Source organism: Syngnathus scovelli, chromosome 4 (genome assembly GCF_024217435.2).
Source record: "Syngnathus scovelli strain Florida chromosome 4, RoL_Ssco_1.2, whole genome shotgun sequence".
NCBI classification, from domain to species: domain Eukaryota; kingdom Metazoa; phylum Chordata; class Actinopteri; order Syngnathiformes; family Syngnathidae; genus Syngnathus; species Syngnathus scovelli.
In genome coordinates, this window is record NC_090850.1 from 9,075,343 (window position 1) to 9,147,431 (window position 72,089).

The 72,089-nt window shown below is 40.1% G+C and overlaps 2 protein-coding genes across 12 annotated transcripts in view; both read right to left on the reverse strand.

The window, feature by feature from the left end:
• Positions 1-784: 784 nt before the first annotated feature.
• fam189a1 (family with sequence similarity 189 member A1) lies at positions 785-55,867 on the reverse strand. Its single transcript, XM_049717912.2, has 12 exons — positions 55,072-55,867; positions 29,007-29,063; positions 11,178-11,288; positions 9,685-9,816; positions 6,929-7,036; positions 6,038-6,198; positions 4,923-5,058; positions 3,921-3,999; positions 3,079-3,855; positions 2,862-2,933; positions 2,116-2,423; positions 785-1,601 (listed from the first exon to the last, which is right to left on the reverse strand). The coding sequence occupies exons 1-12, from the start codon at positions 55,309-55,311 to the stop codon at positions 1,404-1,406; spliced, it is 2,379 nt and encodes a 792-aa protein (XP_049573869.1). The 5' UTR covers positions 55,312-55,867; the 3' UTR covers positions 785-1,403.
• A 1,720-nt stretch (positions 55,868-57,587) lies between these two features.
• tjp1a (tight junction protein 1a) overlaps positions 57,588-72,089 on the reverse strand; it is an 80,058-nt gene continuing 65,556 nt past the window's right edge. For 4 of the 11 annotated variants that reach the window (XM_049717893.2, XM_049717892.2, XM_049717899.1 and 1 more), the window contains 17 exons: positions 71,572-71,756; positions 71,215-71,310; positions 70,473-70,499; positions 68,386-68,468; positions 67,946-68,156; positions 67,563-67,663; positions 66,991-67,341; positions 65,877-66,116; positions 64,089-64,886; positions 63,908-63,990; positions 63,588-63,764; positions 63,114-63,220; positions 62,755-63,014; positions 62,149-62,294; positions 61,858-62,078; positions 61,343-61,486; positions 57,588-59,220 (listed from right to left, as the gene is read on the reverse strand). In XM_049717893.2, the coding sequence (XP_049573850.1) occupies positions 59,126-59,220; positions 61,343-61,486; positions 61,858-62,078; positions 62,149-62,294; positions 62,755-63,014; positions 63,114-63,220; positions 63,588-63,764; positions 63,908-63,990; positions 64,089-64,886; positions 65,877-66,116; positions 66,991-67,341; positions 67,563-67,663; positions 67,946-68,156; positions 68,386-68,468; positions 70,473-70,499; positions 71,215-71,310; positions 71,572-71,756 (3,325 nt within the window). In that variant the 3' untranslated portion in view covers positions 57,588-59,125. The remainder of the gene's footprint in view (positions 59,221-61,342; positions 61,487-61,857; positions 62,079-62,148; positions 62,295-62,754; positions 63,015-63,113; positions 63,221-63,587; positions 63,765-63,907; positions 63,991-64,088; positions 64,887-65,876; positions 66,117-66,990; positions 67,342-67,562; positions 67,664-67,945; positions 68,157-68,385; positions 68,469-70,472; positions 70,500-71,214; positions 71,311-71,571; positions 71,757-72,089) is intronic. The other 7 variants (XM_049717895.2, XM_049717894.2, XM_049717897.2 and 4 more) reach the window with 6 other exon arrangements.

Sequence of the window (72,089 nt, forward strand, 5' to 3'; positions counted from 1 at the left end):
TCGAAGCCATTATCTGAGCACAATAAACTACATTACCATAACCTTACAGAGTCTCAGCCCTTTATATTCTCCTAGCTGCTTTGACATCAGATATAAGGCAACATATCAAGATAAGGATTATTCAAAGCTACAAATTTGTGCCAATTTCATTTTTGACCAGGACGATGTTTAAGGATACATGGTAGGCCGATTGAGCACTCCGAATTGCCCCTAGGTGTGAGTATGAGTGTGGATGGTTGTTCATCTCTGTGTGGCCTGCGATTGGCTGGCAACCGGTTCAGGGTGTCCCCCGCATACTGCCCGATGACTGCTGGGATAGGCTACAGCACGTCCGCAACCCCTGTGGGGACAAGCGGTATGGATAGCTGGATGGATAAATAAATACAAAAATAAATATATAAATACAATGAAAAAAATAACTTGAATCATTTGATTTTTAATACCATACTATGTTTACCATAATTTCTGGACTATAAGATTTCTTTTAAAACACCTGCGGTGTGGATTATTTATGAATAAAACGGGATTTTCTCCTAATTTTAGCTGGTGCGGTTTATATTCAGGTGCGTTTTATAGTCCAGAAATTACGGTATATTAACATAAAAAGTAAAATCCCATGTAAGTGATTTTGATATTGCAGATATTTCCATGACAGCAAAAAAAAAAAAAAAAAAAAAAATTAGGTGACATAGCAAGAGGCAATGGAAAAAGCACTTGAAACTATAGTCTAAAATGTAGTAACTAACAAGATTTACAACTTTCAATGGAATAACAACAAAAATCAAAAGATACAAACTCATCTTTTATTGGAACACTGATAAGAAATATAACACTGAGGTAAGTTAAAATGTTTGTAATGTTTTTGAACCAGCGGCACCACAAAATATTCACCACCCCATCAGTAACAGTTCCACAAAATCTTCAAACATTGGCTCATTAAGCCCGTTCTCTCCAGTTCACAGTTGAATATTTTATATTTATAATATTCTTCCTGTTTTCACACAAGGACAAGAAAAATAGCAATACAGTCACACAATATCGTTTGTCTGCGAATGACAGATCCCAGCTTAGCGGCAATTCGTTTCATTTTGATGAAACTCAGTGTAAAAAAATCCCCTGAGGGAGAAACATTCTGTTTTCTGATGAGAAAAAAAGCCACTACAGACAGGCAGGCTCAGTTTGAGTTTGCTACTATTTCTGCTAATGACTGTGCACACACTCTTGTGGCTCCAGGAGATAAAGTTTGAGCCTCTTCCCCTTTTCTTACGCCACAGTCATACAGCGCAAACGTGACCTCAGGATGCCAGACCGCTTATGAATTTCTACACAGCACAGTGTAGCTGCAACATGAGCACTTTGAAACGCCCTCATAGCTTAGACACGGGTCCTTGTGAAGATGCTGGTCAGAGAATAGTTTCCCTGCAGTCAAGGCTTTGTTCAAATGAAGGCGAGTCCAGTGAATTGGTACAGGTGTCGGTAGTTGGAGGGCGACATTTGGGACGGCGCATGGAAGGGGAGGAACTCAAAGCACCGCAGCTTTGGAGGTGAAGATCTTCTTGATCACGTTTCCTGGGACTGCCACTGATGCACTGTGTCATCACCTGGGCACCGACATAGAAACATGAGCATGTTGCCGCGTAACAGAGAAACTTGAAATACAATGACCAACAAGCCAGAAGTAATACTAACATTGACTTAATTTGTCCCGTGAGCCGTAAACAAGCTGTTAACTCACAACAATTATTTTGTTGCACTTTGTAATAAAGATTTTTTTTTTTAATTATAGAGAAAAACTGGTTTTACAACGTGTAATTAAGCACACAATTGTGTAGGCATTGGTGACTGTTGCTCTCCTTGTTTTCATTGCACGTGCAGCGGCATGTCTCGACCTCAAATCTTGGCTTGCAACAACACAATGTGAAACATGTATCATAATTAAAAAATAACTTCTGTTAATGCACTTTTAAGTCACTGTATGCTTTCGTCAGTATAAATACTGAGAAAATTCCAGAGTAAAGAGAATAAACCAACGAGAATATTAGTTGAAATTCCTACACATACACACAAACGCACACGGCTAGAGGGAGCGAGAGAGAACCAAAAAGTTAAATTCACCTGATCTATGACATTGGCACTGAATATGGCCTCCTCCATGTGTTTCTCATCTGACTTGATGACACACTTGATGTTGTTGACAACTTGCTGCACTTCAGGAGGTAAATTGCAGCTTGAATGCTCCAGGAACTTGGCCACCAATATTTTCGTGTCTTTATACATTTTGAGGTCTGCCAGTGACTGTGGTCGTTCATGTGCTTGCAAAGCTCGTGTTTTAAGGTGGAGGTCTATTTTTTTGCTCTCCTTTGGCTGCTTCTTGGCAGATCTTGGTTTGCCTCCAATGCCTTCCACTGAAATGCCTGATTGCTCTGGAGATGAGACAAATGATAACAGATGTGCATTGGGAAAGAAAAAAAAATTGTAACAGTTTTCATCTTTAGTGCAGCTCGATTGTAAATCTACACATGGTGCGGATTAGTATGAAAAGGGCCTTGGTTTATTTCCATATACTGATTTGACACAAACATACTGTATATTACAATGATTACAGTTAATGCGCATTAAAATATGAAAGCGACATAGTGTAGCAGCACCCTTGCCATCCATCCATCCGTCCGTCCGTCCATCCAAACCCAACTGCCCGCCCGCCCGCCTAGCCCATCCATCCATCCATCCATCCATCCATCCATCCATCCATCCATCCATCCATCCATCCATCCATCCATCCATCCATCCATCCATCCATCCATCCATCCATCCATCCATCCATCCATCCATCCATCCATCCATCCATCCATCCACTTTACCTTGCTCTGGTGATGTATGAGTGGAATCCCCACCTGAAGCATTAATTGCAGATGTGGAGACACAAGACTCTCCTGAAGAGGGAGACAAAGAGCAACATAAAATGTGAAACTAATAAGTCCACTATAATTAGCTGAAGACACACTATGTGTTTTGACAGTAACACGTGGGTGATATTGTTGAGATGCAGTTTTGAGGTGAAAAAAAAATCTCTCTTACTTCCAGTAGTGGAGGAACAGGAGATGGGGTCACTGGTGGAACGGACAATACGTGCCAGCTTGTGGTACCTCCTGGCGGCGCGGAGCGCTCGGGGCCTCTCTGCGGGTGAACGCCCACTTTGAGATGAGGTAGAGGGGGGCTGTGAAGTCGAGGAGGCGGACCAAACACTAAAGCACAACCGGGGGCCTCGTAGTCTGCTGGGAGGGGATGGAGAGGGAGAGGGAGCTAAGGGACTGATGGCTAATGTTCCCCCAGAGGACGCCACTGAGGTAGGGGAGCAAGGCTGCGGAGGTGGAGAGATAGCGACAGCCAGCGGGAGCTTCCGGCTCATCATTCGTGCTTTAATGAGGGAATGCGGAGATAATTTTGGTGGCTCCTCTGGCAAATGCTTGGCTGATGCAAGCTCATCACAAAGATGCATAGAGGGCCTACGTTCCTCATATGCACGTGAGTTGTCTGCAGAATCCTCTTGATCCAAATTGCTGTAGTTTTCGGAGGACCAGTCCGGGGAGCGTTCAAGGGACTCTTGGGTATGTGAGGACTCACTGAACCCAGTGTCACTGGGGCGAGCGTCCGTGTTAGACAAGCCATGATGGCAGCGTATGCGTGTACAAAGCTCAAGGCTGATGCAGCTTCCGTCGGTCGGTGCAGTGTGTTGCGTGCTGTATGGAGAGGAATCTGAGCCTTGGACTTCGAGAGAACACAAGTCCTCTGAGGAGCAAGTGTGGTCGTGATCAGCAACTTCTGACACCATCAGGGATGTGCTGTCTACAGAGGCTGGAAATGTGACATATATGATCAGTAATAAGAGACAGACATATTTTTTTTAATTAAAGTGTTACCTTGAGTGCTGAGTCCTGCTGTTGTATTTCTGTCACATAAACTGGATTCAGTCGCCTGTTGTTCGATACTGGTGGTGACCTGTCAGGAGGAAATTATTAGCAGAATAACTTTGTTTTTAGTTTTGCTAACTGTTTTAGTGTGATCATTTTCCAATGTGCCTTTTTGGACGTGTGTAAGACCAGTTGAGAAAGAACCTTGGGTCTTGGATGTGGTTTTCAATAAGAAACAAAACCAGTAGGGGGCACTGTAAGACCACCATCGCGTCATGATGTTCTTTTTCATCTCAAGGATAATGGAATAACAAGCTTCTAATGAACACGCAAGATGGTAACAGACATGCTTCTTGTTCTCTCAAATTGTTATTCTTTTCACATTTTAATCAGTATCTGAATTGGAAACTGCTGCTATTTGCCGGAATCTGCAACTTATTTGCATTTAGCTATTCTATTTTGGTTGTTTTTTTTTTTTTCATCAATTTTATATTTAGATTTGAGTGCAGTTAATCAACATTGAATTTCAGAGTTGATCACATGAAAATTTGGAAATTGGAATGAGGCACAAAAAGAAAATAAAGCACAGTGTGGCAGTCTTTACGCTTGTATTTTTAGCTGTATAAAATGAATTCAGGGAAAGTGTTGCTTTCTAGGGAGAGTTCCTGAAAATGTTCCAAATTAGCAGCACAGAACGTTGAGCTTGACTTGCCTCAGAATAAGACTAAAGAGTAATCTGTGTACTGAAGAGTAAAAAGTGTACTGAATGGTTTAGTCTGTCTACAATTCCATGCATTTTAAGATTTAGAAACAAACTGCCTTTGGTATTTCCTGTGGTATAGCACAAACATTTTTTTTTTTGCTGTATTACCTATGAAAAAAAAAAAAAAACGCGACTTATAGTCCGAAAAACACGGTACTTGAAAAATGGGCAGGGATCAAACATCGGATTGGCACTGCTCTCAACCAGCCAAGCAAAAAGCCTTTTGGGGAGGTCGTGACTGTTCTCACCTGGCTTGCAGGAGTCTGCCCCACCACAGACTCATATGGTGGGGGCAGGTCAGTTGGGTATAGTGTCCCGGGGCTGTTGATGGGCACCCCATAAATGGCACTAAAGGGAGAATGGGGGAAGTCCAGATGCAGGCCTCTGTATAGAACATAATGTCATATCATCTGACAGAGCAGACAGACATTTTGGTCGCTAACAGCCAATCAGAATGAGCAACGTTTTCCATACCGCAATCAATAGCACATAATGTATTAAAATCATATCTAAAAAGCACAATGACTCTTATTTCTTCACAAAAAAATTGCCTCTTTTATCTTAAGTCTGTTCCGCTTTGTTTTTTGAATATGTTTTGCCTTTTCATTTGATGAAACCATGACTGATTTGTTTCTGAAAAAAATACTTAAAGTGTTGCAAAAACTGTTTACTACTTCTATTCTATGTCTATAAGAGTGAAATATAACAATGGCAGTCAAGTATAAATATTATATACCAAATAAACTCAAGTGGACTAAGTTGTACATCAGCACATAGCATGAATGTTTTCAACAGGGTCATTTTCTTGAAAGGTGAGGATATTCATATAAATCAAAAAACACATTTACGACAGAGGTTGGGAGAAAAATTGAACTTCCCCTCCTTGAATGAGCAGCAGCCGCTACCGTCATACCGTATACCAGTGGTCGGGAACCTTTTTGGCCCACAGAGCCATACATGCCCATGTTTTAGGCTAGATACAATTAAATGCATGCATTTTAATTAAGACCAATGATTTTTTTTAGGTGTGAGTGCGAGTGCGAATGGTTGTTTGTCTCTGTGTGCCCTGCGATTGGCTGGCAACCGGTTCAGGGTGTCCCCTGCCTACTGCCCGATAACGGCTGGGATAGGCTCCAGCACGCCCGCGACCCCCGTGGGGACTAAGCGGTTCAGAAAATGGATGGATGGATGGATTTTATTTTGTGTATTATTGTATTATTTTTAATAACGTCACCAAAAGAGCCATATCTGGCTCGTGAGCCATAGGTTCCCGACGCCTGCCGTATACCATACTGCATTTCAGGAAGCACCTTATAAGCAATAAAAATAATGGGATACTAATGAGAGGTCTTTTGTTTCTCACCTTTGTCCATCCATTGATGGAGTGCATGTGTACTCAGGGGGGTAGTAAGGCGGTGGGGGAATGGGAGGAATAAACTCATCAAAGTCCAGTGTTTGGTGGAGGATGGTTCCATGGGGAGTCATACAATCAGCATTTAGCTCTCTTGTTCGGTGCGGCATAAACTGAAATGTAACAAAAGAGACACGGTCTCGTTAAAGAAGGCCCTGTTTGTTATTTCAAACCATAAAGTCCCCACAGCATCTCCCTCAGTTATTAAAGTTTATTTTGCTGTTGTTTCAGTGATGAAGCGCTGCCAAGCTGCAGTATGATTTCAACACGATTTTTTTTTTTTTTTTTACTACAATATTTGAAGTGCGCATGGAAAATGGCAAATATGGACTTTTCCAAGAGGTCAATTTTTCCGCAAACAGTCTGCATTCATGCTTTTCCCAGGATTGCCTTACAGTTAGGTGCAGTACCATTTGTTTTTCTGCACAGAATATCATTTTGTACCTATTTTATATCTGTGCAGTCAAATTAAATAACCATTTTTGGTGTGAAAATTAACTTGGTCATGTTAATTTCCCTCATGGCGAGGGATATTAAGCAGTTGCTAATCGTTTTATTGCTCCACATAAAACGACAGGAAAGGTAGAACAAATGATGAAAGGTTTAAGCATTCTATGCACATTTTCATTCTACTGCAAGAGGACAGGACACTGGTCCATGCGGCAGCTGTCATATGGCAAAAACTTAATTATCTCTTGCAGGCTTGGGGCAGACTATGGGAATCACATTGTGTAAGTCAATTCAAAGAAGATAGCGATCATTTTGCCGCTGAAAGCATAACGAAAAACGAAACAAAAACAAAACAAAAAAACCCCACCTCCCATTGCAATTGTCCACACTCACCATCTGCAGCACATCAGTAGAGACAATTTGCATGCAGCACATGGCTGTCGCGAGGGCACAAACAATAGTGGAGATGACGTTAAGGGCGCATACGCTGAACAGCAGCTCCTATGAGAGGGAACAGGAGGAGGAAATGATGAGATGATTGAAAAGGAAGAAGATAAAGTACGGATGTCAAATTAGCACAGGAAGCGTTCACTGTATCTGCAAAGCTATAAAGAGCAGTCAATGCAACAACAATACATAAGGTGTGCAGTATTTACAGAGTGGTTGGCCATTAGCAATGCAAACATTTTGTTAAATACATTTTGAATGCCAAAAGAGTGAGTTAGAGAAACAATTGCTGAAAATTGAAAGTATGAGCATTATATAGTTCTTACAAGGACCTCCATAAACTTTAACTCAAAACTCGACTACAATGACAGTGCAAGGTCAAATGTAATAGTATAGTCTATTATATTGGAGGACTAAACTCATGAACAATTGCCATCATAGTCTAGCCAATGGGAAATGTGCCCAACTGCTAGGAGACTAAGGAGGACTCTCTGAAGCTTAAAATACATAGACCTTGAACCTTTAATAACCATTATATGAATGAATTTCCTGGTGGGCACCATAGAAAAAAAACACCTGCATTGACATTGGCTCAAAGAATAGAATTTGCCTTGAGAAGACTGATAAAATAATCGAGTATGAAAAAAAAATCAGAAGTAAAGAAAACATTGGAACAAACACTTCAATAATGTAAGTTTTCAGTTTCTCCCAGAGCAATGTCTTTTCCCAAATAAGGGAGAAAGTGGAACCTATGCATGGGTGTGAGTCTGTTTTGTGTAACACCTTCAAGGTCAGTAAACCATAAAAATTGTATAAAATTCATAACGATTGCAATAGTGATCACCTTTCTCAGCACGTCCATGGCTCTGAGCGCTCTGATATGGCATGCATGCTATAATGTTGTCCATGCGTATGCTGTCCATAATGACACCATACAAAACAAACTGAAAAGTGTTACGGACATAATTACCACCCAGAGATGTCCTATCGTAAGACAATCAAGGGAGAGATTTTCACAAGGTCAAAAATCTGCTCTTTAACACAAGTTATTGCAATGCTCCAGCTCAATGATGAATTACATCCCCAGTCTTGATTTTAAAGCTGTCATTGTTCTATGCACCCATTAGACCCACTAAGCTCTGCAAAGGGGAACTGGCTCTTGTGAAAGATATCATTAGTATCAGAAACATAACCGTCGTGTGTAATGGTGAAGACTCAGGGGGAGCAGATCATGACAACTTCTGGTTTGACATAACTCAACAGCGCTGACTACTTTGACTCCTAATAAAGGTTTATTGCCCTGATTCCCATACCTCTTTGAATGAGGAATGTTCTCTATGATAAATGCACTTGCTCTTTCCCCTTTTCAAAAGCATGCTTCATCCTGAGGAGTCTTTTATTTGGTTATCAATGTTTTATAATCAATCTGGGTTATAAAAAGAATGGCTATGATTGCCGTTATACAATAAAGGGGAACTGGCTCTTGTGAAAGATATCATTAGTATCAGAAACATAACCGTCGTGTGTAATGGTGAAGACTCAGGGGGAGCAGATCATGACAACTTCTGGTTTGACATAACTCAACAGCGCTGACTACTTTGACTCCTAATAAAGGTTTATTGCCCTGATTCCCATACCTCTTTGAATGAGGAATGTTCTCTATGATAAATGCACTTGCTCTTTCCCCTTTTCAAAAGCATGCTTCATCCTGAGGAGTCTTTTATTTGGTTATCAATGTTTTATAATCAATCTGGGTTATAAAAAGAATGGCTATGATTGCCGTTATACAATAAAGGCACACTGGCAAATGTTGTATATCATTCTTGCCGGCTCAACAGTCGAAATAATCTTCTGAGATCATGCGCTTGCAGCCAAGCCAGACGAGTTATGTCCTACATGCTAAGAGGTTTGTCACTTGGGGAAAGAAAAATGCTGCTGCCATTCTTCACTTCCTCCCTAATTAATCTGCGACTGGAAACAGTACACACATGTTCCCATGTGGAATGTGTTGCACAACAACAGTTCTGTCATTAAAGAGAAAGTCAACCCCAAAATATTCTTGCTAAGAATATGTTCTCTGCAGCCGAGCTAGTCGAAAAACAATGTTTTAATTCATGATTTGTTTGTGGAATATGAATTAAACAGGCAAAATCCACCTTTTTAATCCAGTTTAGGGGCGGCCATTTTGTGGGTGAATTTTGCTGCTTAACTCATCAGAAGGTCGTGTTTAGACTAGTGTGTGTGGGGGGAGGGCACGTGTAACATGATGAAATTTTTGCCTTGACTTCCCCTTTAACGGACTTGATACCTTTCCAAAGAAAATTATTTTGTGAGATTGGAGAACATTCCAGTACTTAAAGGACTAATCATCTACCAAATCTTGTCATGCAGTATTGTGATAACCATGTTCATTATGTGCGTACAGCAACAACCCAAAAACATCCATGTCCTGCTAGTGCACAAATAAACATTGAAGAGGTTTGCATTGAGAAAATACATCCCTTCGTTGAAAGCATGTTGATTTCTATTGGTAAACCACTTTACATGGATGTAAACATCGTTGGAACCCTGAACACACACACACACACACACACACACACACACACACACACACACACACACACACACACACACACACACACACACACACACACACACACACACACACACACACACACACACACACACACACACATACACACCTTGAGCCGTAAACGTATGGTATTGCAGTCCCTCAGTGGGTTAAGTTTCAGCGTTTCTCCAAGGTTGTTGCAGCTTGAACTCTGTTGCTGTAACTCACAGCAAACACACACTCCATCGCTGTCAAACTTGAGCTAGGATAAAAGGAGGAGAAAATGACAATTTAGCAATATGCCCACATCAGCCATGGTGGTCTACAAATATTGTGGCAGAGGGTGGGGCGTTGTGCTTAGTCTTTTGAATAGTAGAAAATTCGTACTGCTGTTTTACATTGAAAGGGCAATTGCAAAGGGATACGTGTGTGTAACAAATGAGACACAGCGAATAATGAAATATGAGGAGCTACTCAGGGAGGCATTTAAGTCGAGCACACCTCTGCAATGTGTCCCAGATTGAGAAAGAGCAGGACATGAACCCAAAAAGGATGGGTTAATTAATTTGGGGAAAGGGGATTTTATTTTTCCTGACTTTAACCTTTGTGTTGTCTTAATTATGAACAATAGTCCATTACGATTTTATTTCAATATATACCATACCCTGACAACAGATGGGACCAACATGGCTCCTCAAATTAATTTTATATCTTACCAATGGGAACCATTCATCCTGTTGAAATAGCATAAGCAAAAGCAGCCCTCTTGATAGCACTGGTACTGTTAGTGTGGCTCGGAGAATATACTATAGGGGAATCCATCACATAAAATGGTGTGTATTGTGTTGAAGATTATTTTGGCAATAGATTAGCACTGTAACCTTTCTACCTCTCCACCTGGATCCTTTTGTCAAGAGTAATAATTTTTTTTCAGGGACTCAGGCCCTATTGTCATGCCAAGCGCAAGTCTAGTACAAAGCGCAGGCTAACAGTGAGTATGGGTAGAATTGTCTTTTTGTTTTGGTATTTTTGCAGACATATGCAGGTTGCAAAGAGGGTGTTTGCGTTGTTGTGGGAGGAAAAACAGCTGATTTGTTTAGAATGCAATGGAAAGCGCTCCCCTCATTCCCTTTAAATTCTTTAAATTTAAATTGATTTCAACTCTAATTCAGAAGGATTTACGCATGCCGTTGTCATATTTATGAATGGAAAACAACCACACACATCCATAGAGCACAGAATCTGTATGTGCCTTGATCAAATCATTTAAAATCGGCTTATACCATCTGCACCACAACTTAGACCTCCTTTTTGCTGGTGTAAATTCTAGTCTCCTTACTGCAACCAAACTGTCAGGTTACTTGTAATAGAAAACAGCCATGGTCCACCGGAAAGGCCGGGAAGGCGCAACGCCGACTGCCAAATTATCAATCACGGAGGACATGTCTTCTGCAGCACAAAACTGAAGGCGTGGACCTGTCTAGTGCCATCATTGTCAACCATTCTGTCTTGTCTGAGTGGTAAGCAGTTCAGAGCGTACTTCAGCTCTCACCATCAAATAGAAGATGGATGAATAGATGGAAGTTGGAGAGTAGGCCCTGGAGCGGCCTCATGTGGTCTTACCAACTGACATTCTTCCAGCGAGTTGACCATTTGAGCATTCTGGCAGGAGAGGATGGAGCCTGCCAGGTTGAGCATCACGCAAACTGCTGACAACAACATGAAGAATGTGATCTGCAAGACACAGGAGGAACAAGGGAAAACAGAGGAAGGGAAAATGTCAAGCATCATGTCGTCTGCTATTTATTTCTTCTATCATGCTCCTGCCACAATTGGAACTGAACACCAAAGTGAACAAAAATCTTTTTTCAGTTGTATTCATGCGACTGATTGATGGCAAAGAAAATGTGCAAAATTGCAGTTTCGCTACCTTCTTCAAAACCTTCATAAAATGCATTTACATAGCACCAGGAGATTGTTATAATTAATGTTATACATTTGGTCTTAAATTCATCACTTCATTTCTGTCTTTCACCCTGTTAATTAGTACTTCTCAAACCTTTTCCTACCATGTTTGAAAAGTGTAGATTTGTGACCCAGTGAAATTCTTAATTTGCACTCGAAGAGAAGCATCAGGCAGTTATCAAGCACACACACGCATGAACGCACGCACACACCAATGCGGACACCGCACGCACACACACACGCACACATGCAGAAAACCACTAGTATTTCTTAACAATGATAGAGCAGTTGAGCTCTTTACTTTCATTCCAATCGCTCCCTTAGCTTGTCTTAACACAGGGCAAAAGGCTTTTGTTTTTATTTCTAAGCTGACAGCCCAATGGATATAAATCGCTTGGACAGAAATGTGGCTGGAATTCAAGTATTTCAAATTACAAGTCAAGTGTAGCAGAATGAGTTTTTAAACAGACAGTGGACAGAGTTGTTAAAGCCAAAGTGCAACTCAGGTATGAGTGTATAAAGCGACAACTTTCTACTGTGAAAGTAAAACTGTGGCAAACAATTGTACCTGCAAATATTAATGGACGTAAAGTTGTTGAGTGCACACAAGAAGAGAAAGAGAGCAAGCTGGTGGAGGAAGTAAGTAAGTGGGTGAAGCATTTGGCAGACGGATACAAGAGAAGTGCTTTTCACAAAAGCACAGTCGGAAATCTGATTAGTAAAAAATAAAGTCTACTGGTTTTAGTCGAAGGTGAGAAGAGCTGATAAGAAGAAATTTAACAAACAGGAAAAGAAAAAACGGCCACTTCTTCATTATGAGTTTTGATTTATGCATTGGGGCAGCCGTATTGGAGCAAAAATCCCAACACTCTTGGGGGCATCTATCCATTGATTTTCTAAGGTGCAGGTGAATTGGAACCTGTCCCGACATTTGATTGATGTCCAATTTAAGATGAGTTTTGGTTTGCATGATGTTCACTGGAACAATTTTGAGAGGTACAGCGTGCTTGACTCTCTTTTACCTGGAATGAGTTTTGGATTATCTTTCAGCGGAAAAAATACGTGATATAAAGTCAGAAAATATACATTATATAATAACTTGGTACAGATTGCACGGATGAGGGTTTTTGTGTGACCTCTGGTAATGCAATCCTGCAGTGAGTACCCTTTTCTGCAGATGATTTTGGTTAATAATACATCAGCTTGATGGCCACAATTTCCGGATGATGTGATTACAAGGTTAAGGACAGTGAGACACGAGAGACACAGAGACCTTCTAATATCTCCATCCTCAATGCTTAATGTCCGTATACAATTAGGCAAGAACCTATTTTAGAGGACAAACACATAAAAAATGTGTCTGGATAAAAATGAGTAGCTTCTGTGCCATAAAAAGGACCAGTTATTAATATTTGACCGGTATGACTCAGAGGGACAAAGAGTCTGGACAGTCCTTTCATCTGACACCCTATCATTGATATTTTTCATTCCAGGTGATTCTTTTGAAGTTGTGATTTTTTTTTTTTTTAACAAATATTGTCTATGACCGGTGGGATGACAAAATATGCTACATGCAGGACTAGTGTTTTAGAATTAAACATATTATATTTGGGCGGCTCGGTGGCGCACTGGGTAGCACGTCCGCCTCACAGTTAGGAGGGTGCGGGTTCGATTCCACCTCCGGCCCTCCCTGTGTGGAGTTTGCATGTTCTCCCCGAGCCCGCGTGGGTTTTCTCCGGGCACTCCGGTTTCCTCCCACATCCCAAAAACATGCTTGGTAGGCCGATTGATCACTCCAAATTGTCCCTAGGTGTGAGTGCGAGTGCGAATGGTTGTTTGTCTCTGTGTGCCCTGCGATTGGCTGGCAACCGGTTCAGGGTGTCCCCCGCCTACTGCCCGATGACGGCTGGGATAGGCTCCAGCACGCCCGCGACCCCCGTGGGGACTAAGCGGTTCAGAAAATGGATGGATGGATGGACATATTATATTTGGATCATATTTCACCTTTGTATATTTCAATTCAGATATTTGTGGAGAAACTAAATACGAGTCAGTCTACCAAGAAATACTTTGTGCTAGACTGTATCAAGAGATTGAGCTCATGAGTAATAAAAGTAATAAGATTTCTTGATCCTCCCCAGATGGCTGCTATGAATCGAAAAGCCTGCAAGAGCGATTGTGCCATTGGAGAGAAAAAAAATCCAAACTGCTTGTCTCTTTTGGTATAATTTATTATATTATTGAAGAAAACTCACTGATAAGCATTATCCTAACCTCTTGCCAAAACTGTTCGGCTAGGCTTCAGTTACAAATTTTACTCATCACTTTCATAACAAAAGCATGCAGTTTTTTCTCGACCTTCGTTTAAAGTCACTAATAAGCCCAATTGTGTATGCTTTGTTATTTAAGGTTGTAAAACAAAATATTTCAACGGGTTTATTGTCTAATTTTCTGTGTTGTTTTTGATGATCATTTTCAATTCCTGCTTTTACTGCCCTGCAACAAAGTGGACTTATTCATCGATTTATTTTCATTAAGTTTCAGTAGGTAAACATAGCAGCTTCCTAAACAAATGATGAATGGGTGAATGAATGAACAAACAAATTAAATCAAATTAAATCAAATTAATTGAATAAATAAATAAATAAATAAATAAATAAATAAATAAATAAATAAATAAATAAATAAATAAATAAATAAAACTGTTTGAGGTCCTCTGAGCCTGTTACAATAAAACACGTTTGGACAGTTAATAAATTCCATACTACTTTTGTCGATTGCATATACAACAATGGTAAAAATAATCCACAATAAATCATTGAGGTATGCAGACGAACAGTCCTCTCCTGGCCAATGTGACCTGAGGGTCACCTCCATATCCTCCATCCTTTTCTGTGCTGGGATGATTGTCACACATTGTGGCACACCGACGTCTTCTTCTCATTACAATGTATGATCACATCATACCATTTAGCCGCTTGTCATTAATTACTGTAGAGCTGCACACTGCATGCCAAATGGGAAATACACTTGAGGAGCGTGCGGTAGATTTACAGTGCATGTCATCTTCACACCATTTAACACTCACGGCAGAGGACAACACACCACAATACAATCACTATTAATCTACATGACACCCACTCATAGATTACAGTCCAAGACCCAAGGTTCAGGTGTGTCATTGTGATTCTCCATATCTGTCACAGGATAAAATAATTTGGTTTTGGCAGTTCTAGTAGATGTATCTATTTTACAAGACCAAAGGATGTTTTGGATTAGGAGGGTTTCAAATATACAATTATGAGGCATAAACATGTATGAGTTGTGATGTGTTTTGGAGTAGAATTTTAATCAATGTCACTTCAGAAAGTCAGATTAAAGATAAACATTTAGAGCTCACGCCAACAAAAAGGCTGTTACAAGTCTGCAACAAAAATAGACAATTGTATTTCTGCAATAATGTCTATTTTCCTTGCTCAAAGCCCGTTTCATGCATTGCCGCTGTTTATTTAAATCAGACAAAGTGAGTTATAAGATGTGAATGATCTCACTGTGTGATCTGGAATTTAGGAAAAATCTTTCAATTCACCAATAATGAATATGTACAAATTATGAAATGCAATGAAATTGGTGAGCACACATTTCCCATGTAACATGTTCTGTAATTAAAATAGTCAGTCTTATTGACATGGACATTGACATTTTCACGCGATATTAATGTAGTAGTTTGTCGTGGTATAGAAGAACAACGCATCATACTGAGATCATGTGAGTGTTCTAAAATTTTTATTAATCTAGCAATCACGCTAATAAAGCACAAAATTAGTGTTTACAAATAATGCGTACAGATTGAAACATGCATATTCTTACTATCATCCTTTAGTTTTTACGTCAAGTACAAGTTTAACGCAGGTGGGTCAGATTTAGATTTTATATTTTTAAACAAGAGCAAGAGCCCATCAGTGTCTTCATGAAGCTCAACCACCTCATAAACTCAACAAGCCACGATTTAGTCTGCAGCAGCACTGTGACAGCACTCATTTCTTTCCAATTAGCTCTTGTCCTCCAGAGACATGAGCAACGTTTTGCTGAAACTCCACATACAGCACCGCTCTGATTCAGAGCATTCTTGGCAAAGGACGGCTCGTGATGTTTGCCCACAATATAATCCATATGCAATTAAATACTCTAAAAAGCTTGAAATCAAATAAAATGCATTGGGAAAACTGGACAACCTGAAGGGTAGGCAAAAATCAGTAAAGAAAACAATGTGGCCCAGCACCCGCCTTTACAAACACAAATCCAAGACTGCAACAGCTGGTTGTCATCGTTCTCCAGATAAGTGGTAACTTTCTGCCTTATTTCCTCCCCCCATCCAGAGCCTTGGTGTATATTTATGTATCCAGGAGTGTGAGTGTGTGCGTTAAGGCATCATCAGCAGGATTAGCGTTAAACCGAGTCAAGTGACCTAAAACTCAAATAAACAGCGTCACTGTTGATTCATGCTCCAAACGGCATAACCCAAGGGACATAACGACCTCCTTAGACTGTCTAATCCTGCTGGGGAAAAACTTTCTTTTAGAAAGATAGGACAATTGAAATCCAGGCATTTATGAACCCTAAGTAAATTAAAGAGAAGACGAACGCACTGTTCTACGAGTTAAAATACGAGGAGAAACTTAAAAAGCTCCCCCACTTACTGATAAGTCAGCTTTACCCCCTAGTTCTAAAATAACCAATCATCAGGCTTCATCAAGGGTTGCTAACATGGTCACTCTTTAAAAAAAATATATATCCAGTACGTATATATGTTAGATTTGTATATGACGCAGAAAAAGGAAATAAAACTACCGTGTATTATTTATTTCTGCCAGCTGTGAATATAGGCTTTGCATGTAGCACAATAGTTCTTGCTACACTACTGTAGTAATAATAATTAGTGTAGCTTCTAGATTTATTACACACCTAACTTAAAAAAATATGAACATATCTTGTTGGCTACATTTTAAATTAAATATTTATGACAGAAAATACCAGACAACACTGATCTTTCTTATTAAGATTTTTGGCATTAGAGAATTTTCATCATTGAAAGTAATCATGTTACATTACTTTAATATACTGTAATGGTACTTGGATTACATTGCTGACAACATTTTTAACAAATAACAAATTGTATGTTATGCATTTATGAAGTTATGCTCTAGTGTTCATCTTGCCTCCAACATTGCTGGGTGTGAAACAACTTGAACCCTTGACCTCAACCCATTGAAAGACCTTTGGGATTAACTAAAACATCGATGGTGGACAAGGAGGCCTTCACTCAGCTCCAAACATGAGTGACCTCTAACGTTCTTTGGGATGAATAGACAAAAAATCCCACGTACACACTCCAAAATCAATCACCGAGTATGAAGTAGTACATACGTATGCCTAATTTTTATTGCCGGCAGCATGGATTCAGTTCCCACGAGGTGACTGGTGCTGTGAGTGTTACGTAAAATGAAATTTTAATGGGAATCTCACAGAAGGAAAGTAAAAGTGTACTGCTATAGTTGCAAATTTGTGGAACAAGTTCAATATTCTCTTCCTGTAAATATGTGGCAAAGTTCATTATGGCAATCCTCTGAGATTGAAAACCCTTTTTTTGCGAATGCCTGCAGTCTTAGCTCCTGTATTTATGAATAAAAACGATACAGACAAAACTGGTTAAAGGACTAACATAAAATTTCTTGGGTGCGTGCAAAAAAAGACCATCTTTGACACACCTGAAATGTTATGAATTAATGCTAGGGGGGAGTAGAAGGTGGAAGTCCAAATGCTCGTTTCAGGTGGAGATCTTAGTGTAGTTCCTAAATGTACTTTGTACGTGCTGATCTCCAGCATCCGCATGCCAGGTTGGTTGCACGGCTCACTCTGTGGTGAATTTAAAGGGAATGAGGGGGGCCGCTACGATTGCCCAGGAGCTGGTTGCATTCCTTCCCACAACGGCGCAACCGCCTTCTTCACACCTGCATTTGTCTACCAAAATACTAAAAGAAACTCATACGCACAGTAAGACTGCGCTTTGCACTACACTTCAGGCTCCAGATGTGTTTTTGCTGTTGAGTGACAGATTGGGAGAGGGAAATAGCAAACACTTTTAGATTGAGTGTATCCACCTTATTCCCGAGGGCTCTCATGGAGAAACCATTGTGTGCGTGTCTTCCAGTAAGACACTGGATGTTAAATTTTGGTATTTGATACAACACTTTTTGTTTCATGGATTTGAACGGGCTCCACCCCACCCTCCTTTGCGAAACCATCATGAGCCCTTCACACAGCTCCCTCAAGTCTGAAGCAACAGAGTTTGGAAAGTAGCATGTACCTTTTTGCTGCCCCGTTTTTATTCATGCTATGTATTGATCCCTCGCCACATCGCACTTCACCTACTACAGCATCGCTATTTCGCGGGTTTATAAGTGTTATTTACTCTAAAGGTACCATACATCCACAGAACAGTGTGGGAATGGTTATTAAGGGAATGGGAAAGGTTTATGTAGTGTAAAAGTATTGGGGAGGGTTTAAAAGCCTTAATATTGTGTACTGGACCACAATGCAATGGGAGATTTATGCACAACCATGACTCACATTGGTTTCGCTATGCATGATTTACAGCGGGTGTGTTAATCCTGAAGGTGGACACTTTTTCATTGCTTAACAAGGTAAACCACACCTATAGCAGTCAAGAAGAAACACTTTTGGTAAATTTCAATACAAAATCATGTAAATTCATAATTCATAAATAATAGATATACTGTTTCTATTTCACGGATCTTTGTTTATTGCGGGATCACTAATCATAACAATAAACGAGGGATCACTGTAGTATATATATAGAACATCGGTTTGGGTTCATACTGGAAGTCACATCCCTAATTGACGCAAATGCTCATGAGGTGCACAAATAAATTGGATAGGTTTTGATGTGTAGTTATGTTGACAGCTTGTCAGACTGTATCTCCACTGGGGATGATGGATTAGTGCCTGTGGTTGAAGACATCGTCTGGAAGTAACGCTCCACCCTTTTTTATTGCCAAATGAAAAACGAGTCCCAGTCTAGTGTATATCACTTACAATATTTTTAATTTGATAACATATTCAAGAAGGCAAAAAGCAGGGAAATAGCAGGAATCATCCAGAAAGGAAATACTCGTGCGTATGAGAGCTTATCGAGTTGACCTCTGTGCCAGTGCTTATGTGCATCGATCAGAACAGATGGTGAAATGTGGTATCACCCTAAGGGTCAGAAGTTGATTAACCTCTACTTCTTAACATTTTCATCAGCCTCTGACCTCTACAGAACGCAAACAAATAGACGTGAGGATTCTGTAATGAGAGGGGTTGTTCAAATGAACCTTGTTACAAACCACAGGAAAGTTGCATAGTTTTGAAAAAAATATTAGGCAATCTCATTCACATTAAAGTCAAAATTGGTATTTAATGATAATAACATCAATCATTGCATTGCTTTGCACATCATTTGCTTGGCAAATTAAATGTTACTTTGATTAAATTCAGAAAACGGAATCAATTAGACTTATTAGATGAAAGTTTCCACAAGCCTTTCAGAGGACTTCATTCGACCAGAAATGACAAATGCCTACACATTGTATGTCTTCTCATCTTGATACCATCTTCTGCACTTGAAGCTACCAAATTATTCGGTCATCCTCATCTGTCAGGAATTGCAGGATCTGATAACTCTTACTTATCTGACCCCTCTTACTGAGTATTAAGTGGAGTCCCTCGAGGTTCAGTGAAAGAGCCATTGCTTGCTCCTTTTTGCAACAAATTCCCTTTGCTTGATTTCCCCCATCCTTTCTGAATCGATGACAGTCAGGAGAAGAAACAAGGCAGACCTCTACCTGTCACTGTTTGCATGCTCTCAAACTTGTACTAACAAGACAGAGCTGCACTTTGTGTCCTCCTGAACGTGATTGACCTCTCGTAGACCTTTTTCTCCAATTTGACAGCTCCGCAATGCAGGTTTCCTAAAATGTTTCCACTCTTGACCATCAACTGACCTGTATTAGCCTCATTTCTGGATACCCCACATGACAGCAGGACCATGCTGTCAGTTGTCCGCCATTTTAGAAACCAGCCACCAGCAATTGTGATTACAAAGGCAGGTTGAGCAATCATTTGAAAATGTAAACTTGTAAAGATCCATTGAAATAATATTTTATTTTATTTTGATATGTTCCCATCTCATCAAATCACTGTTAATAATTATTGTCAGAAATCATTAACATAACCAGTGTTTGCACTTAGTTGAATATCATCAATAACATATCACATGGCAATTTGCAAATTGATTAGTTTAGCAACGTGTGTAAAACTGGTAGCTCTTTGCATTAATCTGTACAAAAAAAATCTATTTAAGTTTCACAAAGATTGGTGACCGCGGCTGTACAGTATCCATTATATTTTTCCCATAAAAGAACACCTAAACCTCCTAGTCCTTGTAATTTCCTGCCAGTATTACTCTGTCCACTCTATCTATATTTTTTCATGCCCATGATGAACGCTACATTTTTTTTTCCCTCAGCTCATCAACCAGATTCCCACAAACACAAAAAGAATGAAAGCTGATGTTGCTGTAAAGTGGCGCCAACCTCACCTTCTACAATCTCATTCAGACGGCATCCGTATTATGTACATTTAAATATAATGAACAAAACGTAAGAAGAATTAGAAACTTTCAGTTTTAATTTCAGGGTTGAATGAAATGTAATGTAAGCTGTTATATTTGCTAAAACATTTTTCTGGTGCTGCCTAGATCATGCTGCTCTTGCGTTTTGGAGCTATCAGATAAGGAGGCCTAGCTAATTCATATTCTAATTAATACGGGGCTACATTTCCTGCTTCTTGTGCCTCAGGGGAGGACATCCTTCATGAGGCATTATGGTGAGCCAAAAGCTTTGCATTCACTCAGCCATGCTCTGTTACTCTCTGCCCCGGCCGGCTTCCGCTGAAGCACCTCTCATGCTTTGGTCCAATTGTTTACCTGTTATTTCCTGACATTTTAACCAATACAGGTAGATTCCTATTAATGAGGAATTACTGATAATCGTGTGTGTCCTGCAAAAAGGGGAAAGCGGTGGGATTCATCATGTTCCATACTTGTCACATCAGGGTCCCTTTCACTGTTCTTATATGATATGCATTAATTTGAAAAACAAATTAAATATTATATTCAAGGAACTTGTGCCTCTGCAGCAGAAAATGCACGAAAGCTTTTTCTCAATCTTTGAATTCAAGCACCAAGTGGAATTATAAAGTTGGAAGCATGTGATTAAATCCCAACTAGGACTGCAATTAGGAATCATAAGTGTACTTGTACACCAGCTGTTCACTGAAAAATTAATATGTGTGTGTTTCTCTCTAGGAAACAAAGTATAGGACTGAACGACTCTTATGATGTCAAAGCAATGCATTTATACTTTACATTTTAAATAGATGTTCCTGGTGCATAACAAGGAAATTCATCAGCCCAATTTTTTTGCACCTATTAATTAGACTCTATTTACAACCAAATCCACTCAAATCCAGCTTGCATGATCTTTTTCTCACTCTGGCTGCGAGGTAACAAAAAAAAAAAAAAAATCAAGTCAGTCTGGGTGAATCCTCAAAGCGCTTTTATGTATGTCAAAAACATTTCTGCCCAAGAATATTTTATTTTCTAGTGTGTGCACATATGTGTGTTTAAGGTTTCATAGACTAAAGAAAATGTATTTAGGTTTGTCAGTAGTAATACTGTTAGGACCATATGGAACTAGTATACCAGCATGCACAGCACAAACCTCCACCAAGGCTGAACTGCAAACAAAAGTGAAAGTGGCTGTGTTGTGAATACATTTACTTCATGCATGCTGCTCCTGTAAAATTCCTTCAAGGCTATACGATCTGTCTCACAAAATACCAAGCACTGAACTGATTAAAATGTATTCCAGCATCCAGCCAATATGGCTCCCCGGTACACAATTTATGACATAAATGATGCTGTTAGAAAATGCTGTCACTTGAACCAGACTGGAACAGACAGTAGAAATTGGTTTTTAACTTGCGTTCTAATCAGGACAAATTTTACTGACAGACAATCTTTCAGCACAATCATCCTCCCTACTGCCCTCCCACCGGAGCAGACCTTAAAGCATTGACACAAATCTTTCTGAACATAAAGTAGCAATACATGTACGTATTTATTTTATTCTCAAGAGAAGAAAAACAGTGGGAAATTGGGATCAATCATCATCTATGGGATGTAAAAACCAACTCATGGGATAGCTGTAAACAAATATTTTTGACACAAATAATCCATATTAGCAACACCCAATACACAATTACAATGAAAAGCAACACATTTATAACTATACTACAAATTGTTAAATCAAACATTTACAAAAAAGCCATTTTGCCATCATCTTGACACTTTTGTTAGTGTGGTTATTTTGAGAGAGTCCATTCATTCAGCCTTAAATTCACATTCACACGAAGCGTAATTTAGAGGGTTCTTTTTCTCGGAGACCCTGCACAACAAGCTACATTAGAGCCATAACACTATTCGATGAATCATTTGCCTTTTTTTTTCTTTTTTAGTGCAGAGAATCCAAAGCAAAGATGGATCGTGTGTCATTTTACAGAGACACCCGGCATACCGCAATTCAATGCATGCCAATTAGACGGTGACTTTACAGTCAATAAAGGCCGAGTAAATGAGTGCAGAGTGTTTAAACAGTAACCTGAAAAGAAAAAACAAAACGCAGCTAAATCCCTTTTTGTAAAAAGGTGATAGATAGCGTATTCACTGAATGGATGTTTTTGACTGGTGAAAACCCACGCAAGGATGATGTTGAATGCAAAATGGTCTTTCAAATCCTGCAGAACGCATATGATTCTTGTATACGCGTGGGAATTAACAGCTTGACGTTTCTTTACTTGGCTCGTGAGAGGATTCCAAGTGAGTGGTTGATTTGAACTTCTTGTTGGCAGCAACTACACACAATCACTCTGTAATGTGAATTGCTTGGAGATAGATGCCTAATTGCTCTGCTAATAACAAATACCCCAAATTGTGTCCTACTGCTCATTCTGTACAGCCACTGAAGGAATCAAAATGATTGCAAATTACCAGCATTGATTATTATCTAATTAGTGTTGACAGTAATTAGTAAATAGACTGGTTTGCTTTTCTGGTCTTGCTCGAACCTAATTATCGTAAGTTAATAAAGGACATGACAGTAAAATAGTGTGTGATGTTGGGAATTCTGCCAAACTGTTATCAATAGAGTTACCCACGGTCCTACTTGCGGAAAACCTGTACGGTAATTGGATTGATGGAAGGTCTAAGATTTGGATTGTGTGTACAAGTACACAAGAACCATTCCATTTAGTATATAGTATACTGTAACCCTGCTCATTTACTAGAAACCAAAACATACTGATTACTGTATTTTCCGCACTATAAGGCGCACCTAAAAACTTCAAATTTTCTCAAAAGCCGACAGTGCGCCTTATAATCACGTGCGCCTTATATATGGACCAATATTGAGCCACTACAGCAGGCGTGTCCAAAGTCCGGCCCGCGGGCCAAATGTATATATCTTATATATGGACAAAGTTTTAAAATGGGCCATTCATTGAAGGCGCGCCTTATAATCCGGTGCGCCTTATATATGGACAAAGTTTTAAAATGGGCCATTCTTTGAAGGTGCGCCTTATAATCCAGTGCGCCTTATAGTGCGGAAAATACGGTAAATCAACATCATTTCATCCATGGCGGTGGTAATAATGGCCTTGATTCATCCAACAATTTGTTTATAGAAAATTGTTTGCGCTCAGCGTGTTGGTGAATTTCGTTGATGCGTTTTGCATTTGGTCGAGGCGCAACATTGGTGCACGTCGGTGAATTTCAACTACGATCACAAAAATAGTGAAGTGAGGTTAAATTCACGTCTTGCTGGTTTCAAAACTGCAAGATTACTCCTTTTAATGGTGATTTACTACTGAAGTTTCTTATGGCTCGGATGGAAATGGACACTTTTATTAAGTCACTCAAGCATGTATCACAAACCTGTCGAAGTACCAGCGGCAGCTAAGATGCCTCACCACACTACCTTGCATACTTATTGGTGCATGCATGGCTGGATAGATGGACTTAGTAGGACTCTGTAGGCCTACTTTTGACACACACAGACAGCCACAGAGAGAGCAGCAAGCAAGCATGCTACAGTCAATTCACTAGACTGTGAAATATGGCTGATAAAACTGCGTCCAAACCACAATTCCCTGGTTTAAGACAAGTGACCGCAGAATGCTCATTCAGTTAGCAAAAGACTACAATCAGCCGAAACAAGCCTTGAATGCCTCTATTTCCCCCGAATATTTCTCCCCATGACACCAAGCAAGTGAAGCTGTATAGAACCAAGTGACAAGAGAGTAATGCTTATTTGCGCTGCTTAACAACAGCCGAGAAAAAAGCCATTATGATCGTGTCCGTATTGTTGAACACCTCTAATGAAAGCTTGTCTGCTGCATTTAATTTCATTATTGTTATTCAGGGTTGCATTTATTTACCTGTGTCCCTTTTTTGACAGTCCAGGATAAATGTCAGCATTTGTATTTGTAAATATTTTAGAAATAGTTGCTGTGGCACCTATGCACTTGCCACATGGGCATAATATTTACCTTGCATGTGAAACTTATGTATGTATGTATGTATGTATGTATGTATGTATGTATGTATGTATGTATGTATGTATGTATGTATGTATGTATGTATGTATGTATGTATGTATGTATGCATATACCCATGTATTTTCTGGGTTGAATAGCTTTGATTTGATTTTGTATCTGTGTTTACTATTGAGGAACTGTGCAGGTTACGCCATTGAAGGCAAACAATAGCTGACTTGTTTGCTTGGTTTTGTTTGCGTTGCAGTACTTGTGTGTCTTTAAAAAGAGACAGAATGATTATAATACAGATTACTTTCTGTTCCAGTGTTTCTGCAAATTACATTTCTGAAAGAGGCTACAATAATGTTTTTTTCTCTGGAAAGTCACACTTATAAAGCACATCACAGCCACCTCAGCAGCTCTGAGTGCTTAAAAATCATTATGTAGTTTCTTCACCATATTACCAAGAATATACAACTCCCCTATAAATATTTAATAACGGAATAATTATAAAGAAGACAAAAATATGAAAAACAGCATGTTTTAACTTTTTTTTAACCTCTCCAATACTATTGATGATGACAATGGTGGTGTTCAAAGCAAATTGTAGTATCTAAAATTTAGTGCCTGTTTCTAGCTACTATCATTCTACAAGTCGGTTGTAATTTCAACGTTACACAGGAGGGCACTCAGTGGGGTGCAGCTCTTTTTTAGTCTATGTTAGGTGGCCAATAGCTGGCCCAGAGCATAACATGTGATGATGGGATGAGGGAACGGTTTCATTTATTGGAGAGCAAAAAGATAAAAGAGAAATAAAATATTGGAATGTAACGATTCGGATAATGTGTGTATGTGTGTGTGTTAAATGATATTATACTTTCTGATTCGAGTATGACAAGCCATGATCATTTGAATTCTTGGGTAGGCATAACATTATCTCTTGTACATATCTCAATTTATTTCTACACAATTCTGGCAAGAAAGTAGCAAACTAACCAATTCCAAATGGCATAGCATAGGAGAAAAAGAGAATGACATGGTGGTTTAGGATGCACAGGGGAAGTCGGTATTGCCATTCTGAGGCCACCATTGGGGCTACCAGGAGCCCAAAGCAATAAATTGGTCCACATTTAGCTGAGGCTGGCCCAGCTTCAATGTGGAACTGCAAACACACTCAAACTAATCCCTGCCTGTCACAGAGAGTGCAAGAAAGAGGCTTCTACAACCTGTCAAACTGGCCTTAATTTGGGTGATAATGTTTGGAATGATTTCATCATGAGAGTACTTTAAAAGATGGCACTGTCATCTAGATTGTTGGTTATTGGTCACTGGACCATTTTGTTTCTCACATTGTATATCCTCCTTCATCTTGTAGTGCAATGTTTAACGTTGTCAGGGTCATAGGATGACGCACAAAGTCTCATAAACCCTCGCACTGCCATCACAACAGGGTTGTCAGGCCTCCTCCAGAAATATGGTCCCAAAGGAAAGTCTTTGGAAATGACTGCCAGTTATAAAGTATGTGTGTTGTGTGCAGGATTAACTACATCTTTGAAGATATATTTGTGTGTGCGTGCTGTTGTGACCACAGAGTGGACTTTATGTGTTTGTATTTTTTCATGAGCAGTCATTCTGTTTGTGTGAAGCTTGTAAGAAAACAATGTACACTAATCCAAAACTTAATTTTCTTGCAAGAAGAAGGAGCGTGTGAAGCAAATTGTCTGTTTTATGTACAGCACTTTGTTACAGCTGTGATTGTTTAAGTCCTCTTGAATTAAAGAGGAAATCAACCCCAAAATTTTATTTAGAATAATATGTTGTATGTGCTCCCACTAGTCTAAACATGCCATTCTGATTAATATTGCATATGAGTTAAGCGGGAAAATTCACCAGCTTTTATCTCAGGAGGAGACCATTTGAGTTTGAGTGGTTTCTGAACACACCCCCAGGTCTACTGAAGAACGCAACTGAGAAGAAAAGGAAAGAAAAGAAACCTAGATACTAAAATGGAAATTTACAAACACAAAAGCGCCAGCCGGCTCATGGCTGAGCCAGGAGGCTCAACCTCGACCGTGTCACAATGCCCAGAGGTCGGCTTGTTAGAAAGATTAGCAGCACCGTATTTCCAGCAAGGACCCTTCAGCCGAGTGTGGCCATTTAAAACACCTTTTCGGATAGGCGGCAGAGATGGTTCCCCATACGTGGACTTCAGGGGAAATGTAAGTCAAATCAACCCGTACCAATTTCATCTGATTATCTAACAACGTAGGAACAATTCAGCTCCATTTAAATCTTGGTGCCAATTGATAGCTGTTTTTGTAGATTTTAAGCAATAGTTTTGACAGTGATTTGCAATTGGGAAATTGTGATCTCTTCCTTCAGTGGTGTGTCAAATGTGTGTGATGTGTTAGTAAGTTTACCACACTTCTGTTCCAAAATACAGTTAAGTTTCTTCAAAGTTATTTTTTTTTTCAGGGGTGAATTGTAGCATTGACATTATTTTTTAATACAGTTCCATCAACTGCCAACGTTGGGCTCGCTTTACCCTCCCTCTAAGTAATGCTGGTTTGGATTAAATGATCCAATTTGACATTCGTGAAAAGGTCACTAAACATACATGAGCGTTAGCCTGTGAATACCATAGGAGACTGTACTTTGCCTGATAAACAAAAAAAAACTTTTCTATTCACCGTTCAAGTAACAGTGAGTGATGGCTGTCACTGGCCAACACAGCTGATGCGTGTGGACAGGACCGATGTGTGTGTCTGTGTGTGTGCGTGCGTGCGTGTGTGGATGGGTGGTATAGCCATCTAAGCTTACCGACAACCGGATGTGTCTCTACTCCATTACAATGATCGTCAAACACAAACATTAGACTCTATTATTAAGTAGTAAAAAAAATATTCTCCCATCACCTCAACCGTTCTGAGAGTATTGTAATTTCTTTATTATTATTTATAAATGTTTGTGTCTTTTAAGCTATATCACTGCAGACTACACCACACGACACGACACTAAACTACACTACACAGTACTACACACTATTGCAGTCTTGCCATTTTTGTTTCCAAGCAACACTCAATTTACTTCAGCCCTCCATTTTCTTTACATCTTATCCTGTTCAAAGATGTAGTAGTTGGATTAAAGGTAATGCAAATCATAACAATGTTAGCTTCAGTATGAACAAGTCACCAAAAGTTACTTCTCGTTCTAAATTCACAAATGACAACTGTGAGAAACTCTATTAGTTAAGACAATCTGTCTATATGAAAGTCATTGAGCAGCCACATGTCAAAGACACAAGACTGAACACAATATGGAATATTTGGGTGAAAAAAGAATGCATTGATGATGTGACTCACTAGTGGTGACTATTCCAGGGTGTAGTCTGCCTTTCAGCTAAAATCAGCTGGAATAGGTCCCGGATCCCAATCACCAGGTAGAGAAGAAGCAGTATAAAAAATAACGGGGAAGGAATATGTGTGCAATAGCCGAGCCATAATCTACCATTGGCCACAACATTGCCCTGAGAGACGTGTGGTCAGGGCAGCCTGGCCTCCCCGACATGTGAGGTGTAAAGAACAAAAACCTAATAATTATTACATTAGTGTTTTTTCCATTTTGTTCTCTGGTCTGTGTTTTACATTGATTTTCTTTTTCAACCCAATGATTTCATAATTTCCTGGGTGGGAGTCATTGCGCTCTTCATGCCTCAAGCAACTAGGCTCACATTAATGGACACAGTTATTGGCGTGTGCTCTCCCTCACACAAGACACATTGCTGTTGCTCTTTTATAACGCCAATATCCATGTTTTACCACACATGTACAGAATTGGTGTAAGGCCTTAAAAAGTTATACCTGCCAGACAAAGCCTGTCTGTCAGAACAGAAGATTATCAGTGAGCATCCTTCACCAAAATGTACATGACATAATACCATAGAAACCAAAGGAAGAAGACAGGGGTGACACTACCGCCAACAATGACGCACACTATTCTGGGAAATTGCTCATGCTTTATAAGGATAGAAAAGAAAGAGGATTTAACTGTGCTGCAATGAAATATGTGAATAGAATTTTTCCACTCTACTATCAAAATGGTGGGATATTGTCTTTGATGCGAGGAGCTGCTATGAATCAAATCTCTTCTCCAGTCTAATATTACACAAAGACGAAGGAGGAAAGCTGAGGGGGAGGGAGACAGAAATGTGAGTGGAGAGGATCTGCTTAGCTGGGTGATAAAGCTAAAGGCAGCGAGACTGGCAATCTGCAGAGAGAGCAAGGGGAGAGAGAGTGAAAGAAAGGAAAAGTGCAAAAGCAAGAGATACAGAGATGAGGAGGCTCAAGACAATGTGCTAAAGCTGCAGAAATCAGATGAGATTATTTATGGCATTACGAGAGCATGAAATAGAGTTGGAGGAGAGACTTTTTTGTGAAAATTACAGCACTATGAAAAGATTGACAGAATGCTCAAATATACATCTACTAAAGGCAACTGATCTCACACAGGGGAAGGGAATGTGAAGGTATTTAGACACAAAAGTATTTTGAATCAAAGGGTGTCAACGGGCTTACCAATGATCTGTACATGCTCTATTGAAGTGACTTCCTTATTGGACTTAACTTTGGACATTGACTTGACCTCCTACAGCTCCCTTATTTTGGTGACTTAATCTTGACCACAAGTGAAGCATCACAATAAAAGGCTCCCTCTTGTGAATCAGTCTGTGAGATTTTTAGTGCAGCATGGAGGCGTTCGGATAATACTCACCACCAGTGAGAGCGGCCTCTTCCATGACACCACGCCAATAAGCCCAGAGAGAAGAACCTGGAGGAAAGAGGACACAATGAATATTGAAATGGGCAAAAAGGAAAACACATAAAACAAAGGGTGAGCAGAACGAGAATACAGTCATATTTACCGTAAATTTCGGACTATTAGCCGCTACCTTTTGCTCAAGTTTTGAACCCTGCGGCTTGTAGTCCGGTGCGGCTTATCTATGGATTTTTTGGGTGATTTTTGTGATGACTTGATCACTTTTCAGCCCAACAGAGAGTGCCATCTATAGGAGTCCAAAAATACAACTGGCTCATGAAGCAAATTTGAAGATTTATTTTTGCATCTCTACTATAATCATCTAACGTACTCGCTCATGTTATCAAAACGTGTTTATTATTTCAGAAATGGCAAAGCTGTTTTCTATCCTGCTTCATCTTCTATGAAAAGCCAGCATGTTTTTTTCATTTGACTCCTGTTTTGGCTCATGTCATTCAAGTTCTGTTTCTTGGTCCTCACTTGCACATTGCGCTTTTAAAAATAATCTATAGTGTGTCAGTCCTGCACGCTCATATTGACGTCACGAACAGTGTGAAAAAATAGCATGCAAATGTTTCATTTTGACGCACACACACTGTTGGAGAGCTTCACAAATTTAAGGTGTGATTAGACTATTGTATATGTAAAATTAATGTTAACATATTCATCACCGCAAATGTCCAAATTACCATCGTTCTACAGAAACCACAACCCGTGAGGATAAATTAAAATGCAGTCTGACCACATCTAGTTATCTGGTTCATTCTTTAATATTGTGACACTGACAGGGAAAAATAAATTTGATCAATATGATAAGCCAAGCCAGTCTTCTCCGGAGCCACAAAATGAATCAAATGAATATTTTCACAGACCCAGCAGAGTAGTTTTACGTTCGGTTTATTTACTGTAGAGTAGCAGTTTAAAGGCCAGTGAATAAGTAATATGAAGGGCCCTCAGAGGACAGCAACATAGGCCCATGTGTGTACTGTAGGCATATATAGGTAGGCGTTTATGTTTCTTGCTTAAGGGAGACCTGATGTATGAGCAGAATTCATGTGATGGATCTGGTTTCATCCCTCACAAAAGGTTTTTCCCCTTACAATACATAACGGCATAAATCACCAAAACCTGGTCTGCATGGTCTACTGAAGCATATTAAAAAAATAGTTAATCACTTTATAAGTAGAACTGTAAACAATGAAAAACGTAACATGATTAAAAGTAAAGTTGCACTGACCTTGATAATCAGTAAGATCTGAAAATTACTTTGCACCTGGACTGCAGAAAAGCTTTTAGCCTCTGAGGAATACTGTCAACAAGATAATGAATTAAAAGGATCTCAAAATGAATATTGCAAGGTGGGAGAGGGCACTTAACTACAACACTGCAATAAATAATTAGCCATTGAACTTGGTTATAAATACAGGACCATATTTTTTGTATCAAGACAATCTACAGTATATCTTATGATTGAAGTTAGATTCTATAACCATACTGACAACTGACAACAATTCTCTGTATCTGACACATCCTGGAGGAGCAGCAGATAGCCTTTGTGCTCATGGGGAACTGTATTTATATCTTTTGTTAGCACCTGGCTTCAAATTAACCTTGTATGTTTTTGCTGTCAACACACACACACGCACGCACGCACACACACACACAGTTGTGTGTTTCTGTGTGTATTTTACATTATATTACAACCGACCGATCGACCGATTGACCTACAATTTTTTTTTTTTTTTTCAGTTGACAGTGAGTGGCAAAATGGCCGCACACTGAGATGGATAAAAATAGGTGTGTTTTGCTGCTAAGTTCATATTGCACAAATGCAACATTGATCAGAATAATGTGTTTAAACTAGTTGGGCTTCATCAAAAAATTATTGTAAAGAAAATGTTTTTAATCACTTTTTAGCCACTCCCTGCACTAGGTAAATGTGTAGCAATATCAAATGTTCTCAGGTTTTGGCTACATTGGAAAAATACTCAAATGATATCAGTAAATATGTCAATCATAAGCGCATTGTTAAATGTAAACTAACATTAAAACTGACCATTAGTATTTTTGTGAAGGCAGCTGGTTACCTGACTTTGTGCCTGGAGCATACACGAATACTACTATTGAAAAACTCCCAGATGAAGGCGGGGAAAGAATGAGCGTGCTGAAGAATACACACAATCAATATTATATTATTATTATAATATATTTATCTGATTAATTCTGATTAATTATTAACAAATACATAAACGATACATCAGAACCGCAGAACTAAGCAAAATGACTCAAGCAGTAGGATGAACAGGACATTTCAATGAGGTCACTGTTATACCACTGTAATCATGTCCACCCATCTTGATCTTGTATAAATGTCATAACATTTAAACCCAATAACTTTTAACATGCTCAGAAAGTGATTGTTTTGGGATCAATTAGGCCAGAGTGAACAGCAAGACTGCATCATGACTCACAAGCTACTTGGCATCCACTGACAAGAACGGGACTCAGTGGTGCCAAGCCAAATAATTCTAATTTGGATCACCACAAAATTGAACACCTTCATACATACTGTGCCAACACTGTGAATGTGACTGAATTGTTAGGAGGATTCATGTACTAGAGGGAAAAATAAAAAATACAGTGGAAACAGCGTTTTGTTGGTTTGTTTTGAAAGCAGGTCGAAGTTTTTAGATTTTACAGTAACAGAAAATATTACTATGTTACTTTAATTAGCCAATTTTGCTAATGGACTTCCTTCTAATCTAAACCAATCCATATCCGACAATGGAGACGTTATCAACAACAGCAAAGCCTAAGCAACCTTGATCCTATGCATGTTGCCAATCAAAGAAGCCATTACGGAGAGTGAGCCTTTAGAAAGTGGGGCCCTCCTTAAACATCACCGCAGCTACAATGGATGGAGAAGTGTGGTTGCCTTGGTTACCACATACTGGCCATTTGCCAGGATCGTAATGATTTCCCATCAACTGCTGCATTGACAGAAGCAACCAGGTACCATCTTTGGTTCAGATGCTCTTTGACGCTCCCGTTATCAGACACATGCACATTTCAACATACGCACACTAAAACACACCACCGCCATGTCATGAAAATAGATTTCAATGGAGCCAAAATAGGCTGATTACCTCCCGACACATTTCTGCAAGGCTTCCTCCATAGAAACTATCAGACACCTGTTATTGTGTAATTCTCCTTTGTGTCTGAATGTGTAGTGTAACAACATCTGAGCGCTCACGTTTTACAGGTTCTGCCGCATTGCAAGCTTCGTCACTTCTGATATATTATGATGGGTTGCATTATGATTGGTTGGGATGCTACTAGCTCCTGTGGAACGTACTCTGATGATTATAAATGTTGGTGAAAATAAATAACTGCTGTTTCCTGCTGTGATAAATGTTCCTCGGTAGACTGTCCCACTTTGTTAGCGCATCATAGAGCTGAGGGTTTACCATGTTGATTATAATTAATTACAGAAACCGCAACACATTCAATCGCACTTTTCCATTTGGGCACCCCAGGCCTACTGTATCAGCTAAATGCAAAACACCAGAGCAAACATTAGTGGCAAACCTTCCCTTACGGGCAAGACTGCTTTTTCTAAAAAACTGGCTGAAAGGTGAGCTAAAACTCCGATTGTTACCCCAAAGTCCAGTATACGTATACACGTATATATCGAGCACTTCCGTTGCCTACCTTTCAGGACACCTGTTATGTGGGAGACAAGATGCGTGTGAGGTTGCATGCGTGCACATCTGTTTTTTGTGCGTGGGTGGCTTTGGGCTTTGTTTAGCTTGATTTTATTATGCACTGTAAAGCACTTTGTGTGGCATGTTAAGGTGTGAAAAGTGTTATCTAGTCTAATTGATTGATTCTTTTTGAATTAAAAAATGTTTCTTTTGTTCACTTATATGAATTTTGAAGTAAATAACCCAAAATATGCTTAGAAAACCATGATTTATTCAATCAAAATGAAATGAGATTACAATGCATCTATATTTTTAAATAACTTGAAACAATAGCAGCTCAAAATGCAAAAGCTCCAAATGCATGTGTGCATGTGTCTGTCTTATTATGACATATAAGACAAACGAAGGTGAGCAGTCAGCTTTAAAGCCGGTGAAGCAATTTTAGCTGCAACCTTGAAGTAACCTCTTCTGGCAGTGAATATGGTGAGCTCAATGTGCGTGTGCGTGTGTGTGTGTGTGTGTGTGTGTGTGTGTGTGTGTGTGTGTGTGTGTGTGTGTGCTGAAAAATGCTACAGTATTTTCATTAAAGGTATTGGCCGAGTGTATAAGCGTCAAGCATGCACACAGTGGATGAAGCGGGAAGTGATTCAACGCCGCTTGTTTTCTTGAGCTCATGCTGACAGATTGAACAGACGAGGGCGTTTGGTTTCCTTGTGTTCTTGCTATTCAAACACAAGGGCCCCCATGCCCCAACATCCTCCTCCAACTGTAGTCCTATTTCTCACCACCCACCACCTGCTTCTGCTTTGGCTTCCTAAACCCTCCCCCACCTCGTATCAGCACTCTGCTTTGGATTCTGAGCCGCACCTCAGCGAAGTTGCCATGGAAACAGCGGGACAACAGCATGTTCGCTGCTCCTCCAAGGAGGCGTGGCATACCCATTGCTCCTGTCTTTACATTCATCATACCTGCATGTCCAAAAACCTGTGTCAAATATTGGTAAGAATCCGCACCTCTTTGTTGGGCAGTTTCTAGCAAAGGATGAGGCACGCATCACTCTCGAGCAGTGATTCCCACCAGTGGGAAATTATGCATTTCATTGTTATGAAATTATTTATTAACTACGGATAATGCATCTTGTGCATCCATCTGTATCGGCCATATGGGATGAAAAGCAGAAGAATTAACCAATCTCATGTTCAACTAGATTAGGGATTGTCAAAAGGTGGTCCGCGGTCCCTCTCATGGTCCGTGGCAGGTGGTCTGCGAAATTGGAAATTGAAAATAATTGTAACGTTTTTTAAAAATAAAATGGATTTATTATTTAGACTTGTTTTATTTTTTTATTATTATCTTCCTGGAGGTGTTTTCACCAAGTGTAGCAAATTTGAAGAGAGTATAAACCACCAACCAACACAGGGGAACCATCAAGCAAAATTACAGGGGGTACGAATTCTAATTACCCCCCGCCCCCTATTTTAAAACGGTTAACCCAAGACATGAACTGACTTTTTCTGTATCTTCCTGGGCATGTATTCACCAAGTGTAGCAAATTTGAACAAGTACCCCCGCCCCCCCCTAATCAAAGTTAGAGGGTGGTACTAATTCTAACGGAAGCCCTATTAGAATAAATCAACCTGTGAAAATAAGTACCACCCTCCCATTTTCAGATTCCTAGCCATCAACTGTTTCTAGTCAAGGGTGATTCTTAGCCAACCAAATAGTCTTTCACAGAATGGCTTGGTTATAGAGTGATAAACTTTAATCTTGAAGGTGGTGTGTTCAATCCTCAAGTCAATTTAGACAATTTATTTTCTTCTTCTTTCTTTTCTTCATTCTTGTAATTTGCGCGCCGAGCTTTCGGATACAGTTTTACGCTAAAGCCACCGACAAACCTTCCCCTGGAATCCTTCCATTAAAATGAGTCGCCCAAGGAAAAGCAAGGTGGACACTGAGTGCCGAGTGTTTAAAAAGAGTGGCCAATTTAGCTCGACGTACTCGACGTGACGTTCAGCCACATGAACATCAACATCAACCCGTCACAGATCTAGGTAAACGGACCAACACCTCGGATCTCTCCTAAGAATTGCCACAACAAATTTTACTCCAGACTATGACACACTAGCAAAAAAAGGGAGACCAACAACACTGTTCCCACTGAAAATGAAGGGGAGGCTTTCAAGTTTGTTGTAAAAAAATGCATTTTGAATATGATCTGTACAAATAGCAGGGATTGAAACTAGCGGCCATTCTCATTTTCAAACAATGCAGGATGCTCAAGGACATTGATGCACCACCTGTTTGTGACTAATCTTAACCTGTTAAATTCTTAAGGCTTACTTTAAGGAAGTGTTTCCCGTTTCCTCACCTCTGTTACCAGGTGTTTGTGAGTTAAAACTCTGCTCTGATTTTCAGATACCACTCACCGTGTTGCTGTTTTGATTACTTTATTTGGATGTATGCTTTCACCGATTCTTCAAGATGATATATTTGGTCAGAATGTTTGCCGTTTGATGTGATCTCATAAGATAAACATACATCTTTCATTAATCTGACCTGCAGGCACTGAAGTGATGGAGACTGTTATTCATAATAACAGTGTCATATTTTATGAGAATCACTGATAGCAGTTTTTTAGGGATGTTTTTTTTTTTTTTTAATGCTGTTAATAAATGCATTTGTTTTCAAAAAACTTTTTTTGAATATCCATGCTACTAAAGGCCAAAACCTTTTATGCAATGACCTTTACAGGTCGTTTATATTACTTCACACAAACACTACATCCATCTGCTCCTGGTTCGGCCCCCCAGTCAAAATTTAGAACCCAATTCGGCCCGCAAGTCAAAAAGTTTGCCCACCCCTGCACTAGTGGCTTGAGAATACAACAGAACAAAAAGTTATATGTTAATACAACTTGAAACAATGTCACAGCACAAGAATATACCTTAAAAACATTTGTACAAATCACATTTGCCGTCACCGCCTGCATGGACAATTCAAATATAGTTAGTCTGTAGTTTCACAGGGAAGACAGCATTACAATAAGAACAAGCCAGCTTGGAGTGAGGCTTTGGTTTCTTTTTTAAACTTAGCAGTGACTTTAGCAAGTGCAGCTGATTGTAGTTCTAAGATTTGATTGGTGATGGGGCCACTATCCTTGGCATCTATTGGGTGAGTTGAGTCGGGGTCGAGGACTTTGCTCTCTTGATGAAATGAAAAGGTGGTGTCGTGGTCACACTCTGTACTACCTTCAAAATTTTGCAGCATTTTCAAGTGTTATAAACGTTCCGATTTATACCGCGTTTCATTTTCCTCTTGTGTGATTTGCTGGCCACCCGTGGGCTGGGATTCGCTCCAACTCACTCTAATGAGCACAGGAAAATGAATGGATGGAAGGATGGATGGATGGAAAAATCTTTATCTCTACAGGAGGATAGTTAAGATAACTCTGGCTCGAATGTGCTGCCAAAGTGTTCGTGTTGGAGGTGAGAACAGAGCGGTTGGCAACAGTAAACAACACTCGTGTAAACATGTTGAGAAGAGAAACGATCTGACTGCCTGGGCTCGACGTGAGGGAGAGGTAATAGAGGAGAAGCTGTTTGGTAGCACTCCTGGTGCCTTGTCTTCACGATTGCATCACCACACACACACACACACACACACACACCCACACCCACACACACACACGCGCACACACACACACACACACACACACGCGCACACACACACACACACACACACACACACACACACACACACGCGCGCACTTGCGCTTCCAATGTTCTGCAGTGACTCGTGTCACAAGAGTCACCTTTGATGCGGTTCTGCGTTTTCTTCGCAGAGATCAAGGTACCTCTCCTTGGTGGAGTTGTAATAACTACATCCCTAGGAAGATGTGTCAAAGCTGAATTGAATCAGAATGTGAAGGTGCAAAGCCAAGAGCAGTTTTTTAGTTTTCCTCGAAGACAACTTTTATTACTGCTCAAGGAAGAAAGTCTTACAGTAAGAACAGAAAAGAAGAATAAATGAATCAGTAGACGTAAAAAGGAGTATTACTGGGGCTCATTGTTTTAATGCATGGTGCTAATTGTCATACCCTCATATTAAAGTTGACAACTCTTCAACTTTTATATCAAATTAAATTTCCATTAGATACGCCTTTTAGAAGATTGAAGTTTTTGTTTGAATCTGACATTCTGTCTTGTTAGGAAAGCTATTAGAAGACGTGAGAGACAGGAGTGCTTTGTTGCCAAGGTGAGTCCTATTGATTATTCAACCAATAAAAATGACTAAGCTCGGTTCCATATTTGGACTTTTGTCTTGATTAGTTGTGACCCGAGACAACTGTCATTTTCAGTCAACAATGAGCGGCAAAATGGTCCCCCCAAGAGAGATAAAAACAGATGAATTTTGCTGCTTAACTCATATTCCACAAATGCGATATCAATCAGAATGCCGTGTTTAGACTAGTGGTGGCACGGACAACATATTATTGTAAAGACATTTTTGAGGTTGACTTACCCCTTTAATTTCATCTGCAATGATATAACTGATATTCCAAGGAGATTCCTAACCAGCTTTGTCTTTCAGTCTGTTCATCACTGTGGCAGACAAAAAGAGGCACCGACTACTAAAATTGCTCTTCACGAATGTCCCACTGTGATAGTCCAACTGAATTTTTGCCACTGTGGACTTTCACTATTCAATAGCACAGTCCTCCTAAATCATACATTTTATTTTATTTTGAAGTGACATTTACACTATAATTTGTATTCACCACTGTATACACTACAGACTCTCATTTGCATACAGTGGTGCATTGCTCACCAGAGTGGTCTCACAGAAAGAAGGCTATAGGACGGGAGGGACTAAGTCTTTTTGGTGCGTTACAACATATTTGACCCATTTATGTAAGGTTGAGGCTGGACAGATAGACTTCAGCTTTCTGTGACTCAGAACACAATAATTGGTAGAAAATGGATGGACGTTTGGAGGAGCAAACGGGCGATCACAGGAAGTTCATGGTTTAATACTCAGTTAAAGAAGAAACACATGATGGATACCTTTGGGCTCAAGTGATTGTAAATGGTGAGCAAAAGGTCACACACTTGAGCGGTGCGCTGCGGCAATACGGCCGCACATCCATCCTGGATATGACTGCAGTGGCACCGACAGCTGAATCAGGCATTCAGCCCACTGCTGACAGGACAATCCTGCCCCGCAGCCACACTCATCTGACTGCAACGCGTGGCAAGCGCACAGAGGGTTTGTGTGTGAGGAGGTGAGTTACTGCTTTGCTGGGTGTGTAAATGATATCCTCCTCATCATAAAAGACCTGGCTCTAAATCTGACCAGAATACCCTTCTTTTAAACAGAAGCTTTTGTTCATTATATAAAGTTATGGATGTAGAGTATAACTTTTTAGGCACTATTTTGGGCGTATTTTAGATCTAGGATATACACAAAACAAATAAATGCTCAGAAATGTCATTAACAATCAAAAATGAGGGAGGAAGATGCTGGTGATGTAACTTAGTGTCAGTAATTGATTAGCTTTTAAGTATCATAAATAAATGTGCTATCCAAACATTAAACAAAATCAGGACTGATCCTCACTCTAATCTACTTTGTAAAAGGTTTAGGACAGACATCTGCTGTGAACTTTATGAATGTTTCTTCAATAATTGCAACCTGTCAACGGCTCTCTCACACCACAACTTCGATATCTCCAATTCAAAAGAATAAAAATACCAAAGCGTCTCTCACAATTTACGTCATGAACTATTTCATTCTATAAAAGGTGTCGGCCTGAAGCTTCCCTTTAAGCCCTCTAATTTATCAGCCACACACATATGGCATGATAAATCACAGGAAGGAAGTCTTACCCATGTTGTGTCTCCAGCTTTGTTGGAGCATAATTTTTTTGCAGCGCCAGCTAATGATTGGACCGAGTGGGAAAAAAGAGTTGACACTTCCGGAGACTTCGGCAACGAGGAGTTTGGTCTCGCTAAAAGGGAAACACATCTAACAGTGAAGATTGTACGACGGAGTGGCAGCTGGCATTTACTGGTGTGTATAACTATGATTAAAGTGACAAGCTTTGGTGCCACTGTGACTCTGCTTTAATCAGTTAACCAAGCTTTTATGGGCACAGCTGTGCCTGGTTTACATTTTATTATCACAAAATTGCCAAGTCATAATGCAGTCGTTAGGAGTCATAGTCAGACTTAAAGAAATTTAAAAGAAAAATAAATAACTAAAAATAGCATCTTACTAATATTGCGAAAACAACATACAGTCCAAGAACAAGATTTGTCAAAAAAGTATTTTTAAAAAATCTTTCAAAGACATTCATTATAGGTATGTGGGAGGGTGCATCATTTTTAAACCTGTATTCAACACGACACTTTAACATTACACTTCACTTCTGTTGGCAGGTTATTCCATGTGCGTGCAGCATAATGGCCAATTGCTGCTTCACCGTGTTTGTTTTGAACATTGGTCTCCACTAATTGACCAGAATCTGCAAACCTCAGAGCCCTACAAGGTTTGTATAAAACTAGCATTTCTTAAATGTATTCAGGACCCAAACAAATAGACCAGGAGCAGAACCTGAAAGTCTATTGCTTGAACATGACTTACTTGTGCCACCATTTGGAAAGATGCATGTTTCGAATGTCATTCTCTGTAACAAATGAATGCATGCGTGAACAGCCACACTCATGTATATTTATGAAGAGTTTCTCCCATACTAATTATTGCCATGTGAAATCTAGGGACCTGCTCCCATTTTCTTAGATTCTCAAATAGGATGAAATGCTAGGGTTAAATTTGTTTAAGTATTTGTTGTTGTACTGTAGGCTTCCCACTTTTTTTTTATTGACATCAGTTGAACTACTTTGCACCAAGGAGAAATACAAACACCTCAATTCGCCAAAGTAGCAGCACAAATCAATGTAAATTACTTTGGGAGAAAGCACTGCTTCACTGGTGGAGGATTTCCATTACTGCCCAACAATATTGGTCTTTGGGGACTATGCGGTCATTTTGGTTATTGATTAAGTCATAAGCAAAGATAGCATCAATGTGCATCAAGTTTAAATAATAACTTAAGGAAAGGAAAAGTCTTACTATCTTACTATCCATTTCACATCACTGTGTAAACCAATAAAATCCAAGATCAAATGCAAGAGCTGCAGCTTTTTAGTTGAAGATTCCAGACATGAAGAACTTTACTGCATCATACTGAGTAGTATCAAAAACAGCTGAATGGGGTTTCCAAAATATTAGAGTGAAGTAAGACTGTACATTCATGCATGTAAACAATTATTATGAATGTTTGAAAAATCTTAATTTTGACTTTAATCCAAATATTGACCTCATGTAAACGGGGTCACTGTCAATCCTGAGTATCTCTATGAAACCATTTTTTTATATACACGTATATCTTCAGTGGCCTGTGAGTGTATATGAGCTCACATGTACAATTTGTTACTCTTACAACCCACCGACATATAGGTCAGGCTAGGAATATATGTAACATATTACTATTTAATAAAGGGATTATGTTTGTAATCCCAGCGGTTAGCAGCTCCACTGCAGCATGACCTTGTCATATCTGTGTGAAACCACGCATGTAAAGACTGCACAGTTCCAAGCTGCGGGGATCATCTGAGATAGACTGTCTATTGCAAAGTTCGCAGTGATTTATTTATATCTGAATTCAAGCAACACATCAAGAAGTATGTGAGAGTATCTCTTAACACTTGGCACAGAGTCTTTAATGAAATGCAAGTACCGTAAATGCCAAATGCAAAGGATCAATGCCCTGTGCAGCCATTTTTAAGACCCTTCTGCACCACCACAATGCTGAGTAAGAATAAAAAGACTGTGTTGTCGCTCATGAGAGAAGAAGGGCAACACGCTGCTGGGCTGTGTGAGGACATGTTAGTCTGCGAGCGCCGTCATCAGCTGACCTTGACGGGTGTCACAGCAGGAGGTGTGAGCGTGTTATAAAGAAATGACGAGAGTGACACATTCTGTCAACGCTTGTCACCATGTCCATGCATTTGTATCACACACATCTGGAAGCTTTTGTCTTGGTTTAAAGAACAAATGCACAGCAGCACTCAGGAGACGGGTTAACGTTGAGGGAGTGGCTAATTAACTCAAGCAATAAACAATCTAAAGGTGAACTAGATAGCACGCTTTAGTACTGATGTTAAACATTGATATCATTTTATACAGTAAACAATACACCACAAAGAGAATGTGCCAAATGCTGGGTTAAAAAAATCTATTTACATCTACTCATTAGTAATCATTAAATATACGGGAGATGCCTCATTTTACCAAGTACAGCCAAAATGGCAGCACATGTGCCAAAATGCAATGATTAAATTGCAAAAGGAAATCCAGACTGTCTGCTCACTGCAGCCAAATGAGGAGAAAGCAGTGACAAATAAAGGCAGAATAGGGCTTGTCACGTCTCCCGGGTAGAGCAGCTTGTCCATCAGTGCCACTTGCCATTCTTGCTTTCATTGTTGAAATTCGCAACAAACCTCTCTGGGAAGATGGTGAGATGCACAAAACAGGTTTATTGTAATGGAAACATTTGGAAATAAGGCAAAGCAGGAGATGATTTTGAGAGTTGCTCACTAAATGGGGAGCCCCATGGAGGGTCACACGGGAAACAATAACAGAGCATTTTTTGCATGTCTTGGTGTGCATCATTGTGTTACTGAGGATTTACATATCTTGGGGTTGTGTTTTTTTTAGGCTGGGGTGTTTGTTGTCTTAGTGCTTTGTTGTGATGCCAGTTCAAAGTCAGTCTCCGCAACGAACTAAAACATGCTCTCATGTCAACTTTCAACCCACCAACCCGTAAATATGTACCATAAATATGTTTTAGAATGTTACCCTACCATATACTATATACTAGATAGATACGGCCGCCCTTGCACCCGTCTGTCCGTCCATCCTTACATTATCTACTGCTTCATGTCATATTGTTAGTCTATTGCATTACTAGTGCAGTAATGCAAGACTGCATAGTGACATTAAATAATATGAGTAGTCATGTAAAAAAATAAAATAAAATGGGTAAGAGGAATGTTGGGGCTGAGTGTCATGAATCCGTCCAGTCTAATTTCCTTTTGGTCCAAACAAAAGAACAAGAAAGGGACTGTTTTGTGTGACTACAGACCTGAGTTGTCAAAATACAGTTTTTGTCCTCCAGGAGCGACTAATAAGAAAATGTTCAGAGCATCTTAAATTAATACACTACCCTCTGCAGAGTTAAACCCTTTTACCATTTTTTTAAAATAACTTTGATCTCATAAACGTTCTGCCTGTCTGTCATTTCAGCCCTGAAACATTTCTCATCACACTGATCTTTTTGTCCCATGAGTTCTTACTTGACTGCTTCATGTTGGACAGGGACATGCTGAAGTGTAGATGTGTCACACTCACCTCCCACAAATGATGCTGACAGGCCACTGAGACTCCGTCTGTGGTTACCATGGTAACCAGCTGTGATAACAGCCCAATCAAAGTCAATGTTGAATGTCAATACTGCTTCTGTTAAGCTTTTCATTGCATCAACATGGATCCATTTCCATTTGGGTTCACACCGACAAAAGCAAATTGGAGCTGTGGTGCACAAAACATCATTACTGAATCGTGTCCAGTGAAGCTGGTGGACTTAGCTGTATTTGGGTCTTTTTTTTTTTTTTTCAGTCCCAATCTATTTACTGGTCTGCTTCAAATGTTATGGGAACATGAGGAACTGTCAAATAGAATATTTCAGAACGTTTGTTAACAATAGCTAGCAAGAGACTTTCACAAGGCTGCCTTGAAAGCAAGCAACACCACATTGCTTTGTGCTGCCAGATGACCCACCAAAAGGTTTTGATTTAGTTTTTCACATTCCTTCAAAAAGATCTAAATTAATACAGTGGGACCTGTGGGTTGAGTTGATATCATAAATTATTGCGCGGAGAAAATCGCGAGAATCTCTAGCAGCATGGCAGCCTCCTCTCAAGGGGCAGATTGGGAACCAAACATCCATCATGGGGTTTGTGGAAAACATTTTCTCACAGCGATGTGGAAAATGTTTGGTCAGATTGTCTTTGATTGGAAAAAATGGCTAGCCTCCTTCTAGACTACAGGCACACTATCCATTTCATTGTCAAAAGATCACATCTGCGCCATTAATCTGAACGTCTTATTTAGATAACAGGGAATCAGGAAAACAAGGAAGCCTAACAGATTGCAAGTCAAACAGCATCAGTCACCACAATGGTAGGATATTTGGAAGACATTTACCATGACCAAAGTCTCCTGAATTAATTAGTCCTCAGCCATCAACTGTCTGAATTTCCCCATCTATTTTCGAATCAACGTACCCATTGAAATGTAAATTATGCAGACCGCTGGGTTTCCCTTTCAAACAGTTGACCTCACGTATAATCTTCTGTTCGATTGACACTTCACACATTCAAACTACAGTGGCAGAAAAAAAAGGCTAAAAATCATCATTTAGGCCTTTTACCTTGTTTTTGCAACCATTCTGCCTTGGTCAAATGACAGAATGCTTTGTTTACGGTATCCTTGGAGATCGCTTGTCCTTTTGCCACCAAGAAGTAAGTGTGAGGTCATGGTGAAATGTCCTGACATGATAACACAAGGCATACCTGTTGGTGTATAGGCCACCAAATAAATAGGAATGTTCTGTAGTAGTCCTGTGCAGATTGATATTATGGCACAATTAAGAACTCAACAAGAAAGTTTAATCCCCACAAATATAGTATGTTACTTGATAGGACAAGAAATTCAGAATCGCATAATAAATGGTTAACCTAAAAGTGCTTGGTATCGGTATCAGATTAACTTGGTATCGATCCATACCAAACACTTTTTTCTGTTTGTTTGTTTTTTTTACTTATATATGGCCATTTAAAGTGTTATTTATTTGATTTAATTTTTTCCCTATTTTCATGTTTTAATATGTTTGAAATATCATCAATCAATCAAGCGATCGATTGATCAATCAATCAATCAGGCATCATACAGGTCTAGAATATAGACCGCCTTGATGAGCATAAAGAAAACTAACCCAATGTCTTAAAACCTTCTGCTCTGGTAGGGAATTATTTGTAATTGTGAGGGTAAAGTCTAATCCAACATGAGGCAACACAACCAAAACAATTTAAGATAAAATGTACGGTGCATTACAGGAAACTAACTTTTTCCTGGCGTGAGAGGAGGATGTCGCAGTGTGCTTCTAATGAAACATTTACTCAAAATCACATAACGCTGCAATAATTGCTGCACAGTTTGAAATTTGCATAAGTGCACTTACACACACACTTTGATGTGGAAGGTTCCTAGCTGTGATAATAAGCACTGTTGGGGGAATATTGATTGGTACTAGCAAGTGTAAAGACAGCATATTTGGTGTTTGTGCGCTGCAGCATTGTGATTGCGATAGAAACTTGTGCTGAATACAAAATGGTAGACTGGTAGGAATTAAATATAAAGAACATTATTTAGGGACGTGCAGACAAACATGGTTTAATCCAAGATGTAATCTTAAGGTATATACTGTGTTAGCTCCAAAATTCTTGCATCAGAGCTTAAGAGAAGATCAAGCATTAAGCCACCTTTGCTTTTTATACTAAATCCTGCAAAGGCGTGACTTTGCAGAAACTGCGTAGGCTTTTACAAAATGACTTGGCATCCCACAATCAGATGTGTGGCATTGGTGCCAGCATCTAGGTGAACATTTATAACACTCGCTGGATGAGAACGCAGTGGGAGAAGTGAATGTTTAACAACTCGTATAGGCCAGACATGTCCAAAGTCTGGCCGGTGGGCCAAATCCGGCCCCCGGTCAGATTTCATACAGTCCGCAGCTTCGGTCTTATAATAATAATTATTATTTATGGCCCACCTGCACTGTCAAACTGAATAAAAAAAAAAAAATCATGAAACTTGAAACTGTAATCCCTCCTATTACGAAAAGGTGGTAGCACCACCGCTCATTTCTGCCATGGCGACTGCAAAGAAGACAAGGAAAGTTGACATGGAGGGCCGTCGCTTTCAAGAGAAATGGGAATTACAATACTTCTTCACTGAAAATCAACTTTGTCTAATTTGTAAAGAGACGGTTGCCTTGTTTGAGGATTTCAACCTAAATAGACACTATCAGACTCAACACGCTAACACATATGAGAAGCTAACAGGGAGTGACTCTGCTGGTAAAGTGAAGCAGCTCCAAGCTGAACTGGCATCACAACAGCGATTATTCACGCGGGGCTGTGAGTCAAAAGTAATTATTACCGTATTTTCCGCACTATAAGGCGCACCTAAAAACCTCAAATTTTCTCAAAAGCCGACAGTGCGCCTTATAATCCGGTGCGCCTTATATATGGACCAATATTGCGCCTTATATATGGACCAATATTGGGCTACTACAGCAGGCGTGTCCAAATATATAGATTTATATATGGACAAAGTTTTAAAATGAGCCATTCATTGAAGATGCGCCTTATAATCCAGTGTGCCTTATAGTGCAGAAGATATGGTACTAAAGCAAGCTATGAAGTGGCCATGTTATTACTGTTGATGTTATGAACCTGTAGAGGTGACACAAACTATTACTTTCTGAAAGATATTGTAAATGACAAGAGCAAAATTCACTTGTTTTAAGTTTTAATAATAACAGCCAACTTTGCATTACTTATAACTCCTGTTTAAAATGTTCATGAGGCAAAAATAATTTTAAACTCATGTAAATTTAAGGTATTTCCTACAGTTTGTTCAATGTTATGTGACTCTTCAGATATGAATGAAAGGCAGAATTTGTGTTTTTAGAGTTGTTCACATCTGCCTGAGTGGCTTATAATAGGTTATTTTGTCATTCCAAAAATAAAGGCAATTGAGACAATAACATTTGTTTTATAACAGTGTGTATTTGCATGAACTTTTTGTAGTTAAAACATTTCCGAAAAAATTATTGGCCCCTTCACTTTATCAAATCTGGCCCTCCTTGCAAAACGTTTGGACACCCCTGGTATTCACACTGACAACAGCTCTGTTGCAGCTCTGACTGGCGGCAGATCATACCACTCAGCATCAGTGTCGTTTATTCAAAAGAGAACATTTGCAGTTTTAAAAGGCTGCAGCACACATTATGCCTATAAAAGCGTAGATTCAAAGTGGGTGGGTGAGGCCTGGGAACCAACTGTAACCAAAAGAAATGGGAGGGACATAAAATACCAACTTAAAGAACTCATGGCCTAAATAATAGCTTCCTCGTTTCACACACAGCAGACACCAACGGATTTCCCTTCAACCCCGGTTCCTACAGGGCAGGATCAAAATCAGCAGACATTCCTCTTAGTTACTCCTCTTCCTTCCCAAAGTGTAAACCCATTCCCATCTTTCTATCCATCCAAATGCCTCTTGCATGCTATGCTATTTTGCCCCAAGACAGCTTTTCAAACTCAAGGCCCAGGGGCCCAGATACGGCCCGCCACATAATTTTATGTGGCCCGCGAAGACAAATTGTACATCAAATTTGTGCGTCATTACTAGAATTGCAAATTGTCTTCACTTTTAATAATATCTTTTTCTTTAAATATTTGACCAGTTTTTAATCCTCTGATTTGAAACCGAGTTATGTCAGTTTGTTTTGCAGCTTTTACTGTATGTAATATGAGGTGCTCATACATTTATTTGGGTTGACAGTCATAATGGCACTCCGAAAGAAGCTATGACTACAATGCGGCCCGTGAAAAAAAATAGTTTGACACCCCTGTCTTACACCAACAACAGGGGACTTTTTATTTTCTTCCCAAAGTGTGCAGCACACCACTATGGAAATAATATAAGAATAAAAACATATTTTCCCTTTCACAAAACACAAAGTGGAGACCGACTAAAATAATATCATCATCATAATATCAAACTTTCACACAACTTGTGTGTGTGCGTGTGTGTGTGTGCGTGTGTGCGTGTGTGTGTGTGTGTGTGCGTGTGTATGTTGAATGCCCAGCACCCCTGCTAATCTGGTGACCTTTTAGATACGATTACCAGCTGGTAGAGGAGAGACCTTTTGACCCGGATCGTTTAGCCGAAATGCTAATTTATTATGTCAGATCACACAGCTCACTGGACTCCAATATTGACACAAATATTGCTTGAGCTGCGGAACTAAATGTTGTTTTAATAACTCATTCTAAAACAAAATGACAGTGGGACCGACTTGTAATAAAAAAGAGAAGGTTATAATAATGGTGGAACAGGACACCGCTAATGTTAAAATGAGCATTACTGGTGAGGGTTGTATGGGGTTCCTATTGCAAAAAAAAAAAAAAAAAAAGCTGTTTATCTCTTACATGCTGCTAAAATAATTTTTCAAAGTGTTTATTGACTTTAATGACTTTGCCCACAAATGCTTATTTATCCCCATCAATTTGTATTCGGCCACTGTGGCTTGAAGGTATTACAATTTGCGACAGTAAGAGGAGAGACAGCAAAGCATAATTGTTTTATCAATTTTTGAAAAAGCAGTATCTGTCTAGATTAAAGTTTGACAATTTCTGAAAAAGCACTATCCGTCTAGATTTAAGTTAGATTTTTTTCCAAGGATGTTCGATATCACTATTCTTTTCAGTGACACCAGAACAAGTACTCAACTCTTACCAAGTAACCAAAAAACACTAGTATTATTTTGATACAAATTTCTATTCAACTAATAACAAATCATTCAAAACAAAAACCTCTCATTTTGTTCTGATAAAAGGCATTATATTCTGTCTGTAATAGAGAATGTAATTGCAAAATAAAACATGAATATCTCCAAAGTGCAAAAAAAAAAAAAGAAAAAAAAAAAAAGACGTCTCCTTGAATTTTAATCTCTGTTCAAAATAAATTGATTTCGGGTTGAGAATGACTCAATGAAACTGGCAATGAGTACAGTCCTGGCTTTATAATACACACATATACATGGCGAGTGAACAAATAAACACATTTTGGGAAAAATACAATAATAATGCTTTCTAAGCATGAATATAACCTTAAACAAACATATACTTACAGAAAGTGCATCTTAATGGAAAAAGAGAGGATTGCCATGGATACATATTAGTATCGGCCGCCCCAATACCTTAGAATATAAAAAGGGCCTCATACATTTTTTAATTGAATAAATTATATCTTTAGAACATTTGACAGATACATTTTTATGTTTAGTGTATACATTTCTGTTCTTGACACAAAAGCTGGATTTACACTGCATGTCAGGGCTAAATTTAATATCTGCAGTGTACCCAATTCAGCAAGCCCAGCATTTGAAACTGTACGGTCTACTCTGATGTCCCTCAATGAAGGCAGATTTCAATTTCTGACTTAAAAGAACGCGCGTTTGAACATTTAACTGCATTGTGGGCAGCACAGTGTTGTTAATTAGCACGTCTGCCGCAAAAATCTGAGGCTATGGGCTTAAGCCTAGCCTCTAACCGTCTGGTGTGGAGTTTGCCTGTGTGGGTTTTTTCCACCCACCATCGATTGGTCGATTCTGCCTCACACCCAAAGTCCGCCGGGATAGGGTCCACCTCACCTGCTCCCCCAATAAGGACAGGCGCTGTAGAAAATGGATGGATAGATGATGTACAATGTCCTACAAGGCTGCGCCTGTCTTGATAAGAGCAGACTGACGGAGAATGCGTCTGAAGCTATCTATGTTTGAAGAGTTACAAAGCGATCAGCTGCACTATCCACATTGACTCGCCAAGACGTTTTGCTCCATACGTTAAAGTGCCATCAAACACAACACCGGTGCTAATCATAGAATAAAGAGCAGAGCAGCAATGCAGCGTCAGCTTTGTTCCACCAAGATGAAGTTAAGGCTTGTGCAATATTGCAGACGGAAGTCAAACACCTCAACAAAGGTGTGTGGAAGTGCTGATATCTGAGGTGAGCACATTATGACCTGTTGCAGCACGCCATTGAAAAGATGTTTTCATAAAGTCTTGTTTGAGGGACAATGAAGTGCATGTTTCTGTTGCTTCCAGATTGGATGAAAGACAAGTTGCTATTTGCTTTAGTGTGAAAAAGGGAGCATATTAGATGTAAACATCCTGAGTGTATGTACAAGAATAAAAAGACATTCTTTGACTGATAAGGTGACCAAAATGCTCACAAATGTGATCGTTTGACAGACTCTCACACAACCCTCCTCTCTCCATCCTGGCTTGGTTGTGCACACAGGAGGCTTAGCTTGACCCTGTGGCCTTTCCATTTCAACGATCTGCGTGCAGACCTGCAGGGCCGCCGGGCCGAGGCTGTTTGTAAAGAAGTGCAGCATCAAGCATTCTGCCCGACACATCCTGAACTGCAGTTGGGTCAGACTATCGCATGGCCACGCAACAAACAAAAGCATGCTTAGGAAAGAAAGAGGAGGCTTTACCGCAGGAGAGCTGTGATGGACTCGTGGACGAAATATGTGTCGCATTTGAAATATAAAACAATATCCCCCTCGCCCCCAAACTGTCATAGTCACTGACTAGTGTTTTCATTCATCCCATTTGTTTGTTCTCTTCAATTATAATCATGTTCCATAACTTTAATTGACTGGTCTTAACAATAATCAGCAGTTTTGATTGGGCACAATGCATTCAATTTATAAACTCTTGTTTTTATCAGGATTTGGTTTCATTCCACACCACAATTTCCAAATAGTTAAATAGAAAAAGTCAAAAAATCTAAATCTGGTTTACACTGTTACCCATAATTATGCTTCCTCAAAGAAAATTGAATTCATACTTCATATTTTTGCTGCACACAACAAAGAATAATTACTAGTGCAGGTATGCCAAGAAAAATATCAGTGCGGAGAAACATGCAAACAATGCAGCAGCCTACGAAAAATATAACAATAAAATGCACACCAATAAATGTCATGTATTAAAAAAATACCTAACATACGGATATTAATGCCTCTTCATCTCAGTATTAATGTTGCTCTGGCAAACTGAAAACTGATCATTTCAAATTTTCAGTGCGTGTGTGTGTGTCAACAAGGACAACCTGCATTTTCCATCATGCAAGTGCTCACTGGTAACACTGGAGTACAGTAGGGATACACTGGAGGGTCCTCGGGGTAATGAGAGGCAGCAGGCAGCATTCCTACTTATTATGGAAAGATGCTGTGGGAAAGTCAATTATTGCTGCAGAGCAACGCCTTAAGCGCTTATTCTTTGACATCATCGCACACCGCTTTAAATACACTAGTGAGGTCACTGCAAAAAAAAAAAAAAAAGAAGCTAAAACGTGCCACAGGGTCACGAAAAGAATGAAAGCTGACGCAAAGCCTGCTGACTGGAGGGGTTGCCATGAATTCACTTGATCAATATTCACATGTGAGTGAGATGGTGGCTTGTATCTGAGGAGCCTTAGTTGACAGATGGGGATTAATGGCTACATTAACACAACACAATACACAGTGGGGGAAATGCCTCTCTCTGACCGTGTCAATCACAGCTGAGCATTATTAAAAATGCAACTATCAATAAAACATGCATCGACGGTGGAGGTGGACATATGCTCTGACCATGACGGATCAAATGAGCCTTGTGGGGGAAGCATGTGACTGCTTAACCCATTGCTGCATTCTGATGAATGAGCCCAATCTAAATTATTGCAGCCAAACATTCCCAGTGGCCTAGTGTTGAAAAGACAAACTGCTATGGATAAAAAGTTGGCTCGAGTTGTCTGAGTAATTTATGCAAAACATCATGGCTAGCTAACATCACACTATTCATCTCTCACCGTCAAAATGAGGATGTCTGTGCCAAGGAATCCAAACAAAAGATAAATTCCCTCAATGAACATATTTCAAATCCTGCAACTTCTGTTTTTGAAGCAGCTTGCCTGTTGAAATATAATTTATGCCCGGAATGCTGTCTTTCTTCCAAGCAATTTACACAACTTACATTTAACATCCCCTGATCCAACTAATGTCTTCTGCAGTTAGTACCATAAATATCAGGAAATGGACATAGTGCTCATCTTTTTTGGCTCTGACGGCATCTACCACAGTTTTCGAGCGACCCGTCAAACATTCCAACTGTGGCGAGAATAATATCATCATTCATATTTGCCGAATCACTCCGCCTTGGTCAGATGACAGTGAAAGTTTAGTTTACATGTGATGTCACCTGAGCTATTGATCCTCATAATAAACGCTCCCTCAGCCTGTCTGACAATCAAACAATTCAAGAGCTTCATTTTCAACCACCAGCAGCATATTTCATCAGAACTCAGCTCTGTGCAGGATAAATTGGTGTGAGCGCAGTTGTGTGTGTGAGTGTGTTACCAACTGTACATGCTGCAGGGAATGGAGGTAATGAAGCAGATCATTATTAATGATTTATATGCTGAACAATGATGGCAGCACCCGGACACTAAACAGTCAAAGAGAGACAATATAAGACATTTAAGACAACTTTGAGAGCGTGAACCTTCAACGCAAATAAAATGTCATGATCTATGTACATGTAATAATGATCAATGATGTTGTGTGAAGAAATAAAGTGAATCAATCAATCAATCACAATAAAAATATTCGTTAAGAACCCACAGCCTAGAAATGAACCTTTAAAAACAGCATCTTTACTTTTCTTTTGATGTTACGACAATTCTAGTTCAAACAATGCCACAGCTTGAAAATATCTATCACGTGAGCTGGCACAGCCAAACTCTCACTGCTGCACAAACATCTCAGTACTTCTAATCATTGGTGTGCCAGTCTAGTCCAACAATGTCTTCCGTCTCGCTCTTTTTCTCGAGGCTGGCTATCAACCCACAGCTCCGCTCGGACAGCCGTCACTTCCGGTCGATGTCAGGTGGTGATAAAGGGTGATTCGGTACCGGGCTCATCCGACAGACACGTTTCTGGCAAGCAGGTTCACCTGAGAGCTTTTGGCTGTGAAAGGACTCTGCCCTGCTGGCTTTGGCCCATGAACGACATGGTGAGCCAAAGGACTTCTGCAGCTGTCAGCAGCTGACATGCGGAACAAATTACCATCAGCATCTCCATAAATTAACTCCGAAGTGATCTAAACATATGCACTGCCTCTGTCTAGTTTTCTCTAATAGGGTTAAAGTAAAGTCCAGAATTTGTTGCTGGCTTTTTCTCAGTCTCCGATGATGCACTGTGGTGTCGGGCTGTCACTACAAAATATTTTTAGAATCAATTATTCTGTCTATTAATCCATAGATTAAATGAATAATCAGATATAATTTTTTAAAATGAATGTGTATTGCATTTTTATTTTTCTCCATCTACTGTTGTTCATCGTGTATCGTTTAGTAATAGAAACAACTAAATAAAGATTCAACAATATTGCCCAAGAAAGATTAATGTTGTACTCACCAAACTGATTAAGTTACTGATGCAGTTTTCTGAAGTAAAAGCCATTTGCAAATGTAAACACAAAATATAATCTGTTTCTTTTCATATATTACTACAAGATTAATGAAAGAGTTCTGTTGAGAGACTGACCTGAGAGGACTTAGTGTTTCGATTACTTGAATATTAAAATTGTCAATTAAGTCAATTACTTGTCGATTAATCGTTTTGGCGGCTCCACTATGGTGACACTTTTATCCAGTTACTAGGTGTTGAGTAATTTGGTTGTTGAGCTCACATTTTATGGACTAGCAACACATTGGTGAGTGTATTTTTTTCATCGATAGAAGGCAATTTTAGAAAAAAAATGCAAAATTTACAATTGCTGTAATAATTTTTGAAATGCAAAAAACACACTCCCGACGTTGGACAAATTTTCTTACAGACACACACAAAGACTCTATGCGGCTAAAAGAAGTATTGTTGATTTTTGGCCATTCTGTGCGCCATGTTTCAGCACAGAGCATCATCAGATTCTGCACTAATCTGCCCGTGTATGTTTGTGTGGGATACAAAGCACTGCAAAGGGGATTGTTGGGACTTGTCGGAAAGCTCGGCAGCTCATGGTCCATAAAGGATCAGACATGGTGTTCATCTGGCTATTTATTTAACAGCTTTAAACCATAAAGCAATCCTATTTTCAAGATGGATTCCGGCCAAATATCACAGGTCAAATTTATGATAAAATGCTTACCACCTTATATTGACATTACTATGAAGCGCATTTGTCTGCAGTGGCTCTTAATGTTGTCAACACAAGTACACATAGTTTAACGGGTTTGTGGAGAAGCATTCTGTCACTGCTAGTTAGTCTGTAGGAGGAAGCAGCAATTTCTTTTTCTAGGACACAGGTGTCAAACTCAAGGCCCGGGGGCCAGATACGGCCCGCCACATCATTTTATGTGGCCCGCAAAGACAAATTGTGCATCAAATTTGTGTGTCATTACTTAGAATTGCAAATTGTCTTCACTTTTAATAATATCTTTATTTTTTTTATATTTGACCAGTTTTTACTCATCTGATTTGAAAAGGAGTTATTTGTCAATTTGTTTTGTAGCTTTTACTGTACATAATATGAGGTGCTCATACATTTATTTGGGTTGACAGTCATAATGGCCCTCTGAAAGAAGCTATGACTACAATGAGTTTGACACCCCTGTTCTAGGAGGTAAAGTGACACACACACACACACAAACACGCGCCCACGTACATCAGCTTGCTCATTAGCTTAGTTCACCCACATGTCAAGACGAACCACTCAGATCTAAGAGGGACAAATGTTAACTTGTGTTGAAGGGTGGACATTGTGGAGTGCAGTGCTGTGACTAAACTACCGCTGGAGAACAGCATCACAGTCTGCAGCTTGACAATAACAAAGACCCTCACCCAGGGTCCAATAGCACCTCACACCACAAACATGCATATTTGGAGGAGACATGCCATGACCAGACTGACAAACATGCATCCCAACAAGCAGTTGTTGGGACATAAACTTGAGTCGGCTCCTCAGGTTTGTCAAATAAACTCCAAGCACCCCTCCTGAATGCATCTTGGCCTTTGCACTCTGACCCCTGTGGCTACTTCTTATTCCCTTGTAACTGTACCCTCCCGCACACATGTGGCTACGAGCACATCCTCACACACAAACACAGATGGCCCTGATGGCACCAAGGAGACCCTTACTCGCTCCCCCTCCTCATGCACTTCGGCCCAGTGCCTCTATAATTAATGGTGTGGCCCTGCACAGGGTCTCTGGCAGCAAATCAAGGAAGTGTGCGCTCATAAATACAAAAAACACCATGAAAATTTAACATGGAAAAACACAGACATTCTGTTCTAAAAGGAGCCCATTTATAATCTGTTTAGCATTTACATTATATGTCAATATGTGTGTGGTTCATTTGAACCAGTGAACATTTTTAAAATGTTTTTACAGTATACTTAAGTGCTATACTGTGGGGAAAAGCTCACAACCTATTAAGAGCAAACACTTTTAGGAATGGATGGATCCACAAATGGTAATTTTACATTCACACTTGTGAAATGTTGCAGTCAAAATGGCAAGCAATAACAGATTGGAAGATGAAGTCCTTCAGTTAAATGGCCTCAAGTGTTACAACTTGGAGTAGCACATTTCTTGGTGGGGAAATATTGCAGTCGAATATTGAGGTCACACAACAACCAGTTCAGAACATTAAAATGTTACTTGATATTTTTCACAAACTAGAACAACTTTTTTTTAAATTTCCATTATTTCCTAAGGTTTATGAAATTTAAATAAATATCAGGGTGACCAGCCTTGAACTGCATTCATCCTTAGAGGTTTTAAGAATGTATACAGAAAAGAAGCAGCATGTCATCACCGGTGCAAACTAAGTGTCCAATGAGATGATGATGCAGTCTGATGTCATTCCTATTGTGTTTACAGCCATATTTATGTGATATTGGAAGATTGCTATGATGTCATCCACTGTGCCACTTTCTTTGCCCTTTCAGTGATCTCTCCCCACACTCAAGTATTTTCTTTTTTTCGAGGAGTTGCTTTTTTTTTTTTTTTTGCAAAGTTGTAAGAGTGCTGCATTGTAAGTGCTATTGTAATATTTATTCAGTGGCATTGACATCAAGCCCAATGTATCAGAACAATTCTCTTCCACAATATGGAAAATTTGTGTATCCATTTTTGTGGTGTACCTTAATTGGCTACATTAGATCAATAAAGGTTGGGAAATTGTACACAAAAAATCTTGATGAAGTACAGCAATCTTTACGGATAGCAGGAAAACGAAGAAAGAGAGAAAGGGGGTGGGTGGGGGGGTGGGGGGAGAGATGTACTCACGGAAAAACCAGCCCAAAAAGGGCAAGAGTGTCGCACCCTGGGAGATGTGGTTAGAGCGAGAGCTGCGAAGCTGACGGCCAGGATGAGGCTTCCCAGGACCATCTGAGAGACTCCGAGGGCCAGCATGATCCGGGTCCGAGTCCGGTATTCCCTCAGGCGAGAGAGGCTGCGGGACAGCGACGCCGGGCTGAGGGAGCCCTGGCCGCCGATGACCGCCCGGGGCAACGCGTTCACCGGCATTGTCCTTAAATAAAAGGTGCAATGCAAAGGTCGGGCGAGCAAGAGAGAGAGGAGCAGAAATCCTACAACACAACTAGGTGAACGGCGAGAGTGGAGGTCAAAGCTCGATGTGGTTGCTCTCCACCAATTGAGATGCTCTCCAATTAGCGTCGAGCTGCCGTGAGTGGGAGGAAAGAAGAGGCGAGAGGATCGAGTGGAATCAGCACCAGCTGCGTAGCGTTACATTCGAAATCCAAAAGAGGGTTCCATCAAATTCCTTCTTAGCTCTGACGAACAAGCCATTCCTCGTTAGAAAAGTCACCGAGGGCGCACCGCAGAACCAACCTTGCACCATTGTCACGTTGCCATGCTGAAGATAATAGATGCGTGGGTTCAAAACACGGTGCAGCGTGGACACCATCCAGCGTATCCAGCGTATCGAATGCTGTCGTAGAATATCCGCAATTGAGCCTTTGGTGCGCAGTTGTTGGAAATGTGCCACAGTGCGTCTGTGCGCATGCAGCAGTGGGAGCAAGGCTGACTTACTACTGTGGTGACGGAGGAGGGAGGGAAGGGGCGTTCGGAAGTCATGTGTGTGCGAAGAGGTGCTGCTGGTGCAGCATGAGAGCTTTTATTCCCGGCGGATGAAGTTAGGGAGCATTTTTGGAAACAAAGAGAAGAATATGGGCCGTTTGAATCCTGCTGTGATGGAAACAAATCTACAGGCTACATTGTGCAAATTATCTATCTTTCTCTATCTATCTATCTATCTATCTATCTATCTATCTATCTATCTATCTATCTATCTATCTATCTATCTATCTATCTATCTATCTATCTATCTATCTATCTATCTATCTATCTATCTATCTATCTATCTATCTATCACACACGCACGCACGCACGCACGCACACACACACACACGTGATTTTAAAAACTGATTTTCAGGTTTAAAATTGGACCGATCCAATTTTTGCAATAAAACAACCCAATTTGTTGGGTTGTTTTGTGCAAAACAAAACTGGATGGGTTGTTTTTAATCCAATATTTTCAAAGGGTGTATGTATGTATACGTACACCCTTAAAAATGCAGCATTTTCAAGGGTGTATGTATGTATATGTACACCCTTAAAAATGCTGGCGGTGCGTGTCATGAATGTAGAGTGTGAGCGTGGTGACCCCAAGTGGAAAAAATAATACCTGCACCTCATATACACATACTGGGATTGTGTACATAGATTTCAAATGCAAAATAAATATACGGTCGCTGCTTTGTAGAGTTTCTATGTCTTGGGCATGGTCTGGTACTCAAACCTCACGCAATAAACATTGCTGTACATTATTACTACTAGTGCTGTGCATCGCCATCAGAAGGCGCTTCTACTTCTACTCTATTAAATTTAAACGAAATTCTTTGTCATGTTCAGTAGAGGGCGTCATTCATTTATTCTTAAAAGAGCAGAAAGGGTCATACACTGCCATTTGCGCTTAAATTTTTACGTGCCTTGCATGCACGCTTTTGAGATGAGGTTATTTTCCCATCCAGATTTCTGACACAACTAGAAATTTGTGTACAACCATCAGCAAGGCATGATTCTTATAATTCCCAAAATGTGCAATCTTCATGATTAGAAAATACATAATACTTAATATGTGAAAGCAACTTGCAATAGCGTGGTTCAGTTTGCTGGTCTAAGTCACATGTAAGCGTATATCTAGGTCAAAATAAAAAGTAGGAAATATCTTTGGGAAACATTTAATAACTTTGTTGCAGGCTGGATTTTGAAATTATCTGGTGGCCTTAATAGTGAGCTCAGTACAATCTGCAGGTAAGATTCAATGAAGGTCACTGTCGGTCAATGGGCACTATGAAGGTGGGCAGGAAAAGATCACCATTGCATTTTAATGCTCTGGTCCGAGACAAAAGATCGCTTTAAAAATTGATTTGCAGGAATGCAGGATTCTTACATTTCAATTCACAATGAGAAGCGGTTTGGATGGTGAATGAATGAAGTTCAGAGATCACCGACGCCGTCTCGTGGCCACAACTGTCAATTGCGCGTTGAGGCATCAATGGGAGGGAGGAGCGCCTAAACAATTGGTGCAAGTCATACAGTCACAGTGCAACAAAAAGTGACATTGATGAGCTTTGCAAATATTGTGCAAGCAAATCAAGACGAATCTTTAAAAAAAATGGCAAGTTAACTGGAGCTAAATATAGCTGCTTAATGCTGGAAGTGACATCTTATTTTAGATCAATAAAGTGTTTCACTTTGTAAGAAAAGACAGGGACACCTTTGTCAAATGTTACTTTAAAATGATTTTATTTATTAATACAGTGGTATACTTAAAATTGTGTTGCAGAGGAGGAAAATAATAATGAAATCAGCCACACGTGAAGAGCTATTATCCGATTAAAGCTGTGTTAAGTCTAAAAATAAGATGGTACTGGTGTGCCATATATCAGTAATTGTCTATTAGTACAAAAATACATTTAAGGGCACACAATACAGCATCCAGTAGTGAAAGGAACATTTTGGGAGTACAACTTTTGTTTTGAAGAAAAAAAAAAATTCAGCCCAAACACTTTCCTGATCCTTAAGTAGCCATAAAAAGACAATTTCTGATGGTAATTGAACGAGAATATGTTGGTAGAAAAGATGTCATGTATACTGTCGGGTTCAACATTTCAAGGCTCGAGGGTATAATCCAGAATACAAAGATGATCATATTTCCTTGTTACTCTTCCACTTTTTAAAATGTTTTCGCTACATTTTATACAAAAAGAAAGAATAAAAAAAGTTCATTTACAAACAAAAGAACCAAGGCAATATGCTAGCATTATTTACAGTCACTCTTCATCTTCTTGTGTTTGTTGTTGTAAGTAATGCATAGGAGTTAAAACCAACATACATTTGTTATCCAATCACAACCATTACTGTGTGCTGAATCCGAGTTTGCTTATACACTGGATTAACAAGAAGGGCAAACCAAACAACACAAGACAGATACTCATCATAAATTATTGTTTCCTTCATGAAAAGAGGTGAATGAGCTCCAGATAAGGCATCACTGCTTATTGTGTTTGAATGCAAGAGTGCAAAAAGAGACGACTGGAAACAAATGTGAGGAAGCAACGAAGGAGGCCACTGGACCTGAGTAGAACGACATGCATAGATCTCCCTCAGGCTGGAAGGAGTGAGAACAACTCAAGCTACAAGATCTCACCGGAAGAAAAGGCGCAACAGAGGAAGAATAAAGGTTAAACTGTGCTGCTTGGCTTTTAGATCCAGCTGACCTGCAAACTCCTTCGACTGCCTCGTCTGAGACTCAAACTTTCACCACATTCCCTCAAAGTGGAAGAATATGGATACATATTATATTCAGTCACCTCAACTGAAAAATAATAGGAGGTTGAATTCAGGACAAAAATGCATTATACATTTTAACTAGACTACTATATATACTGTATGCATATATAGCATAAATACACCGACACAGGTTTGTAAAATATGTTCGCTGGTGGCGCAAATTGGAAAACAATTCATCCATGTATACGCATATAAAAACTTTATTGTACTGTATGTATAGATAGCAATAATCTTCAGTGGGGTGGGGCGGGGTAGGGGGGGGCATGCATCAGTGTTTTTACTTCATCAAGACTTCATTTGACGGCAAAAGTTTGTTTCTTCAGCGCCTGGCCGTAAACAGCACTGACTGGATCTTCTTCACGTCACCGTCGGGAGTTGGAGAGTGCAGCTGTCAATGTGTATGTGTCCATGTTTATCCACTATGGATGCATATTTTGTAACATCCCACCTGCTGCCCCCCCACTTAAAAGTGGTCAATGAGCACAGAAACACAGTTGGCTCCCACCAGGTAGTTGGGGTCTCCAGGGAGAGACTTGTTCTGCCAGTTTTTTGGGTCACCTGAGAGGAATGGGAACAGATGGAGCAGATGGTGAGTTATAAGAGTCTTTTAGGTTCAATTAAGCTCTAATGGCTATATAAGCACTCTCTCTTCGGAGTTGGCTGTATGGAACAATAACTGTAGAATGAATCCATCAACTACTCAAGTGGAGTTGCAGAGCCTGATTGCATCTCCTGCCTGCCAGCCATATTTGGAGAGTACAAGACAGTGGCTCACATCCAAACACTGGAGACACTCGAGAACAGACAAATCATTTCATCTTTAATGAATGTCCCCCCCAGTCTATTGTTGACTCAAAATTCAACCTCAGTCACTATGACGACGGCGTACCGCAGTGTCAAGTCATCCAGAATTATCTGTAGCCTATTTCTGGAAAAGCATTTGTGAGTGAACCGTTTTGCATTTCTGCCTCATTTGTTACCTAACAGTGGTGCTTATTATCATAATAACCACAACTAGTTCTCAGCGGCTGTGTTAAACAACAGGAAATAAAAAAAGAAGAACATGACCACATCTAAATGACAACGTGACATAGTGTTGAACTACTGAGCTATTCGCTGCTCATGCACTATGTCCACTCTCCTGAAGTTCACTAGTTTTACATGGCCTGGAAAAAAAAGAAAGCGTGATCAGACAATAAGGCACAAGGAGGAGCATTCATTAGCTGCAGAGCGCTGTAAAGAAGGGCAAGAATAGTGGGGACACGATGTAAGGGGAAAGTCACAGAGGGGACACGAGCAGGCTGGAGAGTGGCCTTGCTTCGCAATAAGAGGATTAGCACGCAGCCTGATAATCCTTCTCCTATTCAGCGCGACAACAGAGCAAAGCAGCATCTCATTCATTCTCATTCTTAAAATGAGGCTAATTAACTAACAACGGCCAAAATTACCACTCTTCGTGAAGTAACTCTGATTTCTTTGCAGGAGTTGAGCTTTTTACTTTGCTATAATTTGGCTTCTGCACACTGCGCTTCTAATGAACTACAGGTCTTTATTTATGGATATTTGTAGCTCCTGGAAAGGTAAATGACAGACTATAAAAAAAAAAGGGGGTTTGGAAACAAGCACAAAAAATTGACATTCAAGGGAGGAATTTCCAAACCCTATCTTACCTTATCTATGCATCGCGACATACTATATCCTATCCTACAACAACTATTAATTTTCTGTATCGTTTATCCTCATTAGGGCCAAGGGAGGAATGGTCGTCAAATTTAATTAAGAGAACTATAAAGGCAGGTCTTATGGCCAGGATTTGGGTGGCTGTGTGAGAGGAAAGAAACAAGAACATGCAGTTTTTATATCACATACACACACACATGCTCGCATGCACGTACACTGTATATATTAGGGAGTAGCAAGTACCGATACCAGCCTTATTTCAAGGTTCTGGCCACCTTCTTGTGACAGTTTTACAATCACGAATTAGAAGATTAAAAATTGGTCATTAAATTAACGCAATTTTCAGAAGAATTGCAGCATTGGCATATATAGGTCTTTCTTTGAAACTTCATTGTCAATACATCATTGTTTTCTGGTGAAAATGTTTTATGTATCAAAAGTCTATACTATCATTGGTATCAGTCTGAGAAAGTGGTATTGAGTATCCATTTATAATGTATGTGGTGTGTGCATGTAGGTATAATAAAAGTCAAGTCAATTTGCTCCTGCATGCATATATATTAGGAAAACCAGTGAGGTTGATTTATATTTAAGCCCATAAAAATAAGTAGACCTACTAATTATCTTCATTACAATAAAAAAATAAAAGGATTTGACATAAAACCAATGATTAGTAAATGACTTGCAATATATAATAATAAATGAATAATGAAAACGGACTTTGATGTGACAAAGATAGACAAGTTGGCAATTAGAGAAAATGAGTGATAAAAAGTGAAATGGGTTCAACTAAAGCCATAATGATACTGTATGTAAATGAAAGGCAAGATTTATTTCCCCGTAGACTGATTCTTTTTCCAAAATCTCACCAAACATTGGTGAGAAAAATACAAATAATAATAATCACAACTAAGGGGAAATGATTCAAGTGACCCCAACAGTCAAATAGTCACAGAGCCAGCCCAAATGACCCCAGAAGAACTGAGAGAACACAGCATACCCGACGAGGAGTCGGAGGATTTTAGAGCAAAAGACCAACCATCAGGGGTCATTGACGCACAGTGAGGTAAGCGCAGCTCCACAGGCTTCAAAAACTTGAGGCCGTGAGGTCCACACATCACCAGAGGGCTCAGCAAAGTCTCCCCTGGAAATGACAGAGGAGAAAAAAACAATAACTCATTTTTAACAATTATTATCTAATAATTCAGACATCAGAAGATAAATGTTCACTTATTGAACTGAACAGAAAGGTAAAAACAGTTTGCACCACCCAAATGATTGACATCCACAAATTAGATTGAATGAAATTCTGCTGGTATTTTAAAATGATCCCACACATGCATACATTCATATAAGCATTACAAATGTATGAGTACAGGGGTAACTCATGGAATGACAAAAGGTGATCAAATATTTTACGACAGACTGCTTATATGACAAACGACAATGCAATGATGAACAGAAACAAAGAGCGCAAGAGTGACTACAATCTTTTTCATTTTGTGACAATGCTACCTTTCTCCTTGTCAAGTGGAGGCAGGATGCTGTTATCTCGGCAGACCTTGAAGTAGATCTCCTGCTCTATGCCTTCAGGAATGGCACCCTGAGGGATAATGATGCTGACGCCCGTCTCGATGGAGCTCAGGACACCACCGTTGCTGTTGAAGATACCCCGGGCAGTCGCGACCACAGTGTGGCCCTCATCCTCATCGTCGTCATCCTCCAGGGCAGTGGGGCTGGAAGGCAGAAACGTTTGTCTCCAATGGAATACATTTGATTCCATCAACGAATGATGTGATTGGTTACCTCACGGGAATGGCCTTGGGCACAGCGTTGACATTGTTGTGCTGATACTTAGAGCGATGGTCCATTGTACGAGTGAATGTATCTAGGCCACTGTCATGGTCTGCGTTGTGGGACTGGGAGGGCTTTGCTGGGCTTGCACTTTGACCCTGTTCAAAACCAAAGTGCTCTATTATGTACTTCACCCATACTGTATATTAATGATGGGCAAATGAAGCTTCAAGATGAACCCGTTGTTGTGTTTACTTAGACCTCTAGAGGAAAGCCCACCGACTTGCCATTTCTTAAAACCCTCACTTTAAACCAACATTGCCATCTAGAGGAGTCAAAGAATACAACAACTGGTTCATGAAGCTTCATTTTCCCATCACTACCGGATAGTACATAAACTTTTTCCTGAACAAATACAGCTACGTGTAAAAGACATTATTTCTAGAAATAAAATACACATTTTAGCAAGGGGTAAAGCAAAGGAGAAACATTCACATTCACACTGAGTGGTAATTGAAGCCGTACTGCAGTTTGATGGGTGAGCAGACATTCCACTGAAGTCACTTGAACTTTCAACACACTAACAACATTAGTCACACTTGTTGAAAGGCTGCTTACCTTTGAGGCCATATCTGGCTTGTCATTGGGCAGAAGGTTGTGGTTGAATTTGGGACTGTCAAACTTGCGTTCAAAAGGTCTGGCAGACGCTGTGTAGGGTTTGGGCAAATAGCGGTTGTAGCTTGATGCTGGTGGAGCCCCGCCGCTGCTGAAAGTTTTCAGAAGCTTTTCACTTGTGCCATTCACTGGAGACTTCTCAGGAAAACCTTTGAGAGGCAGCAAGTTGGTATGGACAGTGTCCTCTCTGGAAGGAGGCTTGGCTGAGGGACAGTTATTAGAGTTACTCTCATTACCCATTCGAAAATGCTAAAACGTGTGTGCGTGTGTTTTATATGAAACTGGCAGGATGTGTGTCATACCTTCAGTTAAGGGCTTGGGAAGTGTGGCTGGTGGCAAAGTTGGTGTCAACTGGGGTACTGGTTCATATCTTTTCTCTGCTGTACTTGGTTTCTCCACTGATTCTGTTCTGTAAACATAGAGAAAACCATCAAATTAAAGAAAACTCAATGAACATTCAACTTGGACATAAAAATGGAGATTGAAAGTGAAATGGATATCTGAGTGATGGATACCGAACCCTGCTATAAAATAGCTTCCATAAATGTGGTGTAAAAGTTAGACTGTAAAAAAAACATTACCAAGAACAAAAAGACAAAACTCAACAAAGAACTAGCAAGGGTAGGATTTTTTTTTTTGCACGTTATACGTCATTAAAATTTGCGAAATCCCAGTCTAATTTGTAAATACCCGTGACATTGCCTGTAAATCTGGTGTGATGGGTAAAAGCTTTTGAACAAATGGGGTCAAAATCACAATGCTCCTTTGAAAATTACCTGGAGAAGTTGTGCGTTGTTTGTGCTTGAGTTTGAGGTTTGGCAGGGCCAGTCTGAAGTCTGTCAAAGTAAGAGAGCTGTTTCCTATAGTAGTCCTCATCCTCATCTGGGTCATAATGGTTGGCACGCACAATGTCATCAGCCGCTTTGGACTGAGGCTTCTGAGGCTCTGGGACTCTAAGTGGGTAAAAAATGCAAAGAATAAGACAAAGAATGCAAGGAATTCAATTAAAATGAGTCAAGTTGGGCATAATAATTACAGGTCTTTCAAGTATTACCCTGCAATCTCAGCGTGCCAAAGCATGAAAAACAAAGCTTACCTAAAGCTCTTTTCTGAGTCCAGGTTGCTCAAAGAATTAGCTTTTGGGATGATTCCCCCTGCTTTCAAGGGCAAATCTGCAGCCTAAGTTAGCAACACAAAAGGCCATACATGTCACATGTATGTATATTTGCTACAGTAGATGTTCCCAATGAATAGAAAGAAAGCCACAAAAAGTTTACCTTGTTTGCAGATGGATCCACCGTCTCTCTGGCTCGGTCCACAGACACCGAACGTTTGTTTTCAAACATCTTGACTCTCGTTAGAACAGACTGTGGTTGCATGGCAGGGTCATCCTCGCGCATCTCTTTTCTGGCAGTGTCGGGCTTTGAAATGTCTGTAGTGGCAAATGAGTTGACCTCCGCTTTTGGAGGCGATGTGGGGCTGGTGTCAGAGTTTACAGGAGCTGCGTCATACGGCTGAGGTTTGTAGCCTTTTACGTGCTGTGTTGGTCCCTGGTTGTAGGAAGGCCGTTGGCCGCTGGGAGAGCGGACAGCCGGAAAGTGTTGAGAATCTTGGTTGTAGTGGAGGTCTGGAGAAAGCGGTGGGGGGTCATCGTAACGGGCGGGCCCAGGAACTGTGGGTTTACCATAGCGAGGCCGTCCGTCGAATCCCTGCTGAGGCGGCGGCTCATCAAAACGGAGTGGAGGGGTGTACTGAGACTCGGGGCCATCGCTGTATGGCAGGCGTGGATCGTAGCCCTGTGAGTCGGCAGTCGAGTGTGTGTGGACGTAAGGGTTCCACTGTTGCTGGTCGTAGAGAGGCACACTGTTCTCAAAGGGCGGAGAGTCATAGTTTCTATACTTTGGTTCTACGTAACCACTTCCACTGTTGACATCAAACCGACTCGGTGGGTGGTCATAATCTCTGTATGGTTGCTGATCAGGGTGGTATCCCTGTTGAGGGTTATAATTCCCAGGTTTCAATCCAGGACCGGGTCTCCCCGTGCTGTCTGGGCTATAGGGAGCCTTTTGAAACATCTACAAATACACAACAAAGAATACGGTTAGCGGCATCACAGAATCCACCGACGTACTACACAATTCATTATAATATGAAAGGATGCAGTAAATGAAAATATTAAAAGTAATTTCTGAAATTAATGACAGAAGGAGGAAAAAATTGGGGAAAGACCTGCAATAGAGAAACTGAGAGGGAGGGGTTACTTGTCAGATAATGTATTAAAACAGAAATCACTGTCCTTTCAAATTAAGCACTTACTGAAGGCAATTGAAATTATATAGCAAACCAAATACTGTAGTACATAACAATGGGATACATTTTTAGCCCAAACCTTTCCAGATTGACATTGTATTATAGTATTTGTAGTTGTTATAGACCAACCTGGCTTAATATTGCAATAATTTGATATAATTTGGGAAAATGACACCCACTGTTTTACAATAACATTTAACATAACTTGCACATAAAAAAATGCACACATTTCAAAGCCTGGTATTTAAGAAGCAACTGTTAATTTTCCAGCCAAATCTGAAATCTCTCACCCAAGCTTTTAATAGACGATTGTTGCACTAAACACTAAAATTGTAGATGCAGCGGTTGGAAAATCAACGGCTACTTTTACAAAATCAATGGCTCTGCTTTATCAGCATTAGGAAAATACAGCACAGAGATCTACTTCTAGTGGCCATGCAAAGAGGGTCAACAACAGTGAGTGCTGTGAGACATTCGCTACATCATCTAACACTCATTGTTGCTTAAACAGCATTTGCTTACACATGCACAAATGTAAACGCACGCACGTTCACACACAAAATTCAAAGTCTTCTGGGCAGCACGGTGGTCAGCGGACATGCAAGGGGGCGGGTCACAAAGTAGAGACAGATAAGCGTGGCGGCAGGAAGTAGGCAGGTAGACAGGCAGCAGCAGCAGCACAGGCGGTCAGTTGGGTCATATCGAGCTGAGCTGGACCCAGTCACGGAGCATCCAGAGGCAGGTCAGTGGGATACCTTTGCTTCTGAACTGGCCAGTCCAGACTGTCTTGGATCTGATGTGACACTCTCAGGGGCTAGCTCAGGCGTGGGCCTCTTTAGTGAGCCAGCCTCTGGGTTGGGGCTTGGTAGCCTGTGGTGAGCTCCAGGAGCCTCGCCGGGGCTCGGGCCCCCTACAGTTTTTACGGCAGGGGTCACTGTCTCAGCCAGGGGCTCAGGGAGCTGGGGGTTGCTAGGGATGGCAGTGGCTTCTGCTTTCTGTGAAGTGGTTCAAAAATGTTTAATAACACGTGCTGACACTACTGTGCAGTGCAAACCAGTGTTAGTGTGGTCATGGCCTCTTTATAAGCTAGCTTGCTCCTAGTTTGTGTTTTACGGTTTACACTGATTCAAACAGCCAATCACCTTGCCTTCACACTTAGTTATAGCCATGTTAGGAATTAGGACACATTTTCAATGTTCGAATACACTAAGTTTGGCTTTAATTCTATGGTAACAATACAGTAACGTATCCTTGTCCCTTTTTATACTTATTTAACAGATACTGTAATGACAAACGCTTTGATTTTGGGAATCTGTGATAAATACATTTCACAGCAACGTTCGAGTTACACAGTTTGGGTTTTTTTTCCAACATGCACACAATACTTTCTGGTATCAACACAGTACCAACCACAAGTGTAACAAGAGTAGGAAGTGCACATAGGTGAGTACTGTTACAGACAATTGGACAAATATAGGCTTGTTTTCCTAGTGAGATCAGTAACAGTCATATAACACGTGGGACAACTCTTGGTAATACAGAATACAAGAGGAAAAGTGCATATTAGGCTCTAAGGTTCTAAAATGTAACACACACACACACACAAAGATTAGTCAACACGCACACACGAAAAGGTTAAATGACTACTGTGGTGGTAATAGATTTTGTGTAATATTTTTGTATAGTATGGTGATAAATACCTGACCTCCAAAGGTTTAACTTTCACACTGATATTGCATTGGAACAATAAAAGCACACAATAACTGTAAAAATAAACAAGAGCCTTCAATAGCGCCTCCAGAACACCCTTCGTACGCACACCACGTCCTCCAGACAACAGGGAAGACGCACAGCTCTCAGAAACGCTACCTGCTGCGGCGCCGGGGCCTTGAAACCAGCCGGGTCGATGCGGTTCAGGGGGTCCGACTGCAACGCGTGCTGGTAGCCGGGGTAGCCAGGTGGTTCCTGGATGACGGGCGGGTCCTCGCGGACAGGCTCAGAGGAGCGGGTGATGGCAGGCCCCGTCGGAGGACCCACATCGTCATTCAGCGTTTCGTCCAGCTCCTGGTCGGTGTAGGCTCCGCCCTCCGTGTCCGTGTCCTCGTAGTCAGAGGTGTGGCGGCTGTCGGTGCTGTACATGGAATACTCACTGCCCGGTGCCGATAGGTAGGACAGACGGTCATCGTGGATATCCAGACCATCCTCTGCTGCCCCGTCAGCCTGTGACACATTGAACAAAAGAGGAATGGCACACTTGCTGTAAGATCACTTTACATTAATGCAAGTTTTGAATCTTCTCACCGCCATTAAAAGACACATTTGTGTTGTCACTGTATTCCAATGTGGTGTGAAAATGACAATTCTTGATGAACCGTAGCGTGATGCACGGTCACCTCCTGAACTGTATTGTTTGTTGAAAACATGGCTTGTATGTGCTTTACCTTGCCCTCTGAAACCCACACCAGCTGGTTTTGCTGCTGCTGAATTGTTTCCTTGAGTGCTCCAAACCATCCATCGTTCATGTTGTTCAAGTTTATAGTTGCTGAACACACAAAAAGCAGCAGAGGCAAAAAATTCATTTCATTTCAAATCTACGGTTTCTTCAAAAGCCTGGGCAGGAGACGTGCCTTGGCAGAAAAAGCAAATGCTAGAGGAGCAGCAAGTTGCTGCAAGACGTCACCGCTGAGCAATACCTCTAAGACTGAGTGTCGTGATGCCAACACAGCAGCCCATGAAATGTACATAAATTTACTCCTGTAAAATGTTACAATTTCCCTTCCCTTTGAAGAACACACATTATTAATATTTCCCCAGAGGAACTCACTAGTGAAAAGATGGTGATTGTTCTTCCTCAATTTTAGGGCTCGTTCATAGAGTTTCCTGGCACTCTTCCGAGACTCTGGGCAGAGTCTGGTTCTCATGTTCTTGACACCTTGCTTTGTGTCAGGGTTGAGAAACACCACAATGGGATACCACTGCGCGTAGTTCAAGCGGTCCACTGCATTTGGAGTGATGTCCAGCACGGCATGCTTGTCCTTATAAAAACATCAAATCAATAATAATATTTTCCCACATATTTTTCTATTTTCAAAACACGTACATGAGAGTTTCTTGAAATTGAACTAGCACTCAAAGAGAGCTCTTAAAATTACAGTTCACCTATTCACGTCTAGTTAGTGTATTCCACTAGAGGGCAGCAGTGAAATGCTAATAATAGAGCAATCAAATGTCATTGACTGGTTTTAGATCAGAACGCTCTCTCACCCGATCAATAATCTGTTTGATGGTGTGCAGGCGAATGATGCCAGAGCTTTTGTGGTCAGTTCCGGCATCCCTTGGTTCACTTTCTGTAAAAGGCAAAGAGACACTGTAACCATGTCACATCAACACAAAAGATAAACAGTCAAGGCAGGCAGTGCCCATATTAGTCATCCTTGTGGCATGCGGTTGTCGACTCCCATAAAAAGAACTGTAAAATACAGAACAATCATCTCTGTACAGGAGAGGACAAGTGTTTATGAAAACAGATGTCAAGACAAAATAAGGATGGCAGCCAATTCATGCAATAGCCATTAGATGTTTTGGATAGATGAATGAAAATGACAAATGGTTTCTGGTGACTTGTGTACGTGCAAATGCAAATAAGGTGAACGAAAAACCCAGTAGTGTGTTTTGTGAGAAACACTGCTATGAAATAAAGAAGCAGGAGGGTCATTTGGCATTAATGACAATACATAGTCACTGTAAACTGCAGAAATGTGTCGTTTATGATTCACATAAATATAAGAAATTATGTTCTGCCTGGAAACACAAGGTACTAAAAGGGTGGTTTTCTCATGACGACGCTAAGTATACTGACTCATAAAACACGGTACACAAAAGATTTTTAATAAACTATGGAGCTCTAATGGGGTCTTTGACTATCACTACACAACCAGTTTACAAAAGAGAAGTCAGATATTCTACAGATATTCAAAAAAACACCTCTAATGGCGCATAAATAATGGCGAGATGCCTTTTTCTTAACTCAAAACACAGTGAAGTTAGAAGATTCTGATTTCAGTGTGCATTGTGTGACTTCAGAGGTCCTCAGACATCACAGCACTGTTTGAAGTGTCACAATAGCTGAACTTATATACCGATGGAAATGAAGCAAAATGGATCTTTTTTTAATGTATGTTGAACTGCTGTCAAATAACTTGTTTCCTTTTAATGGTGAGATTGTGCCAAAAACAAAAGTAAATTGGTTTAATTCCAAATATTTTTAGCTCAACTTGATAAACATCATCAATTAGTAAACAGAGAGTGTGTATCATTTAGTGACATCTAGTGTTGAATTAATAGAATGCAATGACCTAAATTCAAAGCGCAGGCATTTTGAAGCACGCGCACTACGGTGCCACCGAAAGAACATATGTCACAAGCCTACCACAATGTCTTCAGGATAGGTGCAAGCAAAATGTCATCACACAATGACGTCTAGTATTCTCATAAGTGATGAACTAAGTGCATTGCATTTGTTACTTGCTGCAGTCACTGATTCAGAAAATTTTGGGATTCGCTGTGTTTGTCCCCTACGACAATCGGTAGCAGAAAAATGGCAACAATGTTAGCGTCTTGTACGGTATGTAATATAATTAGAGATTACCAGACCAACAATGATATAGATGTATGTTTATGTGGTAGAACATTTATTAAACCGAAATTGATAGTGGGTTTTTAAAACGATTGAACATTAATAAATTAGATTTGCATAGATTAGATTTGCAATGTAACTGTGTGGCTGCAAAACTGATGAATCTTGCAAGTCCCAGGGCATATTAAGATGCAACTACCCTTTCACATGAGAATGCCACTCCATTTCCCCCCAAATATTCTTGTAATTAGATTAATGCAACTTCAGTAACAATATTACAAGTGCAAATCCATCCATCTTGCCAATTTTGTGTCATGCCACACTGTAGCTAAACCCTAAGAGGAACGGTAGAAAACTGATGCATATGAGTGAAATATCTTTGTTTGGTTTGTAATGTTTGGTCATGGCGAATCATCGGCAGGTGGAGAGAGGCCCAGGAGACCTCTTAAAGGGACTTTAGAACTATACCTCAGCTCATACAGTCTTCAAGATTGTAAGTTAAGGTAATATGAGCTATTAGTTAGTGTATTACTTTTTGTTAGTGGCACGTTTCCCATAGTCCCGCAATTATTGTTTTACCAAGTTCCTAAACGAATTGATGGTGTCCTACAGATCTAAAAGCAAGCAATCCATTTACAAAATGCTTGCTGATTAATTATCGGCCATTCTTTAAATCAAATAAAACAAAAGTAAGTTGATGCACTCAATGACATACTTTCTCCTCCTTGTTGTTGCTGTGTTTCTGAAAAGAAAATACAGTTACACAAAGATCACTAGAGTTACGAAGACACAAATCAAGAAATGGAATCATTTCTTATAGCGGTTTGAGTTAGGTATGGTTCTAGCTTTGCTCACTTGGAAGTCAAAGCACACAAATTTTTATGACACATATCAAAAACATTACACGTTAAAGGGGGTGAGGATGCTTACTTATGTTGATTTAAATGTTGAAAAAATGACAGCTACACGTGAGAAAAAACAATGAACAAAAAATGCCACAAAAACAAGACCTGGTGATGACCACAGGGTTAAAACATGAGGGAAAAAAAATATTCTGTAAAGAATATGATCAACGTCGAGATAGTAATTGACAGTATAGGAATAATTATTCTAACAAAAAAATGTACATTACAAATATATTTGATGTAATGGTTTGGAGAGACTATCTTTCTCCTCCACCGATCTTAAAAATCAAAAATTTGTTTGTAACCCTAACTAATTGACTTAAGTCAACTAGTAAATACAGCAGTGTTAAAAAAAGCTGGAGCATTTAGTCAGAACCTTGACAATGTGAGAGCTCTGAAAACAAGGGCAATGACCCAACACTGATTTCAACATCTGTTCCGCGCAAGCTGATTCACAAAATACATTTCAGCACAAGCTCAGATTTTAAGAATACATCTCTTAGACTATACACTTTAAGAGGCGAAAAGGGGGACTGGTTGTTGATCACTTACTTGCTAATTCAAAGATATCAGGCTCCTCTCTGGCCAGCTTTTCCCTTGCAACGTCTGCTATTGGCCCAAAGATGACCACTGGCCTCAAGAATCCAGCTGTTTTTAAACAAGACCATGAAAATGTTAGTTGCAGTTCTGGGTATATGAGCATCAGTCTGACATTTTGTTAAAATCTACTATGAAAATTATGTCAATAGCTAATTAGATGAACCCAGAATTTTGCAATACATTTAGGTATGAATTGAAAAAAATAGACACCAAAATAAAATAGTGACATTCATCTGGTTGAAACATCACAAGCAATTCTAATACCAAGAAATGTGAATATTAATATTAAATGCCTTGACCTCTACTTACCTTCCCTAAGCACCACCCTCTCATAAGCAGGGAACTTAGTCTGAACTGGCTGTGCTGATAGGTCCTCCCTGCTCTTCCGCAAATTCCTCTTTGAGCTTCGCAAGCCACGGAATCGCCAGAAATCTGCTCTGTCACCCCCTGGTGTTTTGGGAAGGGTGTACTGTACACTGGACAGCTGCTCAGCCCTGAAGCAAAGAACAGTAGGCTCCGTTGTCATGATTTGAAAATCATAACTAGCTAAACTAGACTTTATTCTACATTTCAAGGTAATTCTACTGTACATCTGAAAAACGACGATGACCAGTAACTGCAGCAACACTTCATGTAAAATGTATATATATATATGGATAGATATTTTCGGAGCAAGGGTCTCCAACCTTTTTTTCACCGCGGACTGGTTCATACATTTGGTGAATCTCTAACTATTCAGCGAGAGAGTGTGTGTGTGTGTGTGGGGGGGGGGGGGGGGGGGTAATGTTACGACAATGACCGCGAGTCCAATTTTTTTCCCCCTTCAA

Coding starts and splice junctions, on each gene's coding strand:
- fam189a1 (XM_049717912.2), bottom strand. CDS start 55,311: ATGCCGGTGAACGCGTTGCCCCGGGCGGTCATCGGCGGCCAGGGCTCC. Junction 7,037..9,684: donor CCATACGTTTACGGCTCAAG/GTGTGTATGTGT, acceptor TCCCTCTCATAG/GAGCTGCTGTTCAGCGTATG. Junction 5,059..6,037: donor CCATCAATGGATGGACAAAG/GTGAGAAACAAA, acceptor TGTTCTATACAG/AGGCCTGCATCTGGACTTCC.